The sequence below is a fragment of the Lactuca serriola genome, chromosome 1, assembly GCF_051521515.1.
Source record: "Lactuca serriola cultivar US96UC23 chromosome 1, Lser_US96UC23_V15, whole genome shotgun sequence".
Taxonomy (NCBI): Eukaryota; Viridiplantae; Streptophyta; class Magnoliopsida; order Asterales; family Asteraceae; genus Lactuca; species Lactuca serriola.
In genome coordinates, this window is record NC_136408.1 from 40,402,853 (window position 1) to 40,460,082 (window position 57,230).

General features: G+C 36.8%; 2 protein-coding genes and 1 pseudogene across 4 annotated transcripts; all 3 read right to left on the reverse strand.

Annotated features, from left to right (window-relative positions):
- Window positions 1–7,053: 7,053 nt before the first annotated feature.
- LOC145084767 (receptor-like protein 15) lies at window positions 7,054–15,262 on the reverse strand. 2 transcript variants are annotated; one of them, XM_079023470.1, is made up of 8 exons: window positions 14,821–15,262; window positions 13,306–14,107; window positions 12,813–12,971; window positions 12,644–12,703; window positions 11,736–11,891; window positions 9,797–9,871; window positions 9,555–9,701; window positions 7,054–9,357 (listed from the first exon to the last, which is right to left on the reverse strand). In XM_079023470.1, exons 2-8 carry the CDS (start codon window positions 13,751–13,753, stop codon window positions 7,151–7,153), a joined length of 3,252 nt encoding a protein of 1,083 aa, XP_078879596.1. In that variant the 5' UTR covers window positions 13,754–14,107; window positions 14,821–15,262; the 3' UTR covers window positions 7,054–7,150. The 2 variants fall into 2 exon arrangements, with proteins under 2 accessions (XP_078879596.1, XP_078879595.1); XM_079023469.1 differs by having other exon boundaries at window positions 12,644–12,718.
- A 13,957-nt stretch (window positions 15,263–29,219) lies between these two features.
- LOC145054035 (receptor-like protein 8) lies at window positions 29,220–36,250 on the reverse strand. Its single transcript, XM_079002172.1, has 6 exons — window positions 35,746–36,250; window positions 35,116–35,484; window positions 32,536–32,610; window positions 32,032–32,397; window positions 31,677–31,823; window positions 29,220–31,513 (listed from the first exon to the last, which is right to left on the reverse strand). The coding sequence occupies exons 1-6, from the start codon at window positions 36,179–36,181 to the stop codon at window positions 29,313–29,315; spliced, it is 3,594 nt and encodes a 1,197-aa protein (XP_078858298.1). The 5' UTR covers window positions 36,182–36,250; the 3' UTR covers window positions 29,220–29,312.
- Window positions 36,251–46,331: 10,081 nt separating this feature from the next.
- On the reverse strand, window positions 46,332–52,517 carry LOC145054046 (cuscuta receptor 1-like; annotated as a pseudogene). Its single transcript, XR_013684687.1, has 7 exons — window positions 51,409–52,517; window positions 50,750–51,076; window positions 50,127–50,298; window positions 49,961–50,012; window positions 49,058–49,441; window positions 48,839–48,985; window positions 46,332–48,679 (listed from the first exon to the last, which is right to left on the reverse strand). The product of XR_013684687.1 is annotated as a cuscuta receptor 1-like (transcript).
- Between the last annotated feature and the right edge of the window lie 4,713 nt (window positions 52,518–57,230).

The window sequence follows — 57,230 nt, forward strand, 5'->3', positions numbered from 1 at the left end:
GGAAACATCATCCTAAATGTTCATTTCCTTCCTTTTGTATGTTAATTGTGAAGATCATTCTTCCATTGATTTTCAAGGTAACAAGTTGCACATTTTAAGGAAGTTTCTTAATGTAACAAGTTACTAGGTTATATGCTCAAAATTGTTGTTATAACAAGTTATTCGACCTAAACTATGCAAGTGAGTGACTCTTGGGGCCATTAATCCAAGCATATGTAAACTATATTGCACGTTGTAAATTTATGAAACACAATTGCATGCCATCTTTCTTTGTGACGAGGGTTAAAGACATGTATTTGCATGTCATTTGTCCCCTTTTATGATACGTAATGTGTGTCATTAAAGACATATTTTATAGTAGTATATAACAAACTAAATGTGAATAAATTCAAAGTTGAAGGAGTTATTTGTAAAAGAAATATTCAAAAAATATATTTGGTGTTAATGAATATTTTAACAATATATTTGGTTTATAAGAAATTAAATATCCTCCTACATTTTATTCCTATTTATCTTCTTATCCTATAAAATGTTGACATGTCGCATATTTAATGACATATATAATGAAATTGATAATATTTTAGTCCACTTGTCACCATTTAATATAGGTAGAAGAATAGTAGTGTAACAACCCGAAGTTGTTCATCGCCAAAACCCCGTTCTACCCGTATAACTTGCCGTATATCGAAACGTTCCGATGTCGTTTTTGGGTTAAGTTAATTAATTTATATGTTTAATTAATTCTAATGAGTGTCCAAACCCCTTAGGAACTCAAGAAATTAGCCCAAAACATTTATTTCAAAAAGCTTAGAAACGTCCCCGCCGGGTGACGGAAACTTAATCGGATGCGGCCTAAAGCCCCGTTTAAGGCCGGTATCGGGTAGAATTCCACCATGTCCAAGTTTTAGGACCTATATAAACGTGTTTAAACATTCATTTGAAGCTTTTTCTTCCTCTCTCTACTCTCTCTCTAACCTCTCTCCTAAAATCCAAGTTTAAGGGTCCAAATCATCAATTTTAGGCTCCAAATCTTTGAGGTACCTTCCCTAACTTGATATGTAACCTCCTTAGCCTTCAAATTTGAGTTCAAAACATGGAATAGAACCACATTCATGAGTTTATGGCCCTGGAATAGTCCTAGGCCGTGAACTCATATGAAATGGGTTTTGGAGCACAAAAACCCTTCCTAAACACAATTGGACCTTAGATATGGCTAGATGGCTTTATGGAATGGACTTAGAATGCCTTAAACTATAATTTGGAAACTTGTATAGGAGTTTACGGCCAAGGATGGTGTTTAGGCTGTAAACTCATAATTATAGGGTTTTTAAGCCCTTAAACCCTTCCTAAACCTCAACAAGACATGGATATGACTTCTAGAATAATTGCTTTAGCCTTGGAACAATTTAAACATAAATTTGGGGGATTTATATGAGTTTACGGCCAAGGCATGTGCTTGGGCCTTAAACTCCTCAACCTTGGGTGTAAACTCAATTTAAGGTGTTAGAAAGCCACTTTAACACCCCTAAAGCCTTAGAATAATTTTTAGAAGTGTTTACAAACAAGTTTTTGGTCTTAAAACACAAGGAATCCCTCTCTAGGAGAGTTTACGGCCATGAGGGGGGTCTCATAGGCCGTAAACTCCAAAAACACCCCAAATGTCCCATAAAAATTCATGTAAGGCCTTGAAATAATTTTAGCAATCACATGTGATTTGTTTGGAATCCAAAAACACAATTTTTCATGGGTTTATAGGAGTTTACGGCCATGAGTCCTATGCTAGGCCGTAAACTCCCTTAAATGTGTCTATTTGGTGTTTAAAAAATATTCCAAGTCCTTAAACCAAAATCTAACATTTATCCCTAAGTGTTTGAAGTCATTTTGCACCATAAACTACCCTACCATGAGTTTACGGCCGTAAACTCATGGGAAATGGGTGTTATGGCCGAAAACTCTTGTATGAGTTTATTCATGGGGAGTAAACTCAAGTCCCAAGTCCCTAGTGCTATTACACGTCCTTAAACGCCACCCGGGTCCCTCCAAACACTCGTAATGGAGTGTTTCCGCGACTACAAGTGTTTGTCCCTAACAAATAGTCAATCTAAGTCCTAATTAGATACAAATGTGTATCTTTACATTATATTTAGGAACCTCGTGCGTTTGCAAGCCCCGGATCAACGTTTAATATCCGAAATCGTCACGTTTCTCGTTCGGTGAGTTCATACCCCTACGCCTTTTCCGTGTTTCTCAATGTTTTCAGGGGGGGGGGGGGGATACAAGCAAACTATAACTGTTTTCGAATCATAACATTGATATGTTTCAAATAATATCTGGCAAATTTATAAACACTTTTACTCCTTATGTATTATGCTGAGCATAAGGAATGATTTATCAATTACAACTAAATGGATTTTAGTTAAGAAAATAACCAAACTAATCAAATTATTATGAGAATAATTTGGGGTTCTGTAGTTCTTTTTATATCATGTACTGATATTTATATAAAGTTATTAGATAAACTATGTCTGATTCAGTTTATCTCTGTATCATTTGAATGTATTGCCAGATAATTTCATTGTATGTATCTATTTTCACTGTATTATGTTTCATAATCTTTGTATGTTTGATATCGTATGAGAATCCTGTGAATAGTTTAGTACTAGTTTGTGAGTAGTCACTACCCTTTATGGATGATCAGTAAATCCTCCTCGGAAGTGTAACCAGAGTCTCCTAGAGGGAGAGCGAGGAATTTATGAATAGATCTATTCGGGACTGACAATCCCACACCTTAACTGCTAGCTACAGTTAGGCGGGCACGCCTGGGGTGACAAATTCTGGATATCGTCCGACGTTTGACAAACGTCAAGGAAGTCTCGTTGTCGTATCAGCATGGTTACCCGACTCACAATATGTATTAATATAAATTTATTCACAACTTGGATTTTTTTCAATCTATATCTTGTACGGGATGGTAATCCCATGGTTTTGAATCTATATCTTGTACGGGATGGTAATCCCATGGTTTTGAAACTATATCTTGTACGGGATGATAATCCCATGGCTTTATCCAACTTTCTTATATTTAGTTCGGGATAGTGATCCCATGGTTTTATCGATCTTATATATCTATTTCGGGATAGTAGTCCTATGATTTCCAATATATAATTTCAAGTGTATCAAACTATATTGTAACTAGTTCGGGATGTTAGTCCCAAGGTTTTCAAACTACTTTCTATCTACAATTCGTGTATATTAAAGTATTTTCATATCCAATTCGGGATAGTAATCCCATGATTCTCAATATATAGTTTTGTGTATTAAACTATACTTTGTGTTATTCAATCAATCTTGCATTTAGGAAAATATGAGATTTTCCTGGGGTTAACATATAACGCGTAACTGAACTGTAACGAAAGATAACCAAACTAACTTTACATAAGAAAATATGGGATTTTCTTGGATAACAAACCTTTTCGGAAAACTAAAGGAAACCGATACATTTTCATAAAACAAAACCGCTTATGAACTCACCAGCTTTATGCTGATTTTCAAACTGCTTGTGTTCTCAGGTCCACATTAGACAGGTACCCGGCGATATCTTTTGGTGAAGACGGAGTGCTCAGAAGACTCGTCTCAACTTTTGATCATATGATATATGTATAAATCTTGTACAATTTACTTTTGAACCAAATGTAAACTTTCATATATATGTAATGTAATGGTTGTTTACTGTGATTACTATGTACATTGGATTTGATACTCAACTTGGAGTCAACCTCGGAAATGTTTCCGCCTTTGATTTTCAGGGTGTGACAAGTAGGAATAAAATGTAGGAGGATATTTAATTTCTCTTGGTTTATACCATTTATCAATATCATATTTGATGTAAAAAATTGTGTTGCATTGATGCAAATTTACACCAAGAAAAAGTGCAAACATAGGATTTACAATTCAATTGAAAATTCCTCAAATCAAGTTATTTTTTACACTTTTTTCAAAATAAAATAAAAATAAATGTAATTGATAAATGCTCCAGAAAGAAATTTAAAATATCTAAACATATAAACCTCTAATTTAATAATGACAAAATTATGTGATGTAGTCTTGTGGTTTGTAACGTCATGATTTTCATAACCAAAATTTTCATTTTTAAATTAAGTAAAATCATTGTTTCCAAGAAAAACCAAGTCATGAAACCATAAGTATTAAAATACAATCATCCCAAAAATCAAAGTATCATAACAATACGAAATCATGAAAGATGTCGATGAGAGTGTACAATCTAGCATTCGTCTTCTCACAATCATATTAAGTACCTAAAACACATTTAAATCCACAAACAACAAGTGTGAAGCTTAGTAAGTTACCCTAAATATCACATACAACACAACATAATAAACAACTATGGGCTATCAGCAACCCGAGGACTATCAGCAGTCCTATGGGCTCTCAGCAGCCATATGGGTTATCAACAACAACTATCAGTAGTCCTGGAGTTATTAACAACTCAAATAACACACATAACAAAAATCAACAAATAAGACTTAGTTAGTCTAGCATGCACCCCATTATGACATAGGTAATATGGTGAGAATACTCACCTTGTATATAGCAGCTCGACACAACACAACATTACTCAAATAGTGAAGACCGACCCTAAGAATCACCTAACTAACAATATAAATTTTCACTCTCAGTCTACACTCTAAAACCCCCAGGTTGACCAAAAGTTAACATGGTCAAGAAGTCAATGGTCAAAGTTAGCGGTTAAAGCTAGCCCCGGCCAACCCCTACATCGTAGATACCCTTTGGCCACACTATGGCAACATTAGGATAAAACAGTCGCAAGAGTGTCCATCGCCACATTATGGTGGTCAATCCGCCACGTCATGGGAACATCTCTAGATAGATTAATGCACTAAGCTCTTAATCTTTCAAGCTATACACTAAAACTTTCTAAAAGGCTTTATTCACCCCAAAGCATCATAAAAATCGCTTTATAGACATGCATGTCTTGAGCTCAAGTTATGTCAATATGGATAAAAAAGAGATCGAGATCTCATGTATGAACCCAAAACTCAACAACTCTCCTGGGAAACTAGACCACAAAGGAACTTTAAGAACCCATAAAGCTGCCAACTTTATGGAGTCCATACGAGTAACCCACCCCAAACATGGAAGAAATTGGATAAAAACCTAGATCTAGCATTCTTGACACATAAAGGTAGGAGCTTGAGGACTTACAAGAGTCTTAAAACAACACAGGATGTAAAAAAAAATATTATATAACATTATAAGTAACAAATATTATATATAGAAATTTATTATACAAATAATAACCTACATGCGATCCATTTGTAGAAAAAAAATTGGAGCAGATTTACCCAGCAAAATACTGCAAAAAAGAATAATTTAGATTTCGGGTCTGTGATGCCCTTAACAAGTTTTTTTTTTTTTTTTTTTTTTTTTTTTTTTTTTTTATTATTATTATTATTTTTTTTACATATTTTTAATAATAAAATAAAGACAAAAATTAAATGATAGAACTATATATCTAAAGAGAATAAACCTTAAATTTATTTAATATAAACATAGTTTTAATGTAATAAAAGGTCGTTGGTTTATTGATGGGCCTGAGCCAAATTCTTTTGAGTTTTTTTTTTCCCTTTTGCTTGGCTCTTGGGTTCTTCACACAAGGAAATCGATTTTGGTTTTGTAAAAGGTCGATTAGGCAGAAGAAAATCACGAATGAACGATAAAATAAAAAATTACAAAGAGGTCGATTCAGTGCAAAACCTTTTACAAATGTGATTAGGTTTTTATACTTCTGATTCACTCACAGGGTAGTTTGTAAGTTGGATTTGTGAACTTGGTTTCTTGGTAAATTTTGAGCAATTTTGTATAGAAGCGTTGCCGAACTGCTAGGGTTGACACCAACTCTAGGGATTTTTCCAAAATCGTTGTAATATTTTGCATATCTTTTCTTAATCATTTAATTGGATACATAAATATTAGTATGTATTTGGAGCAGATGATGTTAAATATTAATAATTTTTTCAATATTTAGATGTTTTTCCTGTGATTAGCTAGTTTGTTTCATTATTAACATCGATTTAGATCTTTATATGTTTATGTGTAATCTACTGCTGATAATGAGATTGATAATTACTACTCTGTTTTATTTTCACACAAAATTGAAGTATATGGCTGGAGAACTTAACAACCACTCCAAAGTTATTGGAATTTCTTTATAGATTTAAGCATTAGGTTCTGGTAGGACTAATTAAGACAAACTGTAAACCATCAGCATTACATCGACGGTCATTAAATCATGATTTCTGCCCATTGGTAACATGGAATAATAGTGGTTTGTTTATTTAGAATCGTTGATATTTGTATTAAACAACCATCAAAATATTACACCAACACCAACACCCGCTACTGCTTTGTCTTTTATTGGATTTCACAAGTAGTTAATGCATTACATGTGATTACGAAGTTATATCATTAAAATTGTAACGTAACATTTTGAATAAGCAACTTAGTACATTTGGGTTACCTTTTACCTATTTAACTTAATTCCTGTTTTTTCTAAGTTTCAAAATTTGACTCATTTGGGTCGTAGATGTAAAATATACTAAATTGATTGGTTTCTAAGTAAATGAGTTGAACTCAGAATTTGCTTTACGAAAATGTCGCAGTTTATTTGATAAAAAAATAATAATAAGTAATCTCTACTCCATTCATCACATTTATAGTGTTAGTCGATCTTTAAATTCTTTATTTTATCAGGGGATAAACCCATCTTGTAAAATCATGTGGTTTGCCTACAGACATATTTTAGTTAATTCGGATTTTTACTCATATCTTTAATGCATCAAGAACCATGCTTCTGAGTTTTAAAACACCTGATTGGGAGGAATCAACATTGCAAACATCAAAGATCCCTAAAGCTATTTGAAAGCAAGGCCCAGGTTATTGATCTGGAATCCTGATTTCCGGATGTTTAGGAGATCAACATGTAATGTTGGGTAGTGATCAGGAGGCGATTCATTTGAAAAAAAAATTAGTAGAATCTTTTTTTATACATCATCATACATATGATATGAATACACATACAAACAAGTTTGCATTTACTTTATCATGCATTCTAATGGAGGTCCTGCTTATGAATGGTCGGGGAAGGCTTCCTTGCCAGATCAGAAAGGGAGTAATAAAATGTAAAGATACAATCTTCAACCCAGTCGAGCCACCTTCTACGCCACCAACGATTGGTGTAAAGAATTGCAACAAATCCAGATAAGAAGACAACACATGTGGAACTAAAACTTCCGTAGAAGCATGCCATATCGATATCATACCATTTGTCATTGTCTTCTTCTTCATCTGATGGACTGGTCAGCTGTGAATTAGTAGTTGTGCATTTCTTCACGAGTGGTAGTCCACAAAGAAGTGGATTCCCTTCATAGCTTGCCTCCGAGAAGGTACCAAACTGTGCAGTAAATTCTGGGAGTCTGCCTGATAGATTGTTGTGAGAAACATTAAATACTTGTAGAAAAGTCAGTTTAATGAGTTGTGATGGAACTGTGTCGGTCAAACCATTTGAAGAAAGGTCCAAGCTCTCTATTTTTGCAAGATTTGAGAAGCTCACAGGAATGGGTCCAGTCAGCTGATTGTGAGACAGGTTTAAAGCACGAAGTTGGGTTAAGAATCCAAGTTGTTGTGGGATTTCACCTGTTAGCTTGTTACAGGAAAAATCCAATCCCGCCATGTAATCAAGTATGTCTCCCTTGTAGCTGAGAAAAAGCCTTTTTGTTGTAAACTCAACTTCATCATCTGTTTCGAATGCATAGAACTCGGAGTTGCTAGAAAACGACCACCGTAGAATCCTCCCGTAATTGAAATAGGGACCAAAGGAAAACCCCATCATGATAGTTTTTAGGAAAGCAAGGTCGGCTGGGCCGGTAATATTTTGAAGGCAGCTAGGTACCGAACCAGAAAGTGAGTTACCAGATAAGTCTAACAAACTCACTTTACTTAATTGACACAACTGCTTCGGGATGGAATCGCTCAAGTTGTTTTTTCTTAAAAGAAGAATCCTTAAAGTGGATAGTTCACCAAGAAATGTAGGAATCCTGCCTGACAAGGAGTTGTCGCCAATGTCCAAAGTCAAAACCCGAGTCAAATTACGAAAGGATTTGGGTATTGATCCAATGAATTTGTTGGAACCCAAAAGAAGATGCTCCATGTCTTGCAAATTCAAACAGGACGGGATGGGTCCGGAGAAAGAATTATGGGAGATATCAAGAAATGAAAATGGAGCTGCTCCACAAGGAAACCTGCCTTCAAAACTATTATTTCTCACCACCAATTCAGACAAGCTACTCATGTTGCCTATCCAATCAGGGATGATGCCTGTAAACAAGTTATTGCTAATATCCAAAAGCTTCAGAGATTCATGAGTTTCCTTGCTGCTATTAATTCCAATCTTCCCTGTGAAATGATTGCTGTCTAAGTAAACAAATTGGAGTCCACCCCAGCTTAAGCTTCCTGAGAGTACCTCGCCATGCAATTTGTTGTTTGATAGTTTTAAGAAACCCCACCAAGAGACATTTGTAAACAACCCCTTTGGTACTTCTCCAGATAACTCATTATCAGATAGACCCAATATCCATAATTCACTCAATTCACCGACTGAGGATGGGATAACACCACTTAAACTATTCATGGACATATTCAAATACTCTATGTTGGGAAAGAACTTTGGTATATCGTCGGGAATAGTACCTATCATTCCATTTCCAGACATATCCAACAACTTCATATTAGCATTCCTATACAAAGGCATATCGACAAACAAGTTGTTCCTTAGAACAAGACGTTCCAGATACGTGTTGTTTTTAACCAACCAATTTGGGAAGTGTCCCTCCAAGGAGTTCTGTGACATGTCCAGTTGCCGTAACTTGTGCTGGTGAAGTAGAAACCCAGGAGGCATTTTCATATTACAATTAGATAGCTCAAGAATTTCCAACTGAAACATTGGAATCCAACCTATAGGCTCTTCTGTTTCCACCTCAAACTTGTCATTGTCGCTTCTGAATCGAACGAATTGAAGCTTTATATGATTGGAGAAGGAGCTGAAGGAGAATGAACCTTCAAATACGTTATGACTAAAATCAATGTACTCTAGAGATGTAAGATTAGCAATGAGTGATGACGCAAGTATTCCCGTGAATTGATTTGAAGAAATATCCAAAAACTTAAGAGATGACAGATTTTTCAAACAATCAGGCAGAGTTCCATGGAGCATGTTGTTGCTAAGATCCAACTCATGGAGGTTCTTCAACTCACACAACCCTGTCAAACGACAAAAAAAAAAAAGGTTCTGCGTAAGCCATGAAAACTAAATTTACAAAAGATTAACCGTCAAGAAATATATAATATGGCTTGCATTTGCATGTTCATACGGCTTCAAAAAGATTAACCATCGAGGAAAGGTAAGTTTACAAAATAATCACAACAATGCAACGCACATCATGCTTTAGATAACTTACCATGATCTGATAATGAGCCATCAAGATTATTTTCAGAAAATGAGAGAGCTCTTAGGGATGATAATGTCTGTATTGCTGATGGGATGCTGCCAACAAAACTGTTTCGACTCAAATCTAAGACCTCCAAACGGTGGAAAGATGCAAAAGCTGGATGACAACAGAGAGTTACATATGTATTACAAGTCATGTATGACAATTGCAATAATAATTATGTTAATTGAGTAACGACAAAAGAACATTACCTTCCATTGGTATGGTTCCATTGAAATAATTACCTCTCAAGAGGAGGACTTCCAAATCAGACAAATTAAGGAATTCTGAATTAGACAGAGAGAGAGAGACATGTCAATCAGTTTGATAAAACAATTAGGAAAAACTGAATGAATATATATATATATATATATATATATATATATATATATATATATATATATGTATATATATATATATATATATATATATATATATATATATATATATATATATATATACATCGTTTTAAAAATCGTCAGAAGCGTACGCCTTGAGGCGTGCCTTAAGGCGAAGCGGACCATGGCCGAACTAGAGGCGCCGCCTCTGTGGTTGGATTTGAGACATACGCTTCGTCCAGGTGAAACGTAGATGAATCGGTAGAGGCGGTGCGTTCTTCAGAAACGTACGCCTTGAATTTTTAGTCTAATTTTGACTATTTTCTTTTCCAATCCCACCTGGTCTGCATCGCATCTTGCAATTCTTCATCAATTAATGAAATTGATGTTCCATACATTCAATTGAGTCTACCAGATGTTGTTTGGATATCCAATTTCAGAAACATACGCCTTGATTTTTAGTCTAATTTTGACTTATTTTGACTTTTTTCTTTTCCAATCGCACTGTTCTGCATCGCATCTTGTAATTCTTCCTCAATTGATGAAATTGATGTTCCATACATTCAATTGAGTCTACCAAATGTTGTTTAGATATCCAATTTCTTGATCCCCACAAACATTCTGGCATAAATTGGATGCATATGACCAAAATTTATAAAAATATATGTTCTGACCCTGGAGATTCAATTTTATATTACTGTAGTTTCAATTATATGTTTAGTATTTTATTTTTTATAAGATATATATATATATATATATATATATATATATATATATATATATATATATATATATATATATATATATATATTTTAATTACGCCTCGGGCATAAGCCCCGAGGTGGGATTACGTTCTTTTAAACCTTATATATATATATATATGTGTGTGTTTATATTTTTCACTTAGATGCGGTTAGAAATAACTATTATATATATATGAATCTGAATACATTTTCTGTCGTTAAGTTTAAAATGTGACTGAATTTCTAGAACTATGCATTTTCAAGACGTGCCTTCCTTTTGTGATGTCAATTTTGTAATGAATGTGATTTCCACAAACCAAATCTTTTTCATGCAACTATTTTTGTGATGCCAAGTTGGCAAGTTATAAAAAGAAACTGCTTATTTGACATCATAAAGATAAAACATTATATTTTATTTTACAAATTCCATAAAGCATATACAACTGAAAAGCTATAAGGATACATATATGTAATTATTAAAAAAAAAAAAAAGTATAAGTATAAGATGCAGGAATGATTATACTATCAAGTTGCACATTCAATATGTTTAGTCAACATTCACTTTAGTGTTTTAAATGTAAATTTAATGCATAAAAGAACTAATGAAATCAATATACTATAAATATCTACCCATGACCATGAAAAATTATTTTATATGTATCAATTATTTAAAGATAATATTTCTGTCTTCTGTAGATAATAAATGATAATTACAATTACATAGAAATTCAGACATGTATACTAAGTTTCTTGGACTTTGTGTCCCTCATTCTGCAGGAAATTTCATATCGGCACCACTAGTTTGAAACATAAACAAAAGCCCCCCTCAATGTCACCTATTGCGTCTCTTTATTAACCAAGTCAATGCAACCGAAACACTTATACATCTCTATGTGTGAAGATCACACATAGACCATAGACATGACACAACATCCCACAAACACTCTATAAATATAGGTTCTCATGCATCATACCAAATTGAAAACAAGATAAAATCAATCAAGTTCATATGGTCTAAAAATGATACTCAAACAACTTTGGAAAGAAGTATATACAGTCATAGGAGGTACCTTGAGCTGGAAATGATCCCGACATTTGATTGTAGCTAAGATCCAAGTTTGTAAGCGATGAAAGGATACTTAGAGATGTTATAACGCTTTCATTAAATCCGTTGTAAGCAAGACTTAGAGTTTTCAACTTCCTCAATATGACAACCCTCTCAGAACCTACATTTAGGAATCCAATCGAATTTATAAGCTCTAGCCAGTTTGATACAGCCACAGAGCTCTGATAAGCCCCAACTTAGCATGGATTGCTTTTAGTTGAATTGCTTTATTATAGTTATTTTATTGTCTGTTTTGGGTCCAGGGGTAGTTTGGTCTTTTTTAGTATTATGTCTGTTATTGGCTGTTTGTTATGTTGGGAGCACTAACTTTGTCCCAGGTCTGTTTTAGGGGACCACTCCCCTGAGTCATGTCTAGTTTAAACTTTAAATATATATCCCTGCAGGTTTTTGTTTAGGTAGCTAAGAATTAATTTGTAAAATGAACTTTGTTCTTCTTCGAGAGTCCATTCCTCTCGAATGAATGGGAAAACCCTAATCTATCTTATCAATTCATAGTTTCATTATCAGATTGTATGCAAGAATGAATAAGGGTCTATCAATCTCTTTTGGAGAACATATACAAGTACATATCTATATCCATTTTAAGCATTGTAATATGCTTCCATTAAAAGAATTGTTTATTATATCAGACCAAGTGACTTGATTGTAGTGTATTGCAGTAGTAATATCTCTACCACAGATAATCAAGTCCTTATTGCAATTTTTCTGTCCCAAGTAAAGAAAGGTCATATTTTAAATTTCACACATGGATGAGTCATTCTGTTATGGTCTTGTAATGTTGCAAAAGAGGGATTTGTGTACAAGTCCAAGGTGACTTTATTGGCATGATGCTTTTATGATGATATTGCTTACCTTGAACCTCAAAGGTACCATTGAAGCGACAATAGCTTAGATCCAACACCTCCAAGTTCTCTAAAGCAGCAAATTCTGCAATTCATGTGAGAAGGATGTAAGTATCTTTAAAACAGGCATTTATGCATGTTAACCTTAAAAAGAAGAAACGAAAAAGACACAAACCTACCATTGGTAGGGAAGTTTCCATTCAAGCTAGTGTAGCTAAGATCCAAGACTTTGAGTGAAGTGAGTGTCCTCAATGATGGAATGATGTCGTTATTGATATCACGATTCCCACTAAGGTCTAGTACCTCCAACTTCTTCAAACTCGACAGCCTTTCAAACCCTGCAAAAGAAAGAGAATTTTTTAACACAGGCATCCTAGTCTTTTGATATTGAAAGGGCAACTTTCTAAGCACAATTGGTAAATACTAAAAAGCTGTAGCATGATTTGCAGGATCTGAAGTACACATAAAGTCTTGTGTTTGGTCTTTTATGTATAGAAAAACATTATCCAACCATTAGGGTTCCTAAGAAGCGTCTTTGAGTGCATAAATTAGTTGGATGTTATGTTCACGAATTTGAATAGAGTCGACTTACTGGAATGTTTTGCTCAAAAAAAATATGATGTTGGAACAAGGTGAAAGAAATACTAATTAAAGCAATTAATCATGTTGTACCTGACTTCATGAACTCTTTATCAAGAGAATTACATGACAAATTGAGACTTGTCAACTCTTTAAAATAAACAAACAAGGAAACATTCAATGGCCACAGCTTGCTTTCATCCTCATACCAGTAAGCATCGAACCTGAACCCTCTTAAATTGTACAAGTAAAGCTCTGTTACATGCCCGGTAGTTGTGTTGCAGCTGACCCTCTCCCAGTCACAGCAGTTGCTGCCACCATCCCCAGGGGTACCACCGCCATAATCAACCCAGGTAGGGAGAAAATTGTCAATTTCAGAACCATATGACATCATATAGGAGGTTTTGATTTCCAGTAGTGCCTTTCTCTCCTCTTCTACACAATCCCCTTGTGTATGCCCAGCCACTAGAATATGTATCATCATTAACATCAACAATGAATATTGCAATGATTTACGCTTACTACAAGCCCAACACTCCATTTTAGCAGCTAATGGTGGCTTTGTAGAGACACTCACAACATTAAACTTCCGGATAGATTTGGTTGCTTAGCTTTGCTTGGAAAACATTTGATATATGATGAAATGAATATGTATGAATAATAATAATTTCCACACATAAGTCATCAAGTCAATGCTCAAAATTTCCACACATAAGTCATCAAGTCAATGCTCAAAATTTCCATACATAACTCTATTCCATCTATTCCATTGTCACTTTGTCAGTGACTCCTTCAACTTCACCCTTTCCCTTTTGGAGTATGATACACTCCCAAACGTTTATGACACGACATTTGTTGACTCTTCAATTAATGAACTTCCAAGTCTCCAATTGCCCTATTAAATTTTTGGAATTACTTACAAAATCAAAAATATTTACTAACTACACACTAATATCAATTACATCATTTCCATTCAATTTTACTGAAGCAAATAAACAAACCTAAGAACAATTTGACAAAGAGAATGACTGCTGTAACTGATAGATATTTTTATTTACACGTTTAATTCAAAAAAGAGATCAATACAATTTTTTTATACATTTTGCTCTTGCTTTATGTAATTCTCATACTCCATTCTGCATTTCATGTTTATTTTTCTCAAAAAGGCCACTTAAAACTTGAGCTCTTATATTGGTACCCAACAATATTTATAAGGCCGCTACATCCTACTTCTGAGTAAAAACTGAATAACTAAGTATCATTCATTTAAAGGTAAATTATATTGTGATCCTCAAGTTTAACTTCTTTTTTAGGTTTTGATTCAAAAAAGTTGTCTTACAGATATTTTATTATTTATGTGATTTAAACCATATTAAATTCAGTTGACCCCACCTACCCCATCCACGTCCCCTCGTTTTTGAAACACTTATGCAGATTCATGATGGTGAAATCAGATGTGAAACTGAAAAGTGAGGGTTGATCTTAATTAAATGAGCCTTTTATTGTGTTTGGCAAAAAAAAACTTATGTATTATTACTTATTGGCTTATAAGCTAAGAAGTTAGAGGAAGTTAACTTTTGTTTACTCGTAATGACCAGACTCACTAACCTCCTTGCGATTTCCAGGGATGGGTTCTATAAATTCCTGGTAAACAGCCAGATGAGAGCCATTGCTAGAGATCACCGGATCCGAAAATGAAATCAGATTCGATTTTGAAATTGTAACAATCCTAACCCGATGAGTAGGCCCTTTCCCCACCTTAACCTTTCACCTCCCTTCCTTTCCTCCTCGTCTTCCCTAACCAAATGATCATTTTCACCACCATTCGCCGACGACGGCGATGGAACAGCGTCTCAGCCCTCAATTTAGAGGGGTGTGTGGCAGTGGTTAGAGGGTGAAGATAGGGGCGAGAGGGGGTGGGGGTCATGGTAGGTTCGATAAGCAGGACACCGTCGACGGCTGGACGGAAGGGGAGCGGAGGATTAACGGAGAGGTGGAAAGGGTTTTAACGGGAAAGGGAAACGGGAAAATTAGGTTTGGTGGGGTTGAAGGGATGGGGTAAAAACAGGGTAATTCATTAAAACCCATAAAAAAATTGAATCTTTTAAATTATATTAAATTCAATAAAAATTACTTTCGGTCGATGAAATCAAAAAATTATACTTTTTTATTTTTTATTTTTTTTTATTTTTAAATTCTACTAAATTTTGTGTCCGGCTGAATTTCTTTGGCTAAAAACAAAAAACAAATATTTTAGATTTTGTTTTTTTATGTTTTATTATAAAGACAATAAAGTGTTTGGGACTTTTTATTTAAAATGATAAATATCTTTTAACTTATTAATTTATAACGGTACGAAAATAACTTATGTGGTGTCAAAACGCTATAAGTTGATTAACACTTTCTAGCGTTTGGCAAAATGATCAAAAAAATATTTCATAAAGGTATGAGACGCTTATACGTTGTAAGTAGTTTTCATAAGTTAAGTGCAGTAACTTATCAAAAAATAGTTTATCCCGGGTTTCATACCACTATAAGTTGTTTCTAAAAAGCTCTTTATCCAAAAACTTATTTTAACTTATAACGATATGAAATCTGTAATAAATTAAAAAAAAAATCATTTTAAGCTTAGCCAAACATACTCGATATATCTTCTCCTAGCACATATTCATCCTAACCATTATTCATTAAATCAAAATATATCATCATCATCTCTCCCACACCTTGCCCGTCCATGTGTCCACAACACACTAGGGATGAAAGTGCGTCCAAACCCAGACCAGATGGACCCATACCAGGAAAACCTGGAATCGGTTAATGGAATTTTGTAGAACTGGAGATTGGACCGCTATATAGGAACCAGTTCCAGGTATGGTACCGGGTAAATTGTGTCTAGAATCGGAAAACCCTGAAACATCAAAGTGGGTAGGTTGGAACCGGATAAAGTGAGTTTAAAACCGAAAACCCCCAAAAAAAAAACGGAATTTTTTTGGCAATTTATTTACTACTTAGTGGATTGAACTTTAAAAATTTTTATATTGATATCCCAAATTCAAGGGACTGTAAGTCATTGAATATGAAACCAAATGAAACGACCCAAAAATCACGACTAAAAATTTCTTTTAAAACATTACTAAAACCGTATTTATAAAAACGTATCATAAGTCATAACATAATTTTCGAGTATTAATTCAAAACATAATCTCATTATCAGAGTAAAACATTCCCAGGCTAACTGACTATGGTGTGTGCACTACAACCTCTCCGAGCTCCTCTTTTGAAAACTGAGTACCTGAAACCAAAAACTAAAACCGTAAGCACGAAGCTTAGTGAGCTCCACCAATCTACCACATACCCTACAATAACATATAAAGCACATACTGAGCCTTGCCCACTGCATCAGACTGAGGTCCGGACTATCTGGGGCCTTGCCCCCTGCATCGGACCGAAGTCCGGAAACTGACTGGGACCTTGTCCCCTGCATCGGACCGAAGTCCGGAAACTGATTGGGAACTTGTCCCCTACGTCGGACCGAAGTCCAGACTAACTGCGACCTTGCCCCCTGCATCAGACTGAAGTCCGGAAACTGACTGGGACCTTGTCTGTAGCACCTGGTTCCTGGTGCGTATGACCTATCTAAGTAATTTACATTTTTAGCCTTGGACTCGGTGAGTTGTAGGCCCGACTCGCCGAGTAGAGCCGTAACATTTGAACACGTTTAAGTTGGCAACTCGGTGAGTCCATATTCTGGACTTGGTGAGTCCCCGCTGTCTGGATGAAACCCTAATTTCAAGGGTTTGCACCCTATTTAAACCAACCTTATGCGCCCCAAGCCTGACCCCTTCACCCTCAGAGCTCTCTATATCGTCCCAACCCCGTTTCTTGTGAGATTAAAGTGTTTTGGTGTGATTTCTTGAATATTTTGAGAGAAGAAGGAGGGTAGATGAAGAGGAGAAGAAGGAGGCCAGATATGTTATTTCAGAGATTCCTTGAGGTATAACTCAGTTTCCTTCTGTTTTTACGCTAAGAGTCCCTTAGAGCACCATTAAAGTCCTTCTTGAGCCATTTCCAAGCTTGTTTATGGATTAGGGATGGTAATGAGTTGATTTACCTCTAGATCTAGGCATGTTTGAGCTCCAGAAGCTCAGATCCATGGCCTTTATGGAAGTAAATTGCTTGAATGTCCTAGATCTACCATTTTAGCCTTTATTAAGCCTTAAATCCCCATCCTATGCATGTATACACGTAAAGTTGGAAGCTTTACGTGTAAAACCTACCCTAAGAGCCCAGATCTATGTATGGCATGAGCTGGATTCAAGCAAAATCGAGTATGTAGTAATTGCATGAACGACTCGGCGAGTCGATTCGCGAGTCCCCGAGCTTTCCCCTTTTCGTGTTTGCTGGATAAAGTTGTGAGTCATGGGTGGACTGAGTGAGTCAGAAGTCCAAGGCAATCTTCTTACCTCAAGAACAGACTCGGCGAGTTGTTCATACAACTCAGCGAGTCTCAGCATAGAGTGTTCATCGGGTGAAGATAAACTCGACGAGTTGTTCATACAACTCGGCGAGTAGGATGAAGGAATTTTGGTCATTAGTTTAGAAGGAGAACTCGTCGAGTCAATGCCTAACTCGACGAGTAGAGTCGGGAGTAAGGACAATCGAATGGGACGGGACTCGACGAGTTGGCAAGCCAACTCGGCGAGTCGAGTCAACTGGAAGTTGACTTTGACTTGGACTTTGACCTGGTCAAGGGTAAAATGGTCATTTTACCCTAAGTACATCTAGCAGTGATTGACTGAACGTTTTGTGGGAATTATAGCCGGAGGACTTCCGGAACAGCAGCAGCAGCAGTAGACAGGCAGTTCCCGCTCAAATCAGCAGCTACTCCGAGGTGAGTTACCTTCCAGTAGCGGTGGGTCTACGGCCACAATGCCGACCCACCAATAGGATTTATATGTTAAATGATTGTCTCTGTGATATTCATCTAGGGTTGCTACTACATGTGACATGTTTATGTGCTAGTATGATATGATGACATGTGCTAGTGACAGTAGGGGGAGATAGTCCCCAGATTACCGGTCGATAAGGCCGAAGGGGCGAACATGCCCAGCCATATGAGATAGATAATGTGATATGTGTTATGTGGTAGTAGTATGGGGTGAAATAGTCCCCAGCATCCGGTCGAGAGGACCGAAGGGGAGACCAACACCCAGATATGCTATTCAGTATCCGGTCGAGAGGACTGAAGGGGAGGCCAGCACCCAGATATGTTAGTCAGTACCCGGTCGAGAGGACCGAAGGGGTAGGTCGGGCACCCAGATATGCCTGACAATATATGTATGTTTTGTGGTTATATGGTAAGTGGGGGAACTCACTAAGCTTCGTGCTTACGGTTTTCAGTTGTTGTTTTAGGTACCTCTTCAGTCAAGGGGAAGGAGCAGGCGCGGTAGCGGCCCATCACACACACGCTCTTTATTTTCTGCACTATGAGTCATTCTGGGATTTGTACTCTGACATTATCATGTTTTACGTTTTGGTTTACGGCCACGGGACATGTTTAATCAAATGTTATGATCGTATGATATTTTGTTACAAACGTTGTCACAAATCACTTAACCAAAAATGAAATTTTTGGCCCGTACTTTTAGGATGTTACAAGTTGGCATCAGAGCCCTAGTTTGAGGGATTCGGACACACCTTCGGGGGTGTCTGAACTCAAATCGAGGGATTAAAAGATTTTGAAGAAGAAAATGTTTTCTAAAAGGCTAAGTAAAGAGTTTTAAGAAGGAACAAAGTGTGTGATGTGCGTGACCGGCCGAGCTCAAGTAAGTATTCCCCAAAGTACCCATACAAGCTTATGTTATGTTTATCAGTTTCAGTAAAACAACATGCTAGAATAGGACTAAGGATCTAGTATTGATGCCTTATGTGCCTACTTTATGTGCTTCAGTGTATGAAAATTGCATGCTAGAATTGAGTAGACAGCAGTAGGATAACCTATTTAGGTTATGCCTGACAGTATGAGTTTAGCATTGTATGCTAGATCAATTTCTCTCTATGAGAACGGATTTGCTTGAGGTTGTTCCCTTTTGTCTGAATGTTGCTTGCTTTGTGATTTGTGGGGCTCTGAGTGATGGGAGTTAGCCACTAGGTGAATACGTCACGTCACATGTGACCAGGGTTGAATAAACGTAGAGTGCTGGATTTGGCCCTATTGCGCAGCTCTCGTTTGAGTCTAACCGTTGTAGGGACGAGTCTGTTACTCGAAGGATTGTCTGAGCCTCATCACATGTGATGGTATTCAGGTAATGGCTAATTGGCATTACAAGGAGACCTTCAGCAGCTGAGGACCGGGTAGGGTGGAGTCAGAGATTTCCCTAGGGCAAGCCTAGGATGAATGTAGCAGTGATCAACAGTAGTGAAAGGGATATGGTGGAGTCAAGGCAGTCCTTGAAGAAGGTACAAATAGATGTGGAAGGTAGTATGGGCCCGTACTACTGAAAGCAGAAGATCCATACCCGAACCGAGGAAGGCCAAGATAAGACTAGGGAACTTGTAGTAGGTGTGATCCCTCCAAAGGTATCAGTATCGCTAACAGTTATTATTTATGTATTTAAGAATGGTGGTACTACGTTCGAGGCCAGCAGTTGGCAGTTCAGGAGAGGGATCGGCTTCGGGATCAGGTTTCCGAGCCAGTAGATGAGGGGCTACGCGAGTTCATCGCGTCAGAGATTACCAGAGGCATCCTTGAGTCGACCCCCATTATCTTCGGGTCGATCAAGGAAGGGATAGCTAAGTTGATGGAGGATCGCCTCAGGGCATTCAGGAGCGACATGGCATCTGGCTAGTCGGGATCTCGCACACTGTCCTTTAAGGACTTCAGGGGCAGTGGTGCGCCGGATTTTCACGGGGTGAAGGACCCCATAGCTGCCAGGCGATGGATTGCAGACATTGAGTCTGCACAGTTGACTAGCTTCTGCCTCGAGGGGTCGAAGGTGAGATTTGCAGCAGGATGTTTGAGAGATCGAGCTAGGGATTCGTGGGAGTCCGTTGGTGACTCGTTGGGAGCCTCGGCTATCGAGGCTATGACATGGTCGGACTTTGTGACCAGGTTCAGGGCAGAGTTTGCGCCAACTGTCGAGCTTCAGCAGCTGGCCAGGGAGTTTTTGGATATGAGGCAGACGACAGAGTCTGTGGCGGAGATCACCGCCAAGTTCCGGGAGAAGGAATTGTTGGTGCCCCGGTACGCGGGTGATGAGGATATGAGGAGGACCCGCTATCATGACATGCTACGAGCTGATATTCGGGAGCATGTCAGTTTTTCAGCTTGCCCTACTCTGGACTCGATGATTGCCAGGGCAAGGGAGAGGGAGATAGATCTGGAGCACATCCGGAAGAGGAAGGCGGAAGAGGGGCATGTTATGGGGGCTTCGGGAGCACAGCGTGTTCCCAACAGCTCCAACCTATAAATAGGATGCAGGATTTCTCGTATTTTCACACCAAAACCTCTTCTCTCTCTCTCTCACTACTTTCTCTCTCTAGACTACCCTAACCCCTCCTAAGTCTAGGTAAACCCCCTAGCACCCGAAGGAAGCCCCATGAAAAAGAGCCTTTCGGCTCTGAAACCTTGCTCCAAGCGAAACCCGTTTTTCGAGAAAATCCGCTGTAAGTGAGCTACGCTTACATTATTTTTACTATAGCTTTTAATTAATTATAGTAACATTATAAAGACCTTATAATAATTATTTAGGTTATTATTATGAGTTATATAAGTGTTGTTATAATATCTTTTTAACCACTCGCGGTACGGGGAATCTGGTTCAAAGGGCCGCATAGGATTGTTGGATTTCAGAAGTGCTATATGCCAAAATGATCCTACCCTCTGGTGTTTTATGTCTGGCCCCTGTCTGTACATAGTGGGTGAAGAGTATTGTTTAACGCTTATATAATAGTAATAATAGCTAGACTATTAATTAGTCTCAATGAATATTAGACTAAACCTTAGTGGTAATGATACTAGGTTTTGTCGAAGGAAATTGTTTTAAGAGTAACGAAGTGTTGTCCAAGCTCGAAATCACCACCTTAACAGGTGAGTGCATAGTTACTTTTATTTTACACATAGATATGAAGTATTTTATATAAATTACGTGCTATGTGTGCATATTATTTGTATACTTGCTATCTATGCTGAATGAATGATTTTATATATGTTTTAAATGATTTAACTGTATATGTATTTTATATCTACAAAATATATTCTGTAAAACATGGGTAGATGTATTAGTTGTTGTGTGATAAAATAAATTAACGAGAGGCATCGATGTTATTGATGATCCAGTCATCTAGCGGAGTATAGATGATGACCATGGACTATTCTAGACAATCCAGTGGAACGCTAGCAGGCTCGCAACCTGTAGGTGTTTATTTGAATTGTGTGCTCACCAGCAGTACTCCATCCCCCACATGGTTGCCTTATTTGACATGAATTGCTGATGAACCTCCAAAGCATGTGTTGTCGCCCCGATGAAAATCCTTAGGCTAGGTCCCTTATGTTAGATGTTTTAGGGACGTAAAGTGAGGATAACGGGAACAAGTAATCGGGTTTGTTTGGTTGATGAAAATAATAAACTTATTTATTGTGGGTTGAAAACCCTATGTGCTCACCAGACTCCCAAGCCTGGCCCACTCAGTTTATTGTATTACAGGTAGTGGTGTACGAGCATGGATATGATGTTTGGGATGAGAGATTACGAATATAGGCCTGTAGATATGAATAAATGTAGTAAGGCTTATATTGTACTGTTTATGCTTTTAATCTGTATCGAACATGACATCCCGAGGTTTATAATGAAATACATTTCTTTGGAAATGCTTTGATAAATCTTTATCGTATTTTATTTTGGGAACAAATTCCACAACACTTTTATTTAAAAATGTTACTCTGATTATCAAACAAATCATAAGCAAAATCAGTCTTTTCTGGACGTGAAAATGGGGATGTCACAAAAATCATGTACAAATTCTAAACTATACATTGGAAAAAAAACGTATGTCAATCCGACTTAAAACGAATGAGATATGCGTGTTTTAAACGTTTCACAGAAACCGGTTCCGACCTCTAAAAGTGGTTCCGGTTCCGTATCTAAGACCCAGTTTACCCGGACCCGGCGGACCCAAACCCGGGCTACCTGGATAAAGCTGATTTTTAAACCTGGAACCGAAACCGATTCTAAATATTCTGGTTCTAACGATTCTGGTTCGGTTTGATTCCGGTTCCGGTTTTAAATCTTATCCCTACAATACACCCCACTGTAACACCCACACATGTACACACACTCTCTCGCCCAACCCCAATGTTATTTAGAGGGGTGTGTCTTCAAGTTACGAACAAGGGAAATTGAGTAATCTAATTATTTGACAAAAAAACAATTTTTTTTTTAGCAAAAATAACCATTTTGTCCGAAATAGGCACTCTAGATTAAGAAAAAACACGTTTTTGACTGATTCTGGACTACCGTTCACATTTCAGACTAAAATTTTGGATTTGGGGGGAAAACTATTATAATTTCAAGAACAAGGCTGAAATCCGAAGAACAATTTCGGAATTTCGAGAAAAAAAAATCATTTTTACTTAAATTTAACAAAATATTAAACAAATATAGTATATATGAACTACATACGATATTAGTGCATAAAATCATACATTTTATTGAAAAACAATGATATCAAACCCTTATAAATAAGCATTTCGGACATAAGTGATGATATTTTTCAAAAAAAAAAAAATTGGGAAAAACCAAAAAACAATTCCGAAATTTGAAGATCAAACCCGGGATGGAGCATTTCAGAATGGATTATTCTTTGAAAAAAAAAATGAAAAGTAGTCTGGAATATGTTCGTGAACAGGCGTATTTTAGGTGCAATAAAAAAAACCTGAAAAAGTGGTTAGATTACTCAATTTCCCTATTTTAGGTGCACTAAAGCTCTTATGGCTGCTGTAAAATGTTAATGCCGTGAAAGTATCTGTTGAGAAAGGAGATGCACTTTTTGGAACCATAGACTCCTAATTAATATGAAATTTTACTGGAGGTGTTGAAAACGGTGTATATATTGCTCATACCTCTAATGAATCAGGAACAATGTGTATTAACTATAAAACACTTAATTTGGTTAGATCAACATTGGAAACCTTTATGATTCATAAAGCCATTTTACAAAAAATTGTAAGCAATTCCAAGGTTGTTGGTTAGCTAGGAAAGGGATGGATGATTCCTGGAATCCCGATTTCAAGATGTTTAGGTGATCAACATGCATCAATGTTAGGTCAACCTTTGTAGGAAAGGAGAGAGAAAAAGCACTTACAACTGTTTATATACTTTTTAACATAGGTGGGGATGTGATTGATTCGAAACATGGTTTGTTGAACACTTCAGCTTCGAAGCTTGGGAAGATGTGCCTACAAACTATGCTCTAGAGTGCTCAAAGCAATAGCTATTGCTGGAGCAGTTGTTCAACTACTCAACCGTTGGTGTTTACTTGTGAGGAATGACATGACAAATAAGTAATTTTCCGTCCTTTTTCTGCCATAAATCAATGTAAGTTTGCTAAAGCGGAGAAATAGATGTAAGTTCTAGTAAATTGTTCAACTTTGCAACCTACCATAAATCAAATTATTTTGCGTCATAAAAGAGATGTAGAAACCCTTAAATTACTAGAATCTTCTAATGCATAATCAGACGTATATAATTATATTAGTTCTACTTAAATTACTAGAATCTTCTAATGCATCACACTACAAGAATATGGAGCTATAGAGACGACACCTATACCGACAACAAAAGTCGTCACTACAAGTCCACCTATGCCGACGAAAAGTCGTCGCCATACATTTTGCCAACTTTGACCAAAATCCTTTGACCCGGATACCTGTGCCGACGACATGTCGTCGCAACAAGTCTGGCGGAAACGACCAAAATCTTCGTGGTATTTTGAAAACCTATGCCGACGTCATGTCATCGGTATAGGTATCGAGAAATCTATTTTCCAATTATTTATATTCCATGGTCTAGTATACTAGAACGACGTAGTTTTATGGAATCTATACTGACGACATGTTGTCGACAGGCCACGGGGCGATCCGAGTGAAAACCCTATACCGACGACTTATCGTCGGCACAGATTTTTAATTTTTAATTTTTTTTTGTTTTAGCAAAAAATGAAACGACATCGTTTATTGAAACCCTACACCGACGACTTGTCGTTGGCATAGAGGTTTACCCTAACAGACCGCAGTCTGTCTTTCATTTGTTTGCACACGGCGACGCAAAATTATACCCTCTCTTCCCCATCGACGAAAATCAAATTAGAGCTTCCAAATTCCGACGATTAGCACCAGGTAACATCTCTTGTACTCAAATTTCTTTCTTTATTGCTGTGTGGTCAAGGTTTTTACCCCTAATTTAGAGTTTTTTTTTGCTGTTGATCGGTTTTGGTTCACCACCGTCAGCCTTCCACCATCTTTAGTCTTCCACACCGATGAGTCCACCTCCGTTCAACTTCTCTCCTTCATTGCTACATCATGTAAGCGTTCATCGGTTTTGGAGTTTTGTTGTTGTTCATCGTTTTTTTTTCCTGATTTGGTGTATTTCCGGTGACCACCAGCCACCACCAGAGGATACCCATCAAAGTTGACAATTGGAATCCGGCCATCACAACAAGAAGAAAGAAACAGGTTAGTGTTTTTTTATTTCTAATTTTTTTTTTGAAATTGAAATTGTATATATGTATAAGTTTATATGAAATTGGAATCCTTGTATGATTATGAGATTGTTTGTTTGGTGTGTGTTTGATTGTGTTGTTTGTTTGGTATGTGTATGATTGTATTGTTTGTTTAGTATATGTATGTATATTTGTTTAGGTTTATGTGAAATTGAAGTTGTATATATGTATAAAATGTTAATTTAGTTGGTTAATGTTGTATGAAATTAAAATTGTATTTAACATATTATATGGAATTGAAATTTGTTTAGGTAATATGAAATTGAAATTGTATGTATACAATGTTAATTTACTTGTTTAGGTTTATATGAAATCAAATATTTTGTATGATTGTGAAATATGTATGATTATGCTATTTATTTAGATTGGTATGAAATTTTATGTATAAAATGTAAAATATGTATGGTTGTGTTATTTGTTTAGTTGATTAGCTTAAGTGAATGAAGTGATAAAGTGTTTAGTTTTGAAGATAAAATGTTTGTCATTAAGAACAAACGTTATTGATATATAACAACATAAAACAAAATATACAAATATTTAAGCTAATAAAAGTACGTTTATTGAGAATAAAGTTTATTAAGTAAAAAATATTTAAATTACAAAGGTTATTAATAGCAACATATTTTTTTAGCTTGTTTATTAAAGTATTTTATTTTCATTTCTATTTGATAGTTATAACATAAAACAAAATAATAAAACTACGTTGCTATTAAAAATACGATGCTATAATAAAACAAAATAATATTAAAAGTACAATGTTGTAATTGAAAAAAAATAAAATGTATATATACTATAAATATGAAAGAGAAGTGAAAAATAGAATGATTTAAACAAACTAATAAAAGTACATGCTATAAATTGTGTTTAGAAGCCTACTCTTGTGAATACTCTATCAATTCTGTCCGATTTCTACTTCCAAGGTATATATTTCTTGATATACTTGTGAATACTCTATCCATTCTGTCCATTTTTTTCTCAAACAAAAAGTCATACAATTTAACTATGTATACAATGTAATTTTTAATAATGAAACACTAATGACGGTCGATAAGAGTTGGATTCGTGAAAACCCAACGTCCCCAAAATTCTTGGAAGGTCTTAAAATCTTTATGGAGATTCCTAGGAAACATGTTGACTCTGAAGACAAAGTGCGTTGTCCGTGCATAAAGTGTGTGAATATGTATCGACAGTTGTTGAGTACGGTTTATGCCCACATACATGATCGTGGGTTTCTAAAATCGTATACTATATGGATTCATCAAGGTGAGAAGCGTCATGTTTCTAATTTGGGGTACACTTTGACTCCAATAAACATTCCAACAACTAATGAGATGTTTGATGTAATTGATGATGTTATGACGGAACAAAATACAAGAAAATACATATGACGATTTAATTAACGATGACAATGACGATGGTGATACATACTCTTCGGATGAAGAAATAAATAATGAAAACTATGACAGTGATGATGATGTTGTACATGTATATTGTTCTAGTGATGAATCTGATTGACGATATGTTGTAGTTATTATATATCCTGATTGCTTATAATATTTGTTAAATTTTCAAATGTTGCTTATTTTTAAGTAGCTTTATTATATATTTTGAATGTTTATAATATTTGTTAAACAGATGGCAGAAGTCGCGAGGGGACATGGAGGAGACGGTGGGGATAGACCACCACGCAGGGTTGCACGCGGTGTACCATCAGGTTGCCAATCTTGTAAGTTACATGAAATTTTTAAGTATTTGATATATTAAAGTTTTAAATTTCTAAATTTCCAATTCTATATGTAAATCTAGCACAAGCGAAGAATGTGAATGTGAATAAGTGTGGCAAAGGGAGAAACTTAAATTTGTACAATGAGTATGAAAATAACAATCGTAAGCCTTTGGATTTGGGAATTGATATATCCGGGCGAACGTATCGATTTGTGGGGGACAACGGGCAAATGTTTGTCAGACTGATCTCAAATCTGGTGGGATCGTAGGTACCTTTGCATTATCATACTTGGCGTCGTGTTCCTATCAAGTACAAAGATAATTTATATCCCGAGCTAGAAGTAAGTATGCAATATATTTTATACGTATTGAATTTTACACTTATTAAATATTCTTTTACTAATCAAATATGTTTTTCCTTTTGCAGACTTATTTTGATCTAAATAGGTATCAGGGCATAGACTTGTGGGAACCCGTTCGAGTGGGTATCCGAGCAGATATGCAAAGAGCTCATCGAGAGCGCAAGTATCAGATAAAAAAACATTTTGATAGAGTTTGTGGATATCATAATGTGGAAAGAGCAAGAAGATGTCCACCGACTGATTGGACCGCCGAAGCTTGGAACAAAATGATTGATTTATTATTTTTGACCGATGAATACAAACGCGTGTCGGTCAAAAATAAAATTTGTAGGTCGAAACTTCCGCACACAAGTGCTCACGGATGTAGATCCTATGCTCAACGACATCATTTAGAGGTAATAAAATATATTAGTATTATGTAAAAGTGTTATTAACATTTGTATAAATATATTTATTGTTTTTTCACTTATTATAGGATAAAATGGGAATCAAGCCGCAACATATTGAGGTTTGGAGACAAATGCGCTACAAAGAAGGTTCGGGTTGGTGTACAAGTCGAGCACAAGAAGATTGAGTAAGTGATAAACGAAATGAATGTGTTGTTTAAATATATTATTATTATTATTATTATTATTATTATTATTATTATTATTATTAATTATAGTTTTTTTAAGGAATATTATTATTATTTTAATGTTTAAGTTTAGTTGTTTGTTTTAATTAACATATGTTTATTGTTTTATTTATTTTAGGAGAAAATTCAAGAGGAATATGAGAAAATGCAAAACGAGGTTGGGGAAGGCGGAGAAGTAGACGATGAAGAATGTTTAGAACGTGCCCTTGGGACGAGACGCGGGCATGCTCGCCGGGTGGGTAGGAGACCAACCGCCAAATTCGGTTTAATTCCAAATGAACGACCTTCCACTTCCAAATCGTCCTAATCTCAACCCCAATTTGATGCACAACAAATGCAAGAATACTTGCAACAATATAATGCATCATTGGACGCATGTATTCCGAACTTCCAACCACCACCATTTCCTAACTTTCTATTTAACTTTAACACACAAACAAGTACCTCTCAACAAGTTGCCGAAAGGATGGAAGAAGGAGAAGAAGGAGAAAAAGAAGGATATGATTATGATAATGATGGTTGATTTTATTATTATTATTTTTTTGTATTATGAACAATGTTAGTTAACTACTTATTGTAATATTAAACTTGAATTTGATGTTTTGGATTTGAACAATGGTACCTAGTTAATGTATTTCAATTGAAATATGTTGCAATATTTTTTGGATTTGTTAAAATTGCAGGAATGGTAATGTATTAAATCTATAAAACTAAAAAAAACAACCAGTAGCTATCCCGATGACATGTCGTCGCTATAAGTATATAATCGACTCCTGTGAAAAACCTATAGTGACGACTAGTCATCGTAATAGAATAAAGCTATTGCGACGACATGCGTCGCTAAAGGTTTGCCGACGACATTTAGTCGCTATAGGTAATTAATAAAACATTATTTTTTCCACCGAAAATATAATTGACGAAAGCTGTACCGATGCCAAATCGTCGCAATAGGGGTAGCTATGGCGACGACATCTATGCCGACGACAATATTGATCTATGCCGACACGCCTATGCCGACGACTCTATGCCGACGACATGTTGTCTGGATAGGGTCCGAATTTGTCGTCGTCATAGGGTGTTAATGTTGTAGTGTCATCAAACGTATGTAATTATACTAGTTGTGAGACCAATGTATTACATGAGTTAATTTAAAAGAAAAATTAAATATAAAAGTCAAGATATTTGAGAACTTTGAATTTATAATAAAATAAGAAAAATAATAAATTATTATAATTGAAATTTTTTTTATCTTTTAAATTTAAACAAATAATTTAAATAAACAAACAAAAGAAACTAATAAGCTTTATTTTGAGAATTTTGAAATTAAAATGTAAGTTCATTAATGAAATTGATATCCATTTATTGTTATTATTACATTAAAATATTATGTGAAAATTAATAAAATGAAAAAACTTATGAAATGACATGTGAAAAAAAGTTAATTCAAAATAACTATAAAATGACACTTGGCAAATTGAATGAGAGTGTGACATGTGGCAAAAAAAAACTTTTATTTTTTAGAGTAGATACAAAAACATAGAAATATGAATACATACAGAAACAAGTTTGCATTTATTCTATCACAAATTCTTAAAGAGGTCCTACCTACGGAAGATCATAGAAGGCTTCCATACTAAATCATAAAGGAAGTAGTAACATGTATACATACAATCTTCAACCCAGTCTAGCCACCTTCTACGCCACCAAGGATTGGTGTAAAGAATTGCAACAAATCCCAATAAGAACACAAAACATGTCAAACTAGAACTTCCATAGAAATATGTCATATCAATATCATACCATTTCTCATGGTCTTCTTGGGCTGATGGATTGGTCACCTGTGAATTTGTTGTGCATTTCTTCACCAATGGTGGTCCACAAAGAAGTGGATTACCTTCATAACTCTCCTCCATGAAGGTACCAAACTGTGACTTCATTTCTGGCAGTCTGCCTGAGAAATTGTTGTGAGAAACATTGAACATAGACAAAGAGGTAAGCTTAATGAGTTCTGATGGAACTGTGCCGGTCAAACCGTTTGAAGAAAGGTCCAAGCTCTCTATCTTTGCAAGATTTGAAAAGCTTACAGGAATTGGTCCATTCAGCTGATTGTGAGACAGGTTTAGAGCACGAAGTTGGGTTAGAAACCCGAGTTCTTCTGGAATTTCACCTATAAGACTGTTACGTGATAAATCCAATCCTGTCATGTAATCAAGGATGCCACCCTTGTAGCGGAGAAAGAGACTTTTTGTTGTATATTGTACTTCGTCTTGTATTCCTAAGGCTTCACCTCCAAGGAAGATTGAGCGCAACCCCCATATTATACTCTCATAATGGTAAGAGGAATCATACGAATACAATGATCTGCTTCTTTTTAAGAAAACAAGGTCACTTGGACCGGTAATATTATGTAGGCAGTTAGGTATTGAGCCAGAAAATGAGTTATCGGATAAGTCTATGAAACTCATATTACTTAATTGACACACCTGCCTCGGAATCAAACCGCTAAAGTTATTTTTTCTCAAAAGAAGAATCCTTAAATTGGATAGTTCGCCAAGAAATTTAGGAATCATGCCTGACAAGTCGTTGTTGCCGATGTCTAAAGTCAAAACATTAGTCAAATTACGAAAGAAATTGGGAATTGATCCAGTGAATCTGTTGGAGCCCAAATGAAGATGCTCCATATATTGCAAATTTGAGCAGGATGGGATGGGCCCAGAGAAAGAATTTTGTGAGATATCAAGAAATGAGAAAAAAGCTGCTCCGCAAGAAAACCTGCCTTCCAAACTATTATTTCTCACCACAAGTTCAGACAAGCTACTCATGTTGGTAAGCCAATCCGGGATCAAACCTGTAAAAAAGTTATTGCTTATATCCAGAAGAGTCAGAGATTCAAATTTTTGTTTGCTTTTAATTCCAATTTGCCCTGTGAAATGGTTGCTATCTAAATAAACCCATTGGAGATTATTCCAACTTAAATTTCCTGAGAGTATCTGGCCATGCAGCTTGTTGTTTGATAGTTTTAAGAAACCCAATTTGGAGGTGTTTGTAAACAATCCCTTTGGCACTTCACCAGATAACTCATTCTCAGATAAATCTAGTACCCATAATTTACTCAATTCACCAATTGAGGATGGGATAACACCACTTAAAGCATTCATAGACAAATTCAAAATACTTATGTTGGGAAAGAACTTTGGTATGTCATATGGAATAGTACCTATCATGTGATTTTGAGACACATCCAACCACTTCATATTAGCATTCATATGCAGCGGCATACCACCAAACAAGTTATCACGTAGAATAAGAACTTCCAGATTCGAATTGTTCCTAATTAACCAATTTGGTAATTGTCCCTCCAAGGAGTTGTGAGACATGTCTACTTGCCGTAAATTGTGTTGGTGAAGTAGAAACCCAGGAATAATACGTCCTTTAGGCATTTTCATATTACAATTAGATAGCTCAAGAATTTTCAACTGGAACATTGGAATCCAATCTATAGGCTCCTCTGTTTCCACCTCAAATATGTCATTGTCACTTCTGAATCGAACTACCTCAAGCTTTTTATGATTGGAGAATGAGCTGAAAGAGAATGAACCTTCAAAATTGTTATGACTAAAATCAATGTACTCAAGAGATGTGAGATTAGCAATGAGTGATGGTACACGTTTCCCTGTGAATCGATTTGAAGATATATCAAGTAACCTAAGAGATGATAGACTGTTGAAACATTGAGGCAGAATTCCATCGAGCATGTTGTGACTAAGATCTAATTCATGGAGGTTGTTCAACTCACAGAAACCTGCCAAAAGATAAAAAATGTGGTTCACCTTACAAGAAATAAAATGACTTCATTTGCTGGTTATTCGGAAAGGTAATGTTACAATCTTACTACAAGGACATTGCATTTATATATTTCTTTTAACAATCCCAACACTTAATTGTGCATATTTTAGATAACTTACCATGCTCAGGTAATGAGCCGTTGAGTTCATTGTTAGAGAATGAGAGAGCTCTTAATGAAGATAATGCCTGTATTGATGAAGGGATGCTCCCAACAAAACTGTTGTGACTCAAATCTAAGACCTCCAAACGGTGGAAAGATGCAAAACCTGGATGCCAACAAGAGAGGGTTACATACATAGGTTACTAAACAAAAGCCCTAAAAAAGTATTTGTTACAATTTATGTATTATCGATGGTTGAAGCTTGATAAGTTGTGGGGACTTTCATCTATGTGATGATCAGTTGGTAAGTACTTGGCGATTTTTCTTAAACCAATAATAATGTTGTAAATTAAGAAATGAAGAAAAAATGCTACCTTCCACTGGTAGTGTACCGCTGAAACCATTAAATCTCAAGAGGAGAACTTCCAAATCAAACAAATCATGAAATTCTGTATTAAATAGAGAGATGTGTAGAAAAATTATTAAAAAAAATAGTAAAAAATGGAAACAAATAAAAATAATGAAGTTGGAATTTAATGTTTTAGTTTGTTTAATGAAAACTCGTTTTGAAATGAACATGCCTTGGACAGGAAAGGAACTTCCCAGTGAAGGAGAATTTGAAAGATGAAGAATCTTGAGGGACGGGAGGGCAGTTAGGCATGATATGATGCTCTTGTTGAATTTGTTGCCTGAAAGATCTATACTCTCCAGCCTCTTCAATCTCGATAAGCTCTTACAAGCTGTAAAAGGAAGGTAATTTTTAAAGACACCATCTGCAAAGTTTGTAACTACGGAAGAATTTACGATTCATTCATGAACTTTGTCTTTATCACTATTCAAAAGTTACCATGGCTAGGTGAAGCTAAATCTTCATTTACCTTGGATATTTGGTGTCTCATTGAGCTCAGTATTCTTTAGTTCCAGCTCCTCGAGGTTAGTCAGATGTGATAATTCTGGCATATGAAAGAAAAACATATCACATATTATGCATGATATTTTTAGATGTACATTTTGAAGCTACTTTTGGAACATATTTTTATTAGTCTTTATCTATCAATATACCGAGGTAGCCTTATTTAGAGTCTAATATTGGTCCAACACAAAATGGAAATTTGTTACACTTCTTGGTAATGTTGAGGATATTTTAGTTCTTTCGGTTGTGGCCATTCAATGGCATAAGTGGAGATAGTGAGGTGATAGGGCAATAAGGTCTTTTAGCCGGTTAGGTTAGATCGGTGTTGTTAGCCTTTAAATAGGAGATGTTTGGGTTGGTTAGCATCTTGGAACAAAATCACTAGAGTAAAAGCTCAGTCCCGAATACCCGTTAGTTGTAGTAATCATTCGATTTCCAGTTCAATCTTTCATTTCTAAATACCAGTATACACGTATACAATCGAATGGCATCAGAGAGTGTTCAATCCACCATCTTGAATCAATTTCGGAAATCAGTAAACAGAACATCGAGAATCGATGAGATGGATGATAGATAATAACTTGTTTTATTATAATGAGGATTTAACCTCATATAAATAGGAATCCAAAATGGGATTTTGGCCTAACATAAACCTTAATAGGTATTAGCCTAACCCGAATCGCTAACATCCACCGCGGTTTGAATGGGAGGATACGATTAAACTGGAGAAATAAACAAAGAACAAAACCTAAAAAACATAGATGAAGATAGCGGCATCGGAGGCTCTGATGAAGACGGCTAACAATGACCGTTAGTTGAGAAGAAACGACGAACAGAGGTGGTTCCGTTGTAGAAGAAGAGGGGAGCGGCGACGAAGACGATCATGGAGTCGGTGGCAGAGGAGTCCAAGAAAGGAAAGGAGAAAGAAAGAGGGATTGACCTGTAGCGGACAGAGCCAATTCCGGCGAGAGAGAGAGAGAGAGAGAGAGAGAGAGAGAGAGAGAGAGAGAGAGAGAGAGAGAGAGAGAGAGAGAGAGAGAGCAGTGGCATCGGAATAGGTTGACTTGACAAAGGAATTTGGAGAAGAAAAGGTCGGCCGAGGAGGAAGTATAAGCAGACGAAGTAGTAGAAGAAGTAGATAATGAGCTCTGGTGTCGGTGGCTATATTATCATTTAAGAGGAGAAAGAAGAAAGGGAACATTATTGAGCACAATGAAGCCACCTTTGACAAATATTAGAGAAGGTTGTCAAAGATAGAGGGTGGTAGTTGTGGGTTGTGGTCAAAAGTAGGATTTTAACTTAGAGCTTTGATACCATGATAGATAATAACATGTTATTATAATGAGAATTTAACGTCATATAAATAGAAATACAAAATGGCTTTTCTACTAACCTAAACCTTAATGGGTATTAGCCTAACCCTAATCACTAACAAGGGAGGAAATCATTAGTTCAAAATGACATGGGAACTGTTTGATTGGAGATTGGGGCGTTATAAGAAGATTTTCAAAAAGTTATGAATCAATTGGATGTTATGGTCAGCAGATTAAACAAATCTCTATGAAATTAAATAGTCCCACAAAAATAGAAGAATAAAGAAGATGAATCAAAAGATAAATCAGTGTTCAAAGATGACATGGTTGAGCGAGATAATAACTGTTTCTATGTGATCAAGAGCAATGAGGGTGAAAAAGATGGGAAAGGTTTTGATTTAGAGGATGGGGGAGCAAATCTGGTGTCAAGAAAGGTATGGATACTAAATAAGTTTTGGAAGGATTTTATTTTATTTTATTAATATATTATCTTGCAGTTTCTTTTTCTTAAAATTGTTGGTCTTATGTGGCCAATATTCTATTTCCAATTTTATATGTTCACTAGACTATAAGTATTTCGTGAAGCATATGTTTGAAAGGGGAGATTTTTTTTTTGATAAACGTAATGTTTGTTTAGGCAGAGTTGCTCTGATACCAAATATGATGCAACTAAATAAACAACACATACTTTCCAACTTATTGACCATAGATGCATGCCATATTTGACTTGGTAGGCCATGGCAATTTGATCGTAAGACTAAGCATGCTGGGTTTAATAATACATATACTTTCCAGAAGGATGGAGTCTCCATCATCCTTGGACCTTCTCATCTTAATTAGAAAGGAAACAAAAAAATCATTTCTTGTCTCGTTCAGAATTTATAATTTATAGCTGAAATACCAGAAGCGGCTGATGTATTTGCCTTGGTTGTGGTAGAGTCAAATCAGGAAGAACACTATGTCCCACCACAAGTGATACCTATACTTGAAGAGTTTATTGACGTGGCTCCTGAAGAATTACCACCCGGCCTACCTCCGATGAGGAACATTCAACACTGCATCAATTTTGTACAAGGTGCTACACTACCCCCATCAAGCAGAGTCTATTAATATATTATCTTAGCTGTTTCTTTTTTTTTTTCTTTTTTTTTTAAATCGTTGGTCTTTATGTGGCCAATATTCTATTGCCAATTTTTATGTTTACTAGACTATAAGTATTTCTTGAAGCCTACGTTTGAAAGGGGAGATTTTTTTTTTGATAAAAGTAATATTTGTTTGAGCAGAGTTGCTCTGTATCAAAATTGCATCCTTGAATCGTCTTTTCTTTCCTGTTTGGAATGTGTTGTTAATTGTAGTTGCATCAAAATCAATTAGGAAAAAGAAAAACGAAAAAGATGCATTTATAACCTTAAAAAGAAGAAACGAAAAAGACACAAACGTACCATTGGTAGGGAAGTTTCCATTCAAGCTAGTGTAGCTAAGATCCAAGACTTTGAGTGAAGTGAGTGTCTTTAATGATGGAAGGATGTCGTTATCGATATCACGATTCCCACTAAGGTCTAGTACCTCCAACTTCTTCAAACTTGACAACCTTTCAAGTTCTGGAAAAAAGAAAAGCTTTTAACAAGTTGTGGCATAAATTGCAGGATCTCAAGTAGACATAAAGTCTTGTGTTTGTTCATTTATATATGGAAAAAAATTATCCAACTACTAAGTTATCTAAAAAGCGTCTTTTACTGCATAAATCAGTTGGATGTTATGTCCATGAATTTGAAAAGAATCAATCTACTCAAATTCCTTGCTCAAAAATATTATGTTGGAACTAGGTGAAAGAAATACTAAAGCAATTAATCATGTTGCACCTGTCTTCATAATCTCTTCATCAAGATAATCATATGACAAATTTAGACTTGTCAACTCTTTAAAATGAAGAAACAAGGAAACATTCAGTGGCCACAACTTGCTCCCAAACTCCATGTTATCGCCTATCATCCCTCTCAAATAGTAAAAAGAGAGGTCTGTCACATGCCCGGTGGTTGCGTTGCAATTTACCCTCTCCCACTCACAACAGTCACCGCCACCATCCCCAAGGGTACTACTGCCATAATCAACCCAGGTGGGGAGAAAATTGTCCATTTTGGAATTGTATAACTTGATAAAGGAATCTTTGATTTCCAGTAGTGCCTTTCTCTCCTCTTCTATACAATCCCCTTGTATTTTCCAGACCACCATATGCGTATGTATCATCAACAACCAATATAACCATGGTTTGCGCTTACTCAAACACCAACACTCCATTTTAGTAAGCTAATGAAGGCTTTTTTGAAACACTCACAATATTAAATTTAAACTTCCGGTTTGAATTACTTTGCTTGGTATATGAACAGATATGAAATGATCAGGCAAGTAAAACATGTGATATGTTGAAACAAATATTTAATTGCATAATTCTCTCGTCAGGTCAATGGTTAAGTTTCAAACGTAAGTGATCAAGTGAATGGTCAAAGCTTCCACACATTTCTATATTCAATTCACCCACTCCTTCCAGCATATCCCTTTGAAATTATGATAATTGCTACACTCACAAAAGCTTATGACAAGACATTTGTTGACTTTTGTACAAACTTCCAGGTTTTCATTTGCATAGAATATATTTTCCCTATTGACTATTTTTTTTCAGTTAATTGCACAATCATAACAATTGCCTAATTTTCATTCAAATTTACATTTTTTTAACTGCAACAATTTCATGGAGACAGACTACTCTCGCAAGAAGGAGAGCAGGCAAACACGGAATTCCTACTAGATATCCACTTGAACGAATTGGAAAGCATACTTTTGAAGTGGTCCCCAGCTTTGGGTTCAGGAATGCTAAATACACACTTATTCCTAAGAGTCCAAATGGCCCAACAATTTCACAAAGATAATGACCTGTGTAACTAATATAATTTTCTATCTACGCACAGAATTCAAAAAAGTAACCAGTACAAAAAAAATTTATACATTTCGCTTTTGTGTTAATTCTCATACTTCATTTCAAGTTTATTTTCTAAAAAATGTCACCTACAGTTTGATCTCTTACATTGGTACCCAACAATATTTACAAGTTAAAGGCCTATTCATAGGTAAACTGATTTAAACCATAAATCTAATAGGTACTGATATTTTTTTTTTGAAGAATATACAAAAGCAAGTGGCTTAGACTATTTACTTTTAATGGGTGATAATATTTTACTTAAACTACCCTTCATCTAAACAGAATCACCTAAATATACTTCTTAGCATTATCCCCTGTACCACCTGTGTTTGATGCAGAAACTATTACCTGTCTAATAGGTAATGATTACCAAATACATGTCTGTGTAAAAACTGCTCATCAGCCCTTTTTCTTCGTCTAAGAACACTTTTAATTTTTTGAGAAATTTAATCAAACAGTTGGTGTGCAACATGAAACTCCAACCATTCTACATACCGAAACAAATCCAAAACATAGGCAACTCAAATGAGCAAAAACAAGTTGGACTTGCCTTTAATCACCAGAGTTGAATTTTGATGAAGCCATAGAACCAGTTATGCTTTGATTAAGTGTGGAATGTGGAGGATATCCACATGGCAAATTAGTTTTTCTCTCTCATCTTGCTTCCATTCCATTCGTTTCACAACACATGGAAACCTATCTTTCCCAACCTATTCAATTTTCTTTTTAAAAATAAATACAAAGTAATAAACATAAATATTGAAAACATAGAAACTAATTCACAAACTAATTAAAAAAATACAAAACTATTTTGGTACATGTATTTTTTTAAATAAATACAAACTAATGAAAGTCATATTTTCTCCTCACGTCTTCTTACCCAATACACAACGCCCCCTTAATGAAAGATTAAGAATCAGCAGTCAAAAGTGCTGATCAATCAAAAAGAAGGAAAAAGAAGTTCAAACACTGCCAAAATGGTGGGAGGACTTGAAATTTGGTGTTGCTTTCATCTTTTACACCTTAAACACCAACCAACATACGATTTCAGGTTGACAGAACTTTGATGCAACAGAAAACAGAAAAGAGTCCTGAAATTGAAATATTCTTCGTTATTCAAAGACCATCAGGGTTTTAGTTTTAGTGATTTATCTGAAAAAAAGTCCCAGTAATCGTGAACCATTTCTATTTCAGATTAACAGAATTTTATGCTTGCCAAAACACTTTCCAAAATATTCTTCCTAATGTTTCTTTTCCACGGATTAGGAAACTCACACCTACAACCGTATCTTTTCTCCCCAGGGCTAGATGAAGTGTCTGATACAGCTGTGTGTCTTGTCCCCTAAATTGATGTGCTATTATTTATACACGGCTTGGGGTTTTCCAGATATCTGGTCGTGTATATAATGATCATCAGCCACTATTCTTGATCAAAACACACAATTTAGTTCTTTGAGGACTTTAATCAAACGCTTGGTCTGCCACAATGAAAACTTCACCTCTATACAGAAGCAGTTCGTAGAGGGATTCCATACACACAAACAACTATAAAACGTAGGCAATTTAAAGGAGAATTTTTTTTTTTTTTTGACTTGTCTTTAATCGCCCAATTGAATTTTGAAGAAGCCATAGAAATCGCACGCTGTACTTGAGTTTCTGCAGTCTTCTTAATCGATAATCACTTTGTGAAATAGAAATCGAATCTGTCACCCGACTGTTTCCTTCACCCACTTTAGAAGGCCAGCCAAGAACCTCACCGTTGAATCATTGTTTGATTGAAATCCCCTCTCAAATGGCTCTATACCATGTTGTTGGACTTGGGGAAACGACTGTAGAAGAATTAACATGAGAGAGAGAGAGAGAGAGAGAGAGAGAGAGAGAACAACGGACTTGAGTTGGTTGCACAAGTTGACTCCACTCGTGCTGTGAAAGCAGCTGTTGAGAAAGGTGATGTATACATCTTGGAACCATTACCTCCTGCAGGTTCTCGAATTTAAGTGGGTGTATGAAAAGGGTTTACATGTCACCAATATCTCTAATGCATCAAAAACCATGTTTATGAATTTGAAAAAACTTAATTAATTGGGACGAATCAACATTAGAAACATTAATTAAAGATTCTACAAAAACCATTAATTCTACTAGAAATTGTAAGCAGTTTCAAGGTTAGTGGTCACGTAAGAAATTAAAGGATGGCTGATTCCCGGAATCCCAATTTCCCAACGTTTAGGGGCTGAACATGCAGCAATGTTGGGTCAATCTTGTTCGAAATGAGAGGCGAAAAACACTTACAAACAAGTGCTTATATACTTCTCAAACAGGTGAAGAAATAATTCAGTTAAAACAAACACTTTAGCTTTTAAGCTCGGGAAAGATTCCCCTGCAAAGTGCAATGGCACAGGGAGAGTCTTGGAATCATTCGTTCCTCCAGTTAAATCGATGAGTTGGTTGCACAAGTTAACTCCACCTATGCTGTTTACTTGTTCCTGATCCTGTGTTCTTGGTTGTCTAATTTGTCAATAGTTTTTGTAGAGCTTAATTATGTGCTTAAGTGAAGTTGCAGGCAGACTTATTGGGTAACCCGGTGGTGAGACCGGCAGACAACAACACTAGGTACAGTACAAACCAGCTGCTTATGAATTCCGTTTGACTTGAATGATCTGTCACTTTAAATTATGAATTCCGTTTCTAAAATTCACTTTCTTGATTCTTTGTAACCTTGCTTATGATGTTCTTAGTTCAAGAAACATACAAAGAATTGAAAGCAGAATGCTTAATTTTATAGGTGTTTGGTTTGTAATTGTTATAGTAATGAATATGTATCTTAAATATTTTTCGACTCATGGAAATAAAACCAAGTTAAAGCTATTAGCATATTGTAGAACTAAGGATGGGTAGTAACCTCTTAATCATTCAGACACTTAATCGACATTTCGTTATTACAGATCTTCCAAAATCATCGACATCAACAGAAAAAATTCTGCCCATCCGCTATCAATAATACAAGACTTCGTTAGCAAGCTTGTTCCATCGACTTTAAGAAAACCTCGCTTTGCATCAACATCAACTTAACATCAGCAAATCATTTCCTCAAAATCAATCCATCAATTCCAAATACATCGAAATCAAAATCATCCAAATCTTCATTATCAATAGCATCAACTCCTTTTTCCTCAAATCGAATTTCTTCAACTGGTGTGCATCAATCGTCGACCATCGAAATCTTCGACTATCGACATCCAAGCAACCACAAAATCAAATGCAATATCACTGACTTCGCTTCTTAGAAATAATCAACCAAATCATAATCAACAGCAACTTCGTTTTTCATCAACAATGACTCGATATCAAACCCTCAATTTATTAGTCTCAGGTCGTACCCAACTATCGATCATCGCTACTCAAATAAACTCATTTCGTTTTCCAGTTCATCAATATGAAACCAAACTATCGATGCTCCCATTTTGAATCGTCGATCGACAACATCCATCTCGAGTTTGACTTCAAAATCAAGTAAACATACATCCATTCTATTCCCTATAAACACCGTCCACTTCCAATGCTTCATTAGTCGAAGTCAGTTTTGACTCCAACATAACAAACATTCGATTCCAAACAACTAACAGAGATTGATTTAAAAATCAGTCGAACTCTTTGAATCCCAACATTTGTTCTTGATGTAAACAACATCGATCAAAATTAAGTACCCAGATGCTAGAGACCAACATTCGAAATACCAATACTTAACTCAATTTCAACCAATATTCATTAACCAGTCAAAATTGAGTAACCATTAGACATCGAAATTTAACCTTCATTCTGTGTCAAAATCGAGTAACCATTAGACATCAAAATTTAACATTCGTTCCTAAAGCAGATCAAGTATTAAATCCGATTACTCTTCAAACATCAAGAACGAATCCTCTTGAATCAACTCCAAAGAAAAACAACTTTTGATTTCACCATCGATTCAGTCACAACATTTCAATCAAAAGTTAATTTTGACTTTCAGTGTTTGACTCTTAGAAATCGACTGAAATAGAGAATAAAAAACATAGGAAATCAATTTGAATCCAACTCCAAATCATCAACTCAACTCGGATAGAACACCTTAGCCGAAATCAAGAGGCTCATTCTTCAAATTCAATTTTATACCACTCGTGAGTCGGCCTTCGTTCCGGTTATCAACATTCATCCCGATTTCGAACAGTTGAGTATATGATTTGGGCTCAAAATAAAAAGATGAACAGTATCTGACAAAAGTTGGGCTTGATGATAAATCGGATGAACAACAACATGTATTCGACATAATGGGCTTATAATGAACAATTAAAATTGAGATGATAGAAAATAATTTTGATTTTGTGATTTGATCAAAACAAAAATAATTAGATCACACAATGGGGTTGAAACGGATTTGATCCAATGAGGCAAGTCAATCAAAAATGAAAAATGCAACATTTGAATTAAAATCATGTGCGTTTTGGAATCCGTTTGAGAATTTGAGATACCTTTTTGACGAATCGAGTTCCATTTGCAACGAACTAAACAAATTTAGAAGATCTTGGTTCTTTTTTTAGAATGAGAAAATCTCCAATTTAAACATTGTACCACCCACTATGCGTGATGTACAAATCGTTCTTCGTGTTCTTCAACAATCCAAGAACATCTTGTTTCACGGATTTCGGATTCATAACAACATTTGAAGATTTTTTTGAATAAATCCGCTTGTTCTTCCATTTAATCTTCTTCTTCTTTTTCTTTCTCATCTTTTGCATCTTGAAGACTTGATTTGATGAACAAAACCACTTCCCACAACTTCAACTTTATAAGTTTGAATCAAATCTTTTGGAGTTTGATACTTATGAATTTCTTAGATCACCGACTTCCGATAAGGAATCATTCCTTCAAACGAATCACAAGAACACAAAATATCATCGGTTTGAACTCCAATCGAGCAAAAAACTTTTGCATCTTCATAAGAATCAACTTGAATCTTCTTGTCATGAACTTCAAGAACATCAAGAACATTACATTGAACTCCATAGTCTTGAACTTCAACAAACTTAAGAGCATGAAGGTCATTTGGATTTTCAATTAGAGAAATATTGTAGCACCTGGTTTCTGGTATGTAAATTTTAATTGAGTATTTTCTTTTTTAAGCCTTGGACTCGGCGAGTCATAGGTCCGACTCGCCGAGTAGGGACGAGACCCCAGGACGCGTTTAAGTTGGCGACTCAGCGAGTCCATATCCTGGACTCGGCGAGTCACCGCTGTTGGATGAAACCCTAAGTTTTTGGGGTTTGCACCCTATTTAATCCCCCTTTCCGCCCCAAGCCATCCCCCATTCACCCCCTAGAGCTCCCAACCCTCGTTTAAGCTTGTTCTTTGAAGAGTTGAGCCTTTTGTTGTGTGTTCTTGAAGGTTTTGAAGAAGAAGGGAAGTAGATCCAGAAGAAGGGAAGCCATCCAAGCACCATTGTGTTCTCTCAGCAGTTTCTTTGAGGTATATCCCATTTTCCCCATGTTTCTATGCTTAAGGCTTCATTTAAGACATTCTTGGCTCATTTCCAAGCTTGTATGTGCATGATAATTCGAAATAAGTTGATTGGTCTCTAGATCTAAGCATAGTTGAGCTCCAGGAACTCAGATCCACTACCTTTATGAGCCCATATTGTATATAAACCTTAGATCTACTCTTTTGGTGCATTTTGAACCCTAAAGACCCCATAGATGGATATCTACACGTAAAGTTGGAAACTTTACGTGTTATTCATGCTCTAGGAGCCCAGATCTACGAATGACATGGATTGGATTCGAACAAAATCGCATTTTTAGCTCTTGCATGGAGCGGACTCGGCGAGTCGCTCATCTGACTCGGCGAGTCCAGTCGCGAGTCTCCGGGTTTGTCCCCTTTTTGTTATGTCGAGTCGTGTGGTGAGTCCAGGAGGGACTCGGTGAGTTGGCAGCCAAAACTCACCCATAGTGGAACTCGGCGAGTCGATGCCCAGACTCGGCGAGTTTAGGGCAATCTCCTTAGATCAAGATCAGACTCGGCGAGTTGTTCATATAACTCGGCGAGTCACAGTATAACTTGTTCATCGGATGAAGATGAACTCGGCGAGTTGTTCATACAACTCGGCGAGTAGGATGAAAGACTTGAACATCAGTTTGAAAGGAGAACTCGTCGAGTAGACGCCTAACTCGACGAGTAAAAACAGAATTCATAAAAACAGAATTCAGGTCAGTCGTTTGGACATGGACTCGGCGAGTTGGCGAGCCAACTCGGTGAGTCGGGTCAACTGGAAGTTGACTCTGACTTTGACTTAGGGCATGATTGGTGGGAATACAGTCGGAGGATTTCCGGAACAGCAGCAGCAGCAGTCAGACTATTCCCACGAAGATCAGCAGCTACTCCGAGGTGAGTTACCTTCCAGTAGCGGTGGGCTTAAGGCCACAATGTTGGCCCACCAGTAGGAAATGTATGATTAGATGATTGTCTCTGTGATATTCATCTAGGGTTGCTACTACCTGTGATATGTTTATGTGGTTGTATGATATGTGATATATGTGCTATGTGGTAGTAGTAGGGGGGGTGAAATAGTCCCCCGGTACCCGGTCGAGAGGACCGAAGGGGGGGCCAACACCCAGATATGCTAGGCGGTATCCGGTCGAGAGGACCGAAGGGGAGGCTAGCACCCAGATATGTTAGGCAGTATCCGGTCGAGAGGACCGAAGGGGTAGGTCGGGTACCCAGATATGCCTGACAATTTATGTATGATATGTAATTGTATGGTTTGTGGTACAATGGGGGAACTAACTAAGCTTTGTGCTTACAGTTTACAGTTTTGTTTTCAGGTACCTCTTCATCGAGGGGGAAGGAGCTGGCTTGGTAGCGGCACATCATGCACACACATTGGTTTCCGCATTTACTAGATGCCCTTGGGATTTATACTCTGATGTTTCGATTGGTTGTATGACTTGTCTTTTGAACATGGTTTATGATGTGATGTAGTTTGGTCAAACAATATTTTATCTATTAACATTTTCTAAAAGTAATGTTTTTAAAAAAAAATGAAATTTTTGGCCTGTATTTTTGGGATGTTACAAATATATTTCTTATTAAAAAAAAATCTCTTTCTTCTCCTTCCTTGTGATTTCTACTACAGACTAATATGGACAATGCAATTTTATTCAACCATACAATCTTACAAAGTGGTTGAAATATCAAGCTTCCATTATCATCCTTCAAATCTCCAAAAGAAACCATATTACCCATTGAAATCAATTTGCTTAACACCAACCCATAAAATTGATCTTCATTGACTTTGTATTTGATATCTTCAATGATCACAATCCAAGAATCATATGACAAATCCACCATGATCATAAGAACTTGAAAATTTCTAGAGAGAGAAAGTGATTTTGAATGGGTTTTCTAGAGAGAGAAAGCAAAAAGCACTTGAATTCTAGTGAAGAAAATCAAATTATGAATAGAATCAATGATGAATTCGATTTCTAGAATCCAAACTCTCAATAACACGAAGATCAAAACACAATGAAGAATCACCAAATCAAGAATGCCACCATGGATCAATTCTTGATCAAACCAAGAACACCCGCTATGATACCAATTGTAGTGTTGTTGATTATGATGGCATGTGTAGAATTAGAAAAGATCTAGTGAATCATCATACAAAATCAAGAACACATTAAGTAAATAAATCTGGGTTTAGCTCTCATTAGTATTGACAGAAAGAGTAAAAATGAGTCTTGCAATTTCTCTCTATAAACTAATGCTCTTAAAGTGTTCATTACATAAATGAGTGTCACTCACTTCCTATTTATAGGAAAGACAACTCATTACACAATACAAGTGGATAAAGCACAAATAAATCCAAGCGTGACTTTGCACCCTAACAATATCATAAATCATGTAGCACATAAAAGCAATTTAGGCATCGTTCTTAAAATAAGCTAATGCTTGTGCCTATGTATAGCAGACACTTATCTCACAATCATCGCTTATCATTCTAAATTTAAGTCTAGAAATCCTACAAATTCCTAATTTGCTTAAACTAATGCTCTGATACCAACTGTGACATCCCTAAGTTCACGGCCAGGGAAGACCGATTTGTTTATGCTTTATTTAAAATCAGAGTATCCTTTGAAAAATAATGTTACGGAATTTGTTCTAAAAAACATGATAAAGATTTTATCAAAGCATTTCCGAAGAAATGTATTTTAATTATATTAAAAATATTGGGTGTCATCGTCAATACAATACATACGCATAAACATAAATAGTACATGCCTTACAAACATCTATTCTAATGGCCTATAATCAATATCTCTCATCTGATCATCACACCTGTGCACTTTTGCCACTACATGTAATACAATAAACTGAATGGGTTAAGCTTGGGAGCCTGGTGAGCACATATGATTTTCAACCCACAATAATTAAGTTTTTTAATTTCATCAAATTATTCAACCCGATTACCCGTTCTCATTATCCTCACTTTTTGTCCATAAAGTATCTAATTTAAGGGACCTATCCTAAGGATCATCATCGGGAAAACAATGTTGCTTAGGGAATTCCTTAGCAATATATGTCAGTAAGGCAACCATGAGGGGGATGAAGTACACCGGGTGAACACATCGTTCATAAACACCTACAGGTTGCGATCCTGCTAGCATTCCACTAAACTCTCTAGAATAATCCATGGATTACACAAAGAGGTATAGAAATTAACCTTGTCTCTCTATAGATCGATCATGCTTGCCTTGTATTACTTTTCAGTACATTAAACATTGTATTTGGATTCTAAGAAACTCAACAATACGTAACTGAGAAAGCTGCCGGGGAATAGAAACATTTTCCTCAAAAGAAGAATCCTTAAATAAGATAGATCACCAAATATTTATGAATCCCACCCGACAAGTTGGTACCTATGTTCATAATCAAAACCTTTGTTAAATTACAAGTTGTTACCTATGTCCATGAAGTTGATCCACAAGGAAACAGGCCTTCAAAAGTGTTATTTCTCACAAATTCAGACAACCAACTCAACCAAATGATTTTGCTTATCCAACCAACGAGGGGTGACGAAACCTATAAAGAAGTTATTGCTAATATAAAAAAAGCTTAAATGTTCAAGCTTTTCCTCACTGCTCTTAATTCGAATTTTCCCTATGAAATGGTTGTTGTCTGAGTAAACTCCTTTCAGTTTGCCCCAACTAAAATCTTCTTTGAGAACTTCACTCACATCTCAACAAAGCAACCATTGCATACTACGATAATGTTAGTGCAGGTTAATTATCGAATCGTACAACACCAATGCATGAACCATATAGAGATTGACATTCATTTTGTACGAGATTAGTGTATGTATTTCGATGTAACCCTTGTAGCCCAATATTGTAATATGTATATATTGTACTGTGAATGCAATGTCACATTTTCCTGGGAAAATAACACTTTCAATAATCATTAGGGTCTTCTTGTGCATCATTATACATATATCAAAGCAGAAAAATATAAATAGATATGAAAAGCATGCTCGTGTTTATTTCATCACATCTTCTTCAATGGGACTTAGTTATGGAAGATCATACAAGGCTTCCTTACCGAATCATAAAGGAAGTAATAGCATATATACATACATTCTCCAACCATGTCTAGCCACCTTCTGCGCCAGTAAGGATTGACGTAAAGAAGCCCGACAAATCCCAACAAGAACACAACACATGTTGCACTAGAACTTCCATAGAAACACACCATATCAATATCATACCATTTCTCAGAGCTCTCTTCTTTAAGAGATGGATCGGTTACCTGTGGCTCTATCGTGCATTTATTCTCCAGCGGTGGTCCGCAAAGAAGTGGATTGCCTTCATAGCTAGCCTTTGTAAAGGTCCCAAACTGTGCTTTCATTTCTGGGAGTCTACCTGATAGATTGTTGTGAGAAACATTAAGAACTTCTAGAAAAGTCAGCTGAACCAGTTGTGATGGAATTATGCTGGTCAATCCATTTGAAGAAAGGTCCAGGCTCTCAATATTCGCAAGATTTGAGAAGTTCACTGGGATTGGTCCAGTCAGCTGATTGTGAGACAGGTTCAAAGCCCGAATCTGGCTCAACAACCCAAGTTCTTGTGGAATTTCACCTGTAAGTTTGTTACTAGATAGATCCAATCCTGTCATGTAATCAAGGATGTCACCCTTGTAGTGGAGAAAGAGCGTTTTTGTTGTGAACTCAACTTCGTTTTGTGTTTCCACTGTTTCACTAGTGGGGATCGACGGATGAAACCCAAAATTAGTACTCTCATAATGGTAAGAGGATTCAATGGAAAATCCAAAACCCCATCTGCCTCTTTTTATGAAAGCAAGGTCATGCCCCCCGGTAATGTTTTGAAGGCAGCTAGGTATTGAACCAGAAAGATGGTTATTCGATAGATCTAACAAACTCACATCACGTAATTTGCACAACTGCTTTGGAATAGAACCGCTAAATTTATTTTTTCTCAAAAGAAGAATCCTTAAAGTGGATAGTTTGCCAAGAAATTTAGGAATCCTGCCTGACAAATCATTGTTGCTGATGTCTAAAGTCAAAATAATAGTCAAACTACGAAAGAATTTAGGTACCGATCCAGTAAATCTGTTGGAACCCATATGAAGATGCTGCATATTTGAAATTTGAAATTTTAATAAGCAGGATGGGATGGGCCCGGAGAAATAATTTTGTGAGATATCAAGAACAGAGACTTGTGCTATTCCACAAGGAAACCTGCCTTTGAAACTATTATTTCTCACCACAAGTTGAGTCAATCCCCTGATGTTGGTTATCCAATCAGGGATCACACCTGTAAAAAGGTTATTGCTAATATCCATAGAAATCAGAGTTTCCAGATTTCCCTGGCTAACAGTTCCAATTTTCCCTGTGAAATGGTTGCTGTCTAGGTAAAGCCCACGGAGGTAATTACCCCAGCTTAAATTTCCTGAAAGTACCTGGCCATGCAAGTTGTTCTCTGATAGTTTTAATACCTGCAATCCAGATATATTTGTGAGCATTCCCTTTGGTACTTCTCCTGATAACTTATTGCCAGATAAATCCAGCATCGATAGTTTACTCAGTTCACTAATTGAGGATGGGATAGCACCGGTTAAACCATTCATGGACAAATTCAAATGAATTATGTTGGGAAAGAACTTTGGTATATGCTCGGAAAGATTACCTATTATGTGATTTCCAGACATATCCAACCACTTCATATTAGCATTTCTATACAGCGGCATACTGCCAAAGGAGTTGTTCCTTAGGTTAAGAACATCCAGATTCGTATTATTTTTTAAAAACCAACTTGGAAAGTGTCCCTCCAAGGAATTGTGAGGCAAGTGTAGTTCCCGTAACTTGTGCTGGTGAAGTAGAAACCCAGGTACAACTTGTCCTTTAGGCATGTTCACAATGCAATTAGATAGCTCAAGAATTTGCAACTGGAACATTGGGATCCAATCTGTAGGCTCTTCTGTTTCGACCACAAATTCCTCACTATCGCTTGAAAACAGAATTACCTCAAGCTTTGAATGGTTGGAGAAGGAGCTGAACGAGAACAGACCTTCGAAATTGTTATGACTGATATCAATGTACTCGAGAGATGTGAGATTAGCAATGAGCGATGCCACAAATATCCCTGATAATTGATTTGAAGAAATATCCAACATCTTAAGAGATGACAGATTGTTCAAACATTGAGGCAGAGTTCCATGAAGCCTGTTGTGACTAAGATCCAGTTCATGGAGGTTCTTCAACTCACTGAAACCTGGAAAAAGCGAAAGAATGTGCTCACACTAAAGGAAATATAAAGACTTGCACTGCTTATGGTCATACTATAAGAACATTGCATTTGTACATTTGTTCTAACACTACAAAATTTAAGGGCAATAGTGATAATCCAGACACTTAATTTTGCATGCTTTACCATGATCCGGTAATGAGCCATTGAGATGATTGTTGGCGAGTGAGAGAGCTCTTAGGGAAGATAATGCATGTATTGCTGATGGAATGCTCCCAACAAAATTGTTGCCATTCAAATCTAAGACCTCCAGATGGCGGAAAGATGCAAAAGCTGATGGTAGAAACTCAATAAGTTCAACCAATTACAACTTTGTAAATTAAGGGAAGGAAGAAAAAATACTACCCTCTATTGGTAGTGTTCCACTGAAACCATTATCTCTCAAGAGGAGGACTTCCAAATCAGGCAAATCATGAAATTCTGAATTAAAAAAAGAGACATGTCAGACAATTCACAAAAAGAAAAATGGAAAATTATAAATGACAATGAAGATGAAAATTAGTATCTTGAGATAGACATGCCTTGGAAAGGAAAAGAACTTCCCAATGAAGTTGAATATGAAAGATCAAGAATCTTGAGAGATGGAAGGGTACTTAGGCATGATATGATGCTCTTGTTGAAATTGTGATAGGAAAGATTTATATTCTCCAACCTTTTCAATCTCGATAAGCTCTTACAAGCTGTAAAAAGAAAGGGAGTTAATAGAGAAATTGTGGTCTTGTAAGTTTGTTACAATGGAGGAGTTTATGATTCATTAGCTTTCAAGAACATTATCACTATTCACAAGTTACCATGGCTATGAGAAGTTAAATCTTCGTTTACCTTGGTTATTTGGTGTGTCACTAATCTACTGGATAAAAAGTAAATCAGGCTCCTCCAGGTTAGTCATACAAAAGAAAAACATATATATATCATGTATTATGCATGCTCATTAGTCTTTACTTATCATTATAATGAGGTGGCCTCAATTTTCCCTGTTGCAACTCATTGTTAATTAAGTTAATTGCAAATGAAACACTTACAATCCTCAATGAGTGAAATCCACACATAGACATGACAGTATCCCACATACACTATCTAAAATATAAATATAGGTCCTCATGAATCACATTAAACCAAAAACAAGATAATATTGAATATATATGTTGTAAGTAGGGGTGAGCATCAGGACTGGATTACAGCCTTTTATAGGTAATTTTTTAATACAGGTTATAACAAGTTGACATCAACGCTGATGCAATTGCAAACACTTGTACTCCTCAACGAGTGAAGCTCAGACATGACAGCATCCACAAACACTCTATAAATATAAGTTCTCATGCATCACACTAAATTGGAAACAAGATAAAATTAATTAAGTTCATATGATCTAAAAATGATACTCCAACAACTTTAGGATGAAATATATATAGTCAAGTCATAGCACGTACCTTGAGCTGGAAATGATCCCGACATTTGATTGTAGCTAAGATCCAAGTTTGTAAGTGATGAAAGGATACTTAGAGATGTTATGATGCTTTCATCAAATCTGTTGTTCCCAAGATTTAAAATTTTTAACTTCGTCAATATGGAACCCGTCTCAAAACCTACATTTAGGAATTTAAGCAGTCAGATTTATAAGCTCTAGTTTGATAGAATGACAAAGCTGTTTAGGAGAACATATACAAGTGTGTGTGTGTGTGTCTGTATATATATATATATATATATATATATATATATATATATATATATATATATATATATCCATGCTTTTAATATTGTTATGCCTCCCTTAAAAGTTAAAATAATTACTATTATATCTAACCAAGTGACTTGATTGTAATGTATCACTGTATCGTAGTAGTACTATCTCCAGATAATTAAGTCTTCGTTGCAATTTTTCTTTGTCCAAAGAAAAGAAAAGGTAATACTTTAAATTTCAGCACATGAAAGAGTCATTCTTCTGTATATTGTATTGTAAAGTTGCAAAAGGGGGATTTGTGTATGAATCCAAGGTGACTATATTGGCATGATGATTTTGATGATGTTATTCATTACCTTGAATCTCAAAGGTACCATTAAAGTAACAGTAGCTTAGATCCAACACCTCCAAGTTCTTTAAAGCTACAAATTCTGCAATTCATGTAAAAGCTGGGTGTAAGTATCTTCCAAACAGGCATTTGTGCAAGATAACTTAAAAGAAGACATGAAAAGACGAAAACGTGCCACTGATGGGGAAGTTTCCATTCAAGCTAGTGTCGCTAAGATCCAAGATTTTGACTGAAGTGAGTGTCTTCAATGATGGAATGATGTCGTTATCGATATCGTGATTCCCACTAAGGTCTAGTACCTTCAACTTCTTCAAACTTGACAACCTTTCAAGTCCTGCAAAACATAAAATTCTTTAACACAAGCAACCTAGCCTTTTGATACTGAAAGGACAACTTTTTGAGCAACATTGGTAAATACTAAAAAGTTGTAGCATGAATTGCAGGATCTGAAGTACACATGAAATCTTGTGTTTAGCCTTTTATATATAGAAATATATTATCCAACTATTAAGTTACCAAACAAGCCTCTTTGAGTGCATAAATTAGTTGGATGTTGTGTTTATGAACTCAAATAGAGTCAACTTACTCAAATGTTTGCTCAAAAAAATATGACATTGGAACCATGTGAAAGAAATACTGAAGCAATTAATCATGTTGCAATTGTACCTATCTTCATAGTCTCTTTATCAAGAAAATCATGTGACAAATTGAGACTTGTCAACTCTTTAAAATGAAGAAACAAGGAGACATTCAATGGCCACGACTTGTTCCCGAACTCCATATTATTATCTATCACCCATCTTAAATTGTAAAATGAAAGCTCTGTTACATGCCCGGTGGTTGTGTTGCATTTGACCCTCTCCCAATCACAACAGTTACCACCATCATACCCTGAGGTTCTACTACCATAATCAACCCAGGTAGGGAGAAAATGGTCAAGATTGGAATCATACGACTTCATATGGGAGGCTTTGATTTGGAGTAGTGCCTTTCTCTCCTCTTCTATACAATCACCTTGTGTTTGCCCGACCATAAGAATATGTATCATCATCAACATCAACAACCAATGTAACCTTGATTTATGCTTATTCAAACCTGAATACTCCATTTTAGTAGCTAATGGTGGCTTTGTAGAGACACTCACAATATTAAACTTCCTGTTAGGTTTGGTTTGCTTAGCTTTGCTTGGAAAACATTTGATAAGTGATGAAATGAATATCGATTACATAATTTTCCGCGTCCTCAAGTTAATGGTCAATTACCATACATAAGTCATCAAGTCAATGGTAAAAATTCAACACAAAACGCTATTCCATCTACTCCATTGTCGCCCACTCCTTCAACTTGACCCTTTTGGAGTATGATACACTCCCAAACATTCATGACACGACATTTGATGACTTTTCAACAAACTTAAGTCCCTATTCACATAGAATATAATTGGTCTTTTATTTTTTTTACAACTACTTACAAAAACAAAACACCTCAATTTCTGGTAAATAGACAAGTGAGAGCATTTGCTAGAGATCACAGTAGCCGACATTGGAACGCACTTCAGTGAATTTGAAATTTCAATAACCCTAACCTGATAAGTAGGCCCTTCCCCCACTTTAACCTTTCACCTCCCTTACTCCTCGTCTTCCCTAACGAAATAATCATTTTCACCACTACTCACCGACGACGGCGATGGTACAGGTCCCGGCCCTTGATTTAGAGCGGTGTGTGGCAGGGGAGGTCTGGAGGATAGACGGAGGGGTTTAACGGGAAAGGGAAATGGGAATGGGAAAGCCGGTTTTGGTGGGGTCAAGGGTGCGGTAAAAAAACAAGTATTACCCTTATTTATGAAACTTATGAGTTACCAACGAAATCTTCCAATTCTAATAAACTAGGTGTAAAACTTATCTATCATCCGGATTAATTAAAAAAAGAAATTAAATATTAAAGTGTAAACAATAAATAATTATTTAAATAAAATTTTGAAATAATAAATAAAGAAATTGTAACAGCCTGGATTCCCAGGTATTAGTTATTTTGTATCTTGTTTGTGATTTGTGAGGAGACTCGGCGAGTTGGAGCCCATACTCGCTATGTATGATCGCGGTTATGGGCGCGGGTTCGCGTCCGGACTCGGCGAGTCCACGCTGTTTAATGAAACCCTAATTTCCAGGGTATAAGACTTATTTAAAGGAGCTTATGGCCGTCATTTGCGGCCACCAACCCCAGAGAGAACCCTAAAGAGTCTTTGAGCATTTTGTGAGAGAGAAGAAGAAGATCCTTGATTATTTGTGGGTGTTTTGCTTATAGAAGAGGACCAAGGCAAGAGGAGACCAAAGAAGGTGCTAATCCAGTGATTTCTGAGCTCAGAGACTTCATTTGAGGTAATCATTCGTTCCTTTCTCATTCCTTGGTGTAAATCTTAGAGATAGGGTTTCTTTGTGGCCTTTTTGGAATGATCCATGGAGTAAATGGCCTCTTCTCGTGTCGATGCTTTAGATCTGGACCCAAAGAGGTCCAGAGACCCTTTTCCCTCAAGCTTTATGAGTGTTAATGGAGGCCATGAGCTTAGAGTAGCATTCTAGAGACCATATCTTCAAATAAGGCCTTTGAACCTTTGCATGAGCATCAAGATAGTAACTTTACGTGATGTATGAGCTTGGAAAGACTGGATCTATGAGTTATTGGAACGGATCCGACCTCAGGAGTGAGTTTGAGTTGATGCATGGCATAGACTCGCCGAGTCTGAAGAACAGACTCAGCGAGTAGCATGAAGATTATCCATAACCATTCAGCGAGTGGTCTTGCCGAGTTAAGGGGTTGACTCAGTGAGTCAGGGAGAGTCAGAGAGGGTTGACGGGTGGACTGAGTCAAGCTGGAACTCGCCGAGTTGTTCTTGAGACTCGGCGAGTTGAGTCGTGGTGGCCCCGCGACTCATGTCAGGTGGAACCCGTCGAGTTAGGAAAACAATCGACGTGTCGAGAGAGGATCCCAGGGAATCAGTGGACATGTGTAGACTCGCCGAGTCCGGTCAAAGTTGACTGTTGACCATGTTGAATTTTAGGGTTGAGTTCAGTTGTATTTATGGGTGTATTATCTTGTGTGATTAGGCGGAGGCTAGATCACATTTGTTACGAGGCAGATATTTACTGAGAGACGCGAGGTGAGTCTTCTCATTATACTTTACCTTGAGTAGGTAACCCAGAGTTATGTGATAGAGTATTGGTATGCTATGTATGTTATGTGTTGCACTACATTATTTCTATGTGATTTATGTTATGCATGCCATCAGAGTAGAACCTGAGGGTTCACAGAGCTTGGGTGCACGGACCCACAGAGTTATAGCCTCGAGTGGCTAATATGTGTTATATGTGGTATTTTGGGGAACTCACTAAGCTTCGTGCTTACAGGGTTTTGTGTTATGTGTTTCAGGTTTCTCACAGGATCACGGGATGGCACCGGCATAATTGTACACACCAGCAAAAGAGTTATATTTTGAGGATCCTGGTTTATTATGCAAGTGAAAATGGAGTTATATTTTTTAATTTGATCATGAATGAGATTTTAAGAAAAGTGTTTTTTAAGAATTAAACCATTATATTTAAATGAAAAATTGTTTTGAAATTTACGGCATTACAAGTTGGTATCAGAGCCTTGGTTTGAGGGATTCGGATGCACCTTCGGGTAAATCTGGACTCAAACTGAGGAAGTAAGAAAAGTTTTCTAAGAAATAATTTTCTAAAGCGAATAAGAGTTCAAAAGGAAAGCGAGAAAGAGCAGTGTGTACAATCAGCCAGAGCCCGAACGGTGATTTATGAGATATTTATGATGCACTTTATGAGATATTATTGCATGCTAGAGACAGGACTAGAGTGGCCTGATTTGTGATGCCTTAGCCTAGGAATTGCCGTTATACGCGATGTGCTTTTGAGTACGTGATGAGTGAGAATATTTAGTTGGAATCCTTTATGGGATTTGAGTAGAGGAGTAATCTAGGGGAGATACCTAGATGAGTACCGTGGTACTTAGCGAAAGAATAGTTAGAACCCGCGAGGGAAAGAGTTGTAGAGTTCGGTGGTACTTTCGAGGATGAGCAGAGCAAGTGGAGTTATCACCCAGAGTGAGTCCTATGTATTCTTCGATGCTCGAATGCTGCTTGCTTCGTGCTTTGTGGAACTCTCGATGATGGGAGTCAGCTACCAAGCGAATATGACGATATTCAGGAGGTAGATGGCTGACATCATTAGGAGCTCTTCAGCGGTTGATGGCAGAGAAGTGTGGGGATCTAGGAAGAGCCTAGGGAGTAACCTTAGCCAGATGAGTGCGCTGGCAGAATAGAGAATTTCGTTGGGGAGCGAGCACGCACGACGGAATTGGTAAACGAGAAGGTCAAGCAGCTACTTAGGAGCTCCGGGATAGTCCGTGTGGAAAGTATGGGTAGATGTGGCAGGTAGTATGGGTCCGTACTACTGAAAGCAGAGGACTCATACTTGATACATGGAGTATTCTGAAGGTTCTAATGAGCAGATGGAGGAGTGATGTTATGGTTCAAGTACCATGCATCGGAGCGGATTGAGGAGTGATGTTATGGTTCGAGTACCATACGTCGGAGCAAAGTGAAGAGTGATGTTATGGTTCGAGTACCATGCATCAGAGCGGATTGAGGAGTGATGTTATAGTTCGAGTACCATACGTCGGAGCGAAAAGAGGAGAGATGTTATGGTTCGAGTACCATGCATCGGAGCGGATTGAGGAGTGATGTTATGGTTTGAGTACCATACGTCGGAGTGAAGTGAGGAGTGATGTTATGGTTCGAGTACCATACATCGGAGGAGATGGAGGAGTGATACTATGGTTCGTGTACCATACACCGGAGCATATTGAGAAGAGATGTCATGGGATGAGTACCAGGGTTCATAGTGAATGATGCTCGTGGTTCTTCAGCCATGATTGATGAGGTAGAGATTGGATGCTATGGGTTTTAGGCCAGTGGGCCATGATTGAGTTCGAAGAGGCATCCCTTGAGAGGGAGGTCGAGAGTCTTTCAGAGTATTTTGGTAAGGAGTCAGAGGGAGGGGAGAATTTCGGTCAGAGTTGAGCAATCAGAGGATGTGTCACCTTCTATGACCTGGGTGGCGCTGTTTATGTTCATGTGTAAAACTTGAGAAGCATGATGTTTAAGTTTTGGGTTTGGGGGTAAACCCTGCAGGTTATCATTGAGGATTATTTTCCGTCAGAGTATCAGGTAGCATGTGTGCCGCGAAGCAGTAACTTTCCATGAGCGGATAGTCAGTTGGGACTGAGATAGTCGAGGACCACGTTACACATATTTGAGTATAGTAGGGCGTATTGTAGAAGTATCAGTGGGGAGTCCAGTTGAATTTATCAGTGCAGTGGTTTTTCTATCTATATTGGGTATTGAATATGGGAGTGGGTCCCTGTTCTTGGGAAGATGCATGTGATGGAACGTCGGTTGATGAGTCGTGGTGGGGGAGTATGATGATTTCGTGGTCCCGTCTATGAGTCAGTGATATTATTGGTCAATTGAGTTGTTTGGTTTTGGTTTGGTACGAGACTTGGAACGACTAGAGGCAGTCGTGACGAGAAGTTCTTGAGGATCTCATCTGAGGTTCAGAGTATATGAGATCAATTGATTTCCTTAAAGGGGATTATCGGGTGTTGCGTAGCACTTTCCAAGGGCATGTGCGTTATTGCTGGTGAAAATAGTTTGTGAGATTGTTGATGTGTCAGATAGTGTTGGTTCGAACCCTAAGTGGGGGAGAACCGGGTGGTTTATTGAGAGAACCAGAGATTTGTGCAAGAGCGGTTAGGGGTTGGATACAGAAACCTGCGACTTGAATTCATGAGATCAGGGTTATTGGTGATCCAGGAAAGGTGCAGGGCGAGATAATGCATGTGGTATATGTCTGAGAGAAGGGTGGGTGTCTCCACGGCGGGTGGTCAGTTGTCAGGAATCTGGTGGTGGCCAGAGTCGTTTCAAGTGGAAGACTCGTAACGATGGTATGGGCAGTTGAGAACTTCTAGGTTGAAATATGGGTAGAGGATTGTTGAGTAACCAACTCCCGGGCTGGGATGTGTATTCTTGCTTGGATTTTGAGCAGTAGTGGAAAGGGTTTCGGAGGATCATCAGTGTGTTCTGAAGGGTTAGCACCTTCCTTGTATTCCAATTGAGTGTTTGGATGCACTAAATTGCGCATTAAGTAAAATAGGAAATTATTATGGGATTCAGATGAAATGTATTGTTGTATGTGTATGGTGCTGGGAGTGCGGGAATTAGTGGTAGGGGCAGGACATTGTGATGCTCTGTTATGGTGTTCCGTGATTTCTACGTATAGCGTCTCGATTTCGGAGTTATTTAGAGTCTTGGGTTTAAGTCGACGAGTGATGTATCATGTACCTACGGTTCTAGTGGGAGCCCTTCGTGTATTGTCATCAAGAGGGACTATTTAAGGAAGTGGATCTCCGCAGAGGTA

Bases quoted from the DNA above. Each gene is read 5' to 3' on its own strand.
- LOC145054035 (XM_079002172.1), bottom strand. From the start codon at position 36,181: ATGGAGTGTTGGTGTTTGAGTAAGCGCAAACCATGGTTATATTGGTTG. The intron at 35,485-35,745 runs GTGCAACATGAT...TCTTTTTTCCAG, and splicing joins TGAAGAGATTATGAAGACAG to AACTTGAAAGGTTGTCAAGT. The intron at 32,398-32,535 runs GTAAATGAAGAT...TTCCTTTTACAG, and splicing joins TGAGACACCAAATATCCAAG to CTTGTAAGAGCTTATCGAGA.
- LOC145084767 (XM_079023469.1), bottom strand. From the start codon at position 13,753: ATGGAGTGTTGGGCTTGTAGTAAGCGTAAATCATTGCAATATTCATTG. The intron at 12,972-13,305 runs GTACAACATGAT...TTTCTTTTGCAG, and splicing joins TAAAGAGTTCATGAAGTCAG to GGTTTGAAAGGCTGTCGAGT. The intron at 9,872-11,735 runs GTACCTCCTATG...TGTCTAATTCAG, and splicing joins GGGATCATTTCCAGCTCAAG to AATTCCTTAATTTGTCTGAT.